The following is a 72,089-nucleotide window of genomic DNA, read 5'->3' as shown; positions in this document are numbered from 1 at the left end:
ACATGGTTTTGTTTTTGTCTGAACTATTTCTTTAACAAGACACTGGAAAGCAGTGGTCACTGAGGTACAGCAACAGATAAACCCCCACACACAGTCTGTCTGTCGGTCTCTCTTTTGATGGTGACACTCTAAGGATCTCTGGCAGGCTCTCTTCTCTTGCACCTCCCCACCTCCAGAGAGGAGCTGTGTTCAGGGTGTTTGTGTGTGAGTGTGCTTTCAGCGGCCATGAATAATGATCAGAGCAGTTGGGCGGGTAAGTACCAAGTCCTCAACCCATAATGCAAAGAGGAATTACCAGAGAAACCTGGCGTACTTCACAGCACACAATTTCCATTATCTTTAAATGGCACCAAGGACATTTAAGAAAAGCTGTTGTTCTCCTTTACTTTGCTTTAGACCACAGGCTGCTGTAAAGTAAATAAATGGAGACCGTCCTTTAAGAATGAATAGATGTTTGGTTTTCACTCAGCTGCAAAAGCCTGTGCTCATGTACTTTTTTTGTGTGAAAACTATTATCTCATATAGTTTGTAAGAATTGATAACGTGAACGAGGAGAAGATTGTGAGTGTATGATGAACGTCTGTCCCCACAAGCTGATGCAGTGCCGTCCAGAAATTTAGGGTCAGTACGATTTTTTTGCGTGAAATAAATGAATGCTTCTATTTCGCAGAAACACATTCAATTAAAATAACTGACAGTTAAGACATTTATAATGTTACAAGATTTACAGATACATTTTGTTCTTTTGAACTTTGTTCATCGAAGAATTCTGAAAAAAAAAAAAAAAGAATCTGTATCACAGCTTCCACAAAAATATTAAGTAGCACAACATTCATAATAAGAAATGTTTCCACCCTTCTGAAACGTCAGGATTTGAAATCGCCCCAGTCCTGACATCCAGATTTTCTTTTACACGCCCCTAAACATGCGTATGCAAATCAAGGAGGCGTGCTCTTAATAACTCGTGTCTGTACTTCAATCACAAGAGTAAGACCATCCCACATTGTTCTGTCCCTGAATGTTGCAAGGAATGAAGAAAGGAACCATTTATATTATACAGTACTTTCAATGACAAACTGCTCATTTCACAACTCATTTCTTAATTATTCCCAACATGCTACTGGTTTTTCAAAATATCTGGTATTGAATTTTTTCATCGTCAACGTGTAATCGTCAATGAGTGGATCTCTAAGCTAGTGTGAGTGAGTGGAAGCGGGGCTAATTTGCATATTCATAGGACCGCGTATACTATATGTGACCCTAGATCCCAAAACCAGTCACATGTCGCAGAGATATACTGTGTGGCTGGCAATAAGCCAACAAGACATTGTATGGGTCAAAATTATCGATTTTTCTTTTATGGCAAAAATCATTAGGATATTAAGTAAAGATCATGTTCCATGAAGATATTTTGTCCTACCGTAAATAACACGTTTATTTTTGTGAGTGCAGCACAATCGTGAACATAAATGCACATCTTTAAAGGCGATTTTCTCAATGTTTAGATTGTTTTGCACCCTCAGATTACAGATTTTCAAATAGTTGTATCTCGGCCAAATATTGTCCCATCCTAATAAACCATACATCAATCAAAAGCTTATTTATTCAGTTTTCAAATGGTGTATAAATCTCAATTTCAAATAATTGACCCATGTGACTGGTTTTGTGGTCCAGGGTCACAAATGATGCAAGGGAATAGTTACATTCAATCTATTTTAAGGCATAACAATTTTTTCAAGGTATGTCATTTTGGTGATCAAAGATGCGTTTTAAGCGATACAATTATTGACTAGGGTGACTTTAACAATAAAAGCAGCACAAAAACAAGAGGCACAGTTGACAACATGAAGTGGAAACAAATGCAGTTCTACTGGGACACAAATGAAACTTTAATGAGACAAATTCTGCCATATTTTCATTAGACGCTGAGAAAGGAAGTCACTGTGTTCCAAAGAGAGGACTTACATTGTCAGTGTGCATATGTGATGACCTGATAAAGGGCTGGAACAATATACAAAGGAGTGTTGTGGGTTGAACAAGTTAAGCTTATTATCGACAAGATTTGTGGCACTGTCAATTGCCACAGAAAATGAATATTATTTTCTTTTTAGATTTTACAGATATACAATTTAAATACAGGCCAGGCAATGAAGCCATAACATACACTATTTTTATAGGCAAACCACTTGGATGAGAACCGCTTGTCTAAAGTTTTATGCTTTATATTTCAACTTCAATGTCATGGTATTTCACATAGTATTAACGTTTGCATGATTCTTTAAGAGCTTTTACGATTCTTTGCATCCACATGCTGGATCCTTCACTGGAAACTGAACTCACTGCCGCTAAATGTTTACTCTTTAAATGCTTGCACCTGGGAACAATGCAAGTCTACTCCATTATGACTGAAAGTTTGCTAAGAAGTATTTCCTACTAAAGCAAAGGGGTAATTTACTCTGGTTAAGCGTGTCCATGGCTGGCTGGTGGGAGTGGCCTTGGACGGCAACATGCCCAGGGCATTATGAGTGTTGCACATTTTTTCACCTTTTTAAAAACAAAAACAGCTAAAGACGCACCTCTTCCGCAAGCACTTAATCATCCCATAAGACATCACACACACACACACACACACACACACACACACACACACACACACACACACACACACACACACACACACACACACACACACACACACACACACACACACACAAACTGACGAGTGTTCTTTTGTAAGTCGCTTTGGATAAAAGCGTCTGCTAAATCCATAAATGTAAATTCATTTATATTGCACAAGGTTATCAGAAAGGGGCTATTTAAAAAAAAGAAAATGAACACAATTCACTGTAATTCATCAGTAACGCCAAATCAAAAGTTCAGTTTAAAGGGATACACTACTTTTTTTTGGAAATAGGCTCATTTTACAACTCCCCCAGAGTTTAACAGTTGAGTTTTACCATTTACAGTTGAGTTTTACCATTTACGCCTGCTGCACCCATGGTACGGCCGCACAGTTCCTTGATTCTTACGCCGGAATGAGAGTAATTCCTAGCCATATAGGCTTGGAAAATCGCAACTTTTCATTTTCCGTCGATCTTAGTACACAGTTTAACTACAGAAGAGTCAAGTTTTAAATAGGACAAATATTGAAACTCGTTGGTCATTTTGAAAGAAATGCTACTGGACTCATCAGAATCAATGATCTATGCTAAGCTATGCTAAAAGTGGTACCGTCAGACCCGGAGTTCGGCTGAATGGATTCGAAAATGGTAAAACTCAACTGTTAAACTCTGGGGGAGTTGTAAAATGAGCCTATTTCCAAAAAAAGTGGAGTATCCCTTTAAGGATTCTCACTTCAATTTGAACTTCATTACAACATAAAATATAAATAGTTTTTACTAAATAATTTAAGTGCATCATGTACAAGAATACTGGACCTTTCAGAACGCTAGGTTTGTTTGTGGAACTGCTGAAAGGCTACTGAGGGATGAGCCAATTATTTTCTGTGGTAATCAATGTTATGCTACAAATGCTGTGTGAATAGCTTCCATTGAACCCTATACAGTCTTTTCAGCATAATTATCCATATCGGGCTAGTTTTAACCAATTATAAAAATAAAAATAAACTGAAGCAGCATAATAAATATTTCATGTTAATATATTTTCGTAAAGTCATGAAAGCAGCTTGTGGTTGATGAATGAATCCGGCACGCTGTGTTATTATGCATTTGGTTAAAAGGGAAATCAAAAACAAATATTTATCTAATGAAGGACAAGCTAGATTCATAATGTTCCATTTCTGTGTCCACTTGTTTTGCTGAACACAAGTCAAAAATAATCACCATTAATGATATGAAAGACCATTTAGTTGGTCTTTTGGGTCAAAGTCTGCTGACAGAATAGAAGAGAAGCCAATTAAGAATTAGAAAACCACATCTCAGTCATTTACATGCATGATTGGTGCTTGCAGTAAGCAGCTCATATGATATTTCAGCTACTTTGCCTTTTCCTAAATGGCCGTTGAACAATGCTGCACTTTATAGAGGCCATGCTTCTCCTGCGGACAACATTGAAAAGAATGATTCAGTCACATTATTTTACTTACAGTCCACTTTAAGCTGATTCTCAACCCACAGCATTGTGAATGGCAGAAAAGTGATTCCATTTAAAAGACTGAAGCACTATATACTCTTTAGTGTGTGTATATAGTGCTTTAGTTTATTTTTTGCAGCGATGCCATAGAAGAACATTTTATGGTTACCCAAAGAGCCTTTCAATTAACCGTTCTTAAAAGAACCATTTATTTCTTAGTGTGAACCTTTTTTCCACTAAGAACCTTTTGTGGAATGAAAAGGTTCCATGAATGTTAAAAGTTTGTCAACAAGAGTTGATTCATATAAGAGAGGCATTCATTTTAGTTCTGAACCGGTGCATTTGGTTCTTTTGACTGTGAGACAGGGAAGAGAGACAGACTGAGAGAGAGAGAGAGAGAGAGAGAGAGAGAGAGAGAGAGGGAGAGAGAGAGGGGGGGAGAGAGAGGGAGAGAGAGGGAGAGAGAGCTCTGACCATGAAATCGATTGCAGTTTTGCTGCGTCATCGGCCCATTATTGAAAATGAAAATAAAGACGTGTGTTCTGGTTTTACTTTCCGCAGCCACAAGTCCATAGTTCCATTAAATTGAGTTATGGATTCAGTGACCCAGCCCTCCCCATTCCCCAGCCTTTCCTCTGCCTGTCCCTCTATTCTCATAAAGGTTTCAATTACATTGTCCTGCCCCAGCAGGGGAAAAGGCAAAGTGCCGTTTCATATGTGCAATACATTATTACACAAATGCACACACACATTCTCACTGTTATATGCCTGATGTATGAATTCATCTGTGTGTAAAATCATTACAGTCTGGCCGATTGCATTAAACATGTCGTTTTTCACGTTTGAAAAATATATATAAAAAAAACATCTTTTGCTGAAAGAAAGAAAAAATACCGGTATTATATTTGTCCTTTCACTAATTGACAGCTCATATTATTAATAGACAGCCTTAACAGTTAAGATTTGTTTCTAATTAAGACTCCTGTTATTTAATTAGGAGGAATAACCATGGATGTGATATACTGTATATATATATATAAATATAGATTCATAAGAAAAAAAATCATATTTTACATGCAGATGATGAGGGGATGCTTTAAAAAAAAAATTTATTTGTCTTAGAAATTCATAATCACTTCTTGAAATTAGTATTCAGTTCTGTTGAAACCCAAACCACTGCTCAGTATCTCATTACTCGCCCTCATCCTCAGATCAAAAAGCAAACAGGTGTTTGCCCATGAGGGCGGTTGTTGGCATTATCATAACAGACCTTGACCCAGGTGCTCTGCCAAATCTGTCAGAGATGCTCTCAGGGCTCCATTAGTGTTTCCCATGTTGTTGTTTTTTCTTTTCTTCTTTTTTTACTCGGTCCAGTGGATTGACATTTGTGATGTGCAATTTCAAAGATGCAGATGGACTTCAAAGCTTTCTGTCAAAAGCAAAGCCCATTTTCTTGTCTCTCTAGCAATTGTCATGTACAAACCCTTGACTGACTTTAACCCTGACTTTAAAGCCAGACCCAGCTACCTTTTATACGGTATGTCCTCTCTCATCTAATAATCAGCTAATGTAGGAAGAGCTATATCTTACTATGAAAATTGTCATTATTTTTTCATCATGTTGTTCCAACTTATTATGCTGTTATTTTTGTATGCAGTCCTGAACATGTTTAGTCAATTACGTTTTTTAATCCTAGTTTTACTGTGTTCAGAAATAATTTGATAGTGGCGTGCACATTTAACCTTTAACCTGAAATTTAGAGTCAACTTCTTTTATTTTTATACAAAGTATCACAGTTAACCATGAACACTATGCATGTTTCTCTTTCCCTTAGTCATTGTCGAAACACTCGCCGTGTCTTTGCCAGGTGTGATTAATAGAACAGGCTGTAGCTTCAAGAGCTTGTGTTTGCTGAGATGAAGGAGGCTATATTTCTTTAAGAGGAATGAGAGTGGGATTCGGTTGGGTTTGTGTTGTTTTGTGTTTCTGCACAGCTACTCTCCTTAGGAGTCTGACGCTCTGAGCTGGCAGGTACGCCATTCTGCCTGAATGTGACGAGACATGGTTGCGTTTCTTTCTTTATCTTTTTTTTGGCTTTCTTCTTTACATGCTGTGATAGTTGTAAATTGAGGTACTTCGACATTTTAGTCAAAAGCATATTTTTATTGCCTGGTTCTTTGCAATGAACGAAAACATGTTGTCCAAAAAGACAAAAGCAAGACTGGTTTTCAGGTGGAGCAATCTGCCGTGCCAATGTTAGCACTGATATTGATAAGATCATTAAACCTCATTTAAATATATCCCCTATATATTCCAATGCTGCAAATGAAGCCATCTGCTCGAGACAAGGACAAGCTGTGGGGGGAAATTGTAGACTTTTCTTTTCCAAGAGGTCTAAACATAGTCACCCCTACATCTGCAATCAGAAAAGCAGCCAATTAAAACAGAAAAATGTATAGAAAATGTCATAATCACACATATGTTTTCAGCTGCTTGTGTGGTTAAATACCCTTTCATGTCACTCAAGGTCTGTAGCTTATCTGATCACCTTCATTGTTAAGGACCCTAGATGTGTTTTAGTTGAGAATTGGGATGGAGTGCTGCACATGTTCATTGGCCTTGAAGTTGAAACAAGAAATTCACTTTTAAAAGCAATGCATTTCTATGTTAAAAAAATTCAAAGAATTTACAAAATACAAGCAGAACGAATTTCTCTGTAAATAATTTGTAAAATCTTTCTTGCGTAAATTGCCACATTCAATTCAACTGGACCATTTACACAAGAATGGATTAATGGACGATTTGCACAGACATTTGTTCTGTTCGTGTTTCATGAGCATGCACCAAGATTTTTACTTTTCCCTAAGATAATGTGTGTGGTGCTCACTTTGAAGAAGGAACCCAATCCATGCGACCACAATATCATGGATACTGAGAACCATAACAAGTGGACCCACCAGGAACACTCTAGCAACCAAGTTAGTCCGACTACTTCTAATTTGTACACATCCCACCAAAAACCCTCACAGATTGAGCTATCATTCAATTCTATAGCTCATGCACCAGAGAAACAAGTGTGCAGCCTAAGTGTGCTTTTTCTGCTAAAGACGCATGGGATGGGATTTAAAAAATACCTCATATTGTGACAACATGCTCAATGAACTGGATCTGTGGGCAATAATAGTCAACAAATTGAATTTGCCTATGAAATTGAGTTTCAAAAACCCACCCTGAGAAATATTCTCTGCGGTGACAACTATCCCCAGTCTCCTATATTTCTTTTTCAGAACTGTGATAGCTTTCTGCACAATTAGCTTCCTTACTGAATTTAGTTCATTGTTTCCCAATGCCAATCCTTCATTTCTTCAGCCTTGAGGGTTGCTGCGCATCTCTATCTCTGTCCCTCCACTCCTTGTCCTTGGTAATCTGAGCAATGTGCAACTCCATACAGCAGCGGCGCTGAAGACAGACAGCACTGTGAATGACAGCACCAGTCAAAACAGCACGAGTGTGTCATTCACACAATGGATCTCTTTCTCAGGACTCAGCTGTAAGTAAAGGAGAGAAAGAAGGAGAGTGAGACGCACAGGAAGTAATATGTCGCCCTAATGGCCCTTTGGTGTAAAGAGTTTGCCGTCAGATCAATATGCATTCACTCCCCCAGAGAGAAACGTGACAGGTTGTTGTAGAAGCATGTGTGTGTGATTCAGATCATATCCCACTGATGGAGTAAATAGATCGTACTGTCTAAGGTAAGGGAGAACAAGCGCAACGCCCATAACAGTAGATTGAATTGAAATTAGTTGGCTCCGTGCGGCTCATTCTGGAGCTGCGCTCGACATTACTGTCAGGACCGAATGGCTCACAGAGCCACAGTAAATTGAAGTTGCAATCTGGTCGGAGCAGCACTGGAAACAAGACCGAAAAGAAGCCGTATGCGAGTCTGACAGGGACGTCAAAAAGGAGGTACGTGAAATTACTGCGGGGATGACTTTAGGGATCAATGAAACCGAATCTGCTCACGGCCTTGTAAGTCACACAACCGTTACACACTAAAACTGCCAATCAAGCGCGCTTGGTACTAGTTGACTTTGTGTGGTCTCGCTGGGAGGTCTGACCCTCGGCTGCTCCTGCAGAAAAAGGGTTGAGGAGGGGCCAAGACTCTGGCGACGTTAGGAAAGTCTGCTTACTGGGGAGTCTAGCGTTCGTCTCCCTCAATAATTCATTCAAAATCATTAAAAAAAACTTTATTGAGCCCTACTGAATTATTAACTGGCTGTCGACTTCTGGCATGTTGCCACAGCCTCTTCACGGCCGTTATGCTTATTAGCACTTGGATAGAACAAAGTGATTGCGGTTTCTGCTACGTACCCTTTCGGTCCAGCCCGACAGCCTTCAGACGCAAACCAAGAGTTCACCTCCGTGCAGAACTGCAAAATTGTGTGCGAGCTAAATGGCAAAACCGTGTTTACAAACAGGATCAAGGGATAATTTCCAGCATCTTTTCATTTCCTCATCTCCCCCTTTTCTTTTTTCTTCTTCCCGCTGATGCATTTTTCATGTCCCCCAGAGCCCTCACGATGGGAGCTGACCCACAATGTAACTCTTCCTGCTGGGATGAAAAGCAGAAAGTGGCTTCTTGTAAGCGTCTCCCTCTGCTGCGGGCGAGTCGGGGCGACGGGACGTGCTCGGAGGAGATGGGATCATGCAGGTAATTAAATAAATAATCAAAAGTCTTTTGACTGCAGCGCTTACCTGGAATGGATCGTCTCTGATGACCAATCTCAAACTGACACTGTTTTTTATTTATTCATATGTGCATTATTACTTATTCAGAGCCTTTCAGCGACGACTCCTGGTGGGCAATGGCGCCTATTAACACAAACAGCGGACTGCGTATAGAGCTTTGGGGCCACTTAAAAAGGCAATCATATGCTGTAAATGCATACTGAAGTCCTCTTACACGACAATGCGAACCATCAATTCAAATTGACTTTAGTGCAAAGACCCCTTTATTGCCACCGTGCTAGCAAAGTCTCCAAGAGCTGACATCATTATTTGGTAATAACCTCAACCATGAGACTAAACATACAGTCCACTTAGAACTGGTTGGTATTACGGCATAAAGGATGCTACTAGTATTCTGTTACCATTGACACTGCAGTGTATCCATTGTGCAATTTATTTCTCCCCAACACCAAACTATTGTCTACTTGCACTCGGGCGTTCAGATTAGATGCCTTAGTTGATTATATTAGGGGTGATTTCGAAATGTTTTTTGTTTGTGGTTTCCAAGCTATGATGCAACTTGGCGCATTACTATAAAGTGAAGGCCAAGTATGGTAACCCATACTCGGAATTGGTTCTCAGCATTTAACCCATCCAAGTTAGTGCACACATATTAGGAGCAGAGTAGTGAATAAACACACTGCAGACAGTGATACATATCCAGATCAGTGGTCAGTCATTATGCTGTGGCGTCCAGGAGACGTTTGGGGGTTAGGTGCCTTGATCAAGAGCACCTCAGACATTTTCTGCCGGTACTGGAATCGAACAAGCAACCTTTGGGTTACCAGTCGGACTTGCTAACCATTAGGCCACGGTTGCCCCGATAAAGATATCTGTATGAGTTTCTTTCTTCTGCTGAACACAAAAGAAGATATTTGGAAGAAAGCTGGTAATCAAACAGTTGACGGCCATTGACATCCATAGGAAAACAAATACTATGGAAGCCAATGAACTACCGGTGTCAACTGGTTACTAACATTCTTTAAAAAGTCTTATTTTGTGTTCAACAGAAGAAACTCATAAAGGTTTGGAACAACAGAGGGTGAGTAAATTGACAAAATTTACATTTTTGGGTGAACTATCCATTTAAGTGATATGTGGTTGCACGGTCAGTCACGTGGGCAAGTTTACATATATCTGCATTTAAAAATTTGCACTAAACTTTTTCATATTTATAACATGTTACTTTTGTTTGTTTTATTGAGTATTGTGTCTTAACATGTTACATAATGTGAAGCTGGTTTTGCATGGATGCCAAAATGTATATACACCCTTACTGCCATTTATCATTTTGGAGTGTTTTTTAAAAGAAGTCACTATGCTCATATTAAAGCTGCGTTTATTTGATCAAAAATAAAGTAAAAACATAACATTGTAAAATATTATTGTGACATTTTAAAATAATTGTTTTCTATTTTTATTTATTTTTTAAATGTAATTTATTCCATATAATATGATATATGATATTTAGACTATTTAAGGGTTGATTTACGGAAATAATAACTGGTTCATGATTTATACAGTTGAAATTCATTATACAGTTATATTTTGTAGATATTTTGCTCATACTGTGTACAGTACATGTGTGCGTCCTTTGTGACTCTTATTTAGAAGAGAAAGCATTCCTCGTGTGGGATATTTCTGTCTCGGGGCGTCACAAGGTGACTTTTTTTTGTATTTTTCTTTTTTTCCAGTACATCAGGCTGTGGCTTAATGTCCTGGGACATCGAGTAACCGCAGGCTAATGAGATGGCAGAACCCCAGACGCTTGACACTGAATTCAATTAGGCTGCGCTCTACCTACCTGTTACAGAGGTAGGAACTGCCGTGAGAAAAGTCCTGTGGGAAAAGCATGTTTGTCCGAGTGAAAAAGAGACAAGAACACATTCACTGTGTTGGAAATATTTTTTTGCAATAATTCTTAGCCAAAGTCTGGTCAGTTTCACTGTGCTGTAAACTGACACAAAGATAGATGAATACCGCAGTCAATTCATCCTTAAATTTCTTACCTGGCAAAAGCATCCACTGCGATGTTGTCCTGTCTATGCCGGAGTTCATGGTAATGGCAGTGACATAACCTCATATGCTATCTTCAGGCCTCTCTTTGTCAGCATGTCACTCATGACAAAGCACTGGACTTCTGGGTAAAGTGGGTTTGTGTAGCATCAGCAGTCTCAGAGATATGGCTGGCATTTGGTACAGTTTGCATCAGCGTCTCTACCGCAACACGGGGAAACACAATGAAAATGGAGACAGATGAATACAGATGGCCGCATCTCAGAGGCTCCCGTAAAACGACTCTGTGGTGAAGGTGCTGCAGCAAACAGCTCAACCTTAGCTTTTCCTCAGCGTCAGCAGGGTTGGGCTAGAGGAGAGATGGCTCATGTGGTTGTTGATGATTTATCTTGTCAAGAATCTCCGGTTCTTTCTCCCCTGCTCGCTTTTACACAAGCACGCATACACGATGTGTTCTTGTCTATTCTGTGTCAATCATGCACACTGGGCTTAGAACAGGTAATACATAAGTACGATGTTTTTGATTGTGCTGTAAAAACATTGGATAATGTCATGTTCTTGACTTTTAATTTAAATTACACAAGTAGGCCATGTTCTTTGATTAACATGTTTTGAAGTAGTCTCGTGGAGGCACATTTTCGGATGAATATCAGGTTATTCTGGCCAAGAAATGCCCACTTAGATTGTAAGAAACTGGCATACAGTAAAGCGACCAATCACAGCTTGTTCATTTTTTACATCCTGCTTAAGGGGGTTTATCCAAAATAGGTTAGATTTGATCAGAATTATAGACCACTAATTGTATAAATCCACTAATGAGACTATTCCTATCACAGACATCACTTAGAAAACAAAATGTGATGTCAGGGCTCAACAGTAATGATTTTTTTCTGATGGCCGTGTAGTTTTCAAACTTTCACTGGTGCCATTTTTTATTTAGATGTATAATTTTATTATAGTACGGTATACATTTTTAAATATATGAATCATACTTTGTATTGTTACATTATTCATATATAGTTTTTTCCCCCCACAAAGACATCTTGTCATTCTTGCGATTTTGTGAAGTTATGTTAGCCAATCATTTATTTATTTACTGTATATGTAGGCTATATATTTTTTACATTTATAATTTTTACATTTAATTGCGTAATTTGTGAATTGTGTTTTACCATTATACATTTTTCACATAATTTATAATAAATATTAATGTTTTCTTTTCTTTCTTTTTTTAAACTTTAATGTGCAAATAAATTACCAAACATACAGTATAAACACATCTTTATTCACCTATGTTTCCGTGAGCAAATAATAACTAGGCTAATTAAGTGCCATTTTTTGTTTTATTGTTATTGTTAGTTTCTTAAGAGTACTGTCTTTTTTCTCCGGGCGATGGTGTGCTTGATTAATTAATTACACAAAAGTTATCTGTGTCTCACAAAGAGAAACACACGGGCTGCAAATACATTACAAATCAAACAAACACGCATATTCTTTATATGAGTGTTGTCTTGATTCCTGATGATATATACCTGATGATTTTGGAGTTAATTACTTAAAATGTACAGTACCATTGTGCAAAACACTGAAAGCACAAGCTTTTGTATCAGGTTATGTCGTAATGCTGCACATGGACTCAATGTGAGATCCACCAATCAGAGAGTTTCCTGAATCTCAATGAAAAGAAATGAAATCTTTAAATACTCCCCTCCCATATTCTCTCTGAAAGGGAAACTCCTACAAATGCATATGCAATAAGGTCAGCCGCAAAAAGCCATGTATTTTCAGCGTTCATTTTTCACTGCGTGTCTTTAGTAAATCCTGACGGTAGTTATTTTAACGCCAAAAGAGGGTTTGCGCTGGCGCAAGCTGTTAGTAAATCTGGACCTAAAACTGTCCCTGATGTACCATTTTTTTACCAAAAATTAATTGCCCTGAGATTTTAAATTTGCCTAAGGAACTATGTTTTGTTTGTCGATTGGGTTTGATTGGTACGGAGCCCCTAAAGGGACATGGCGATGGAAAAAATTTGAGATGGGTGGAAAAATGAATTTCAATGATTTTGTGTTTTCTCGCAAAAGTTTTGCATTCACCAAAGAAATGCTGTGTTTCTCCCTCCGAGAAGTTTTGCGTTCCCCTGAGAAACTTTGCATTTGCTCACAAAACCTTTGCGTACCCTCACAAAACTTTATCGTTCGCCTAAGAAATGGTGGGCGCTTCAAAGTACTCCAACGGTTTCAGAGCGAACGCAAAGTTTCTCGGGGGAACGCAACATATATGAGAACGCAAAAGCATTGACATATAGTTTTTCCTCCCATCTCAGATTTTTTTTCCAATCACCATGTCCCTTTGGGGGCTCCGTATTTATAGTCCTACTTAATGTAACTTTCTACATTCTAATTGCCTGTGATTGTGTATCATCATGCAGTATTGAAATTTTTATGTGTAGACATACAAATTACATTTGATAAATTTCTTGTCAATCATGGAACTGTTAATAATGTGATTGTTAATCGAGAACAACGCTTTGATCGACCAAATGTTGTTGATAACAATCTACTTGTATATATCACCCCGTGCGTTCTATGAATGAGAAAGACATAAGTGACTGAAGTAAATGGCTTTTATTCAGATGCTGTCAGCATGTAAAGTTCATGTCAGATCTAGTCTGTCAGGATTTCGAATATACAAAACAAACTGGCACAGCCTCTCTAGATGCCTGACAGGATTCTGAAGTACAACAGAAGTAGAGAGCAGGAAAAAAAAGAACATGACAACTTTCTGCTCTCAGAAATTAGTTCCACGTGAGTGACGAAAAAGCTTCTGCTCGAGTTTGAGAACAACACGGGCCTGTGAGGATGGAAGTTAGCACGTCACTGAGAATGCATTAAGACCATGCTTCCAATCTAGCTATAATACACCCTTATATGCTGCGATTTCTGGGAACTCCAACATTCATGAACGAAACAACATCTTAGATAAGAGAATGAGTAGAAAAGTGGGCCATTTCTTTCAAAAATAGCTGCGGAGAGAAGAGAGACTTTGCTTTGACTACAGAACACGCTAACTGATGAGCTAACCCACCACTGGGGTTTTCTCTGCTCCCATTGACCCAACAGATGGGACGTCTTCAAGACACACGAAAACCTTCTCCATCAGGCTCCATTAAGGGATTTAGAAAGGTACTTGACAGTTTTTTTTTTCTGTCAAGCTGTCCCATGACAATCCGATGCCACCCTTGACATATGATGTAGCGAGCTGGTATTTTGAAGCCCCGGGGCGCACGCATGGTGTGTGTTACTGTTTTTTACACAACCAGCCACGCGGCTTTCCTCTAGAGAGAAGTTGCCGGTGGGACCATTCGTCTTTCTGGCCACGCTTTCAATTACAGAGCGGTGGCCTCCAAAACAATCCTTCAGCAGCAAGCATGACAGACAGAGCCGGGAGTTTTGAGAGACTTCGGATAAAACCACAAAGGGTAATCGATAAGTCATCAGGGACAGGGAGGAAGAGAAAGCGAAGAGGAGTGGGAGAGAAGAAGTGAGGAAGGCAAGGAGAGGAGACATTTGAGAAAAATTGAAAATTAGGTATAATATATTTTATAAAGACCCTCAATGACATGTTGTTGTTTTTTTTTTCGTGGTATTGTTTGAAGTGGCATGTAAATACCATGGCATTTGTTCATGGTTGCTGTGTTAATTTTAGTGTTGTTTTTTTGACATTATTACCTTAATTACCTAAAGTCAAAGCATCTGACATTTGAATGATCCAGTATATAGTATGGTTGCATGACATATCAGTACCGATAATCATGGTTATTAGCCAATATTGTGTCAGTCAAAATTTGCTATTTAATTGTGCATGCTCATTTCCCCTATCTTTGGTGTCATCTAATGCTCAACTTTTCATTTTTCAAATTATTAATATAAATATAAATACAATTCATATTTATCATATCTCAAAATGAATATCCATGTTTCATAATGTACATTCTACATGCACTACTTTTTATTCATTAAGAAAGTCTGAAAAATAATAGTGTCACACTCACAGCTGCTGAACTGCTTTGATTTATTGAGCATCAAATCAGCATATTAGAATGATTTCTGAAGGATCATGTGACACTGAAGACTGGAGTAATGATGTTGAAAATTCAGCTTTGCCATAACAGGAATAAATTGCATTTGCATTAATTTTAAAACAGTTATTGTACATTGTAATAATATTTCATATTTTACAGTTTTTACTGTATCTTAAATCAAGTAAAGGCAGTCTTGGTGAGCATAAGAATCTTCTTTCAAATACATCTTACAGAATTTTTCAAACTTAGTATATGTTGCGATGCTTAAATTCATTTATAGAATTAAAAACAATTGATTTTACTTCTTTTTTTTTTTTTTTGACAAAATAGTATATAATTTATTTAAAAAATTTGGCCGTAGCATGAAAAGGTTACACTTTATTTCGATAATCCACTTTAGTGATCTTGCACATTCTACTTTAAGTAACTTTGCAGCTACATGTCAACTAACGATTATTACAGTAGATGGTTAAGGTTAGTAGAATAAGTACTTGCAAAGTTACTTATAGTCTGTAGAATATCTGTTGGGGGAGCATCAAAATAAAGTGTATCCTTATAGCAATCATTAAGTAAAGTGGTCTACATATATTCATATATATATATATCTTCTGTGTAAGGTGTAGGACAATAAAATGTTCGTCCAATCATTGCATTCGGTCCAATTGCAATGATACGATATCCTACCTGCCTGTCAACATATGTATTTGCATAGCTCGCGTACATCACACGTCATCAGTTTCATGCTATGCAGAGTTGTAGACGGAGACAGCCACCGAGTACCACAAACAAACTGCAGCTGCCTTTAACAGTTCCTCCTGACCCAAAACAACAAGCTTATGTTGCGTTACCGCCATAACTACTGTAAATTAAGAGACGGCATCTCGTTAAGTTGTTTACGTTCATTAATGTTGTTGATGTTATGTGCTTTGAGACATGAGGTAGTTTAATGCCAGCTCTTATTAAGCTTTGTAGACTCTGCTCTGGCTGTGTGTGTGTGTGTGTGCGTTGCATTCATGTGTTTTGGAGGAGGCGTGGCTTTGGAGACGCTCCGAAGAGAGGGCGGGATTGAACTGTACAAAATTATAGGATCAATCAATAAAGTCATGACAACATCATGATCAATCAATCAAGTCATGACAACGCGTTTTTACATTCCTTTAACTAATCAAAAATAAGTTAAGCAATTTATTCAAGCAAGTCAGTTTCATGAAATTTAAGTTGAAATGACTTAAACATCCAAGTTGATTGTACTTAATTTAAGGCAGCAACATTTTTTACAGTGTGTTTATACCTCCGTATGACTCTACACTGTCCTATTTTGCATTGATGTTGCCAAAAACTGTATATTGGGATGTGTGGAGAGAATGATTGAACCCAACCCCCTCAGAGGAGGTATCAGCTGTCTGCACACCCTCCCTGAGCTCTCCAAGTTGAGAGGAGAAATTGTACGATAACAAAGCCGGCGCATGTTAATGGAGCCTGTTTAAGTGCCCGGCAGCACCGACAGAGCTGTCAGTCACTGGCCTCACGTGTACCACTTATCTGACCCCGCAGCAATGCACGAAGGGATATGACGGGCGGCCCGTCAGCCATGGGCATTACAAGATTAGCAGAAATGCGTCAGACAAATTTATCATCTTCTCCTGCCACCCTCATCCTGTTTTTTTCCTTTGCTTTCAGTCGTTTCTCAAGTTTTTTTCTCTCGCTCTCATCAACACATTCTTTATGAGGTGTGAACTTTTGACTCCTGAGCTATAAAACTTCCGTTATTTTCCTTGCGTTCAAATTTGCACACTGTTTACTACTTAAATTCAAATTCATTCCGAGTTAGAATTTAAAACGCACTGTCTGTTCAGTTTAGACTGGTGCACAACCCTGGTCCAAACTGAGTGCTAGTGTGTGTTCCATTATAAAACACCACTCAATATTCCTTGGACCTGCTGCATGAAAACAGAGCTTTCATCGGCAAGTGTATAATTCATATTTAATGAATGCCTCCATGTCATTATCAGTTCTAGTGCTGATTAAAAGTCAAAACCTTCCAGTTCAATGTCATTTCTTCTCCTTCCTGATTACCTCTCCCTTCTAGAGTGGGGCAGGTATGACATCACTTTGTAGGCCAAAACGCGGAAACGAGTTAGCATTTTAGCACTTCCGGTTTCATTGTCCCGAAATCAATGGGAGTTTTTAACCGGATTTTGGTTAAATGGCTGAAATAAGCTCTGTGGTGAACACAAGTCATAAAATACATCGATATTACCCCACTTGGGATTTTTTTTTAAGCTGTAAACTGTCTTGGAAAAAGGCGGTTGCTAATAAGTCGCTAAATGGGACCACAGAGATGGGACATTAAACGCCATCACACCAAACTGGTAAGCTCGGTCTGCTTTTAAAGCTTCGTTATGATTATAATTGTACTCTTATAAACTATAAACTATTCTAACTCAAACTTTTTGGGAAAATATTTTTCGATAAAAACGGAGTTGTCTGAAGCTTAGTGGTGGTGATGTTAAAGTCGTGCGACCGTGGTGTAGTTTGTTTATAGCCTACCTATAGGCTTTAGTTTTTAGCTTCTGAATTTAGGCTTAAAAAATCATAAAAGTTGTGTTCTTCTGTGGAGATTATCTTGATGAAAAAAACATGTGAGTATCATGAACTTTTGTTGATCACAGTGCTTTTTTTTCTTTTTTTTCTTCTTCAATAATCCAAAAGCCTATAGAAAAAATCCTATTGGGTTTTTGTCGAGGGAACCAGTGTGATGCTAATTGCCGATTGGCCTACAAAGTGACGTCAAACCTGCACAACTACTATTCTATTTTATTCTCTACTCTCTTGCAGTACCTTTATTGCTCTCTCTCTCTCTTCATACACTCATTGTGTGTCCTCTACCTCCCTCTCTTTCCTACTTTTTCAATCTATCAGCAAGCGTTGGTGTGAGGTGTGAACTTTTGACTTCTAAGCTATAAAAGAAGACTTTCTCGATCATACTTCACTAGAAATTCATCTCGAAGAGTTGCTTCAAATCTAGGCTGAGTTGTCACCACTCAAGTCTTGGCTGACGCATATTTCTGTCACAATTGCGAGCAAAACCAGGCTTTCGATGCATTTATTTGTCTGACTTCGGCCTCTCCTTTTCATTATATTTTTAACGTGAGGCTGCCTTGAGTTCTTTGCTAGGTAATGTCTGCCTTGGGTCTAGCCTTAAGTCAAAGAGCTAAGCGCTAAGGAGAACGACAACTCCTTTCCTATAAGCAATGTGTATTTCTGGAATCTTCATTTCACAGTGATCGGTGGATGGCAGCATCCACAGGCCAGAACAACCTTCACAGAAACACAAAAGCTACTCTAGGCTCGCTTTATTGACTATAACTTTTTTCAAAATAGTTTTAAAATGCTGTCCGCCTTCCTGAATTCACCTGAAGCATTTTTCTTTAATGGAGCCTCACTTAAAAGCTGTTGTTGTCAGGGCTACATATATTACCTCAGTAATAACTAAAGGCAGACATGGCCCATTTCCTGCTTTTCATCATCCTACAGCCGCGTTTAACCTTGACGCACAATCTTTAGTCTGGCCCCGTGAAGCGAGTCCAACTTCAAAAGAGGGTGAGATTAAGCGAGCGTTAACTGTGATTCAGACCCGAGTGTCCCTTTGGTTCTGACCAGGTGTCAAAATGCAACTGATGAAATGAAAATCCTTGAATGTTAATATGGCATGAAACAACTAAATAAATAAAGTAATCGGAATTGAACATGAATCATTTCAGAGTATCTTAAGAAATTAAAAATGTCAAGGCTTATGCTTAAGTGCTCGAAATTATCCAGTATAATGGATGAGTTGGAACTATAGTTCCATAGATATAGTTATCTATAGATAATGAACGAAACACACATCCTATATGGTGAACTTCAATCTGGATGCACGTCATGAAGCTGGATGAAAGAATGTAAACATCCATCCGTCCATCTGTCCATCCAGGGTTTTTCCTGGGTCAAAAATGGTCTTCATTGGTGGCGGACGAACACGGTCATCCACACTTTGAAAACTGAAAACCCAATACTGACAATAAATCCAAACTAAATGCAAAGAAACATTTTGTAATGTTAACTTTACCTTCATGAAAGGAAAAAAAAATAATCACTATCAGGACAGATCATAAAACGAAGTGCTTCGAACTATTTTATACATAAAAATCTCTACATTTATAGACATTACATAAAAAAATAACAGGTCTATTTTTTGTCATTTCCACGCCAAGGCTAAATGCACTGGTCAGCACTATCAGATTTTGTTCCGTCCACTGCTATGATGATCACTGTCAATCGGATTAAATGGCACATTTAATTACGGTTGTCAATTCAGAAACGTTGCAATGTGTAGTTAGCATGAATATATATATATATATATATATATATATTACAGAAAACTAGCTGATCGCAAAAAGATCGCTGCCATTATAATCACTGAAGCTGTCAATTATAATGCGAGGTACACGAAGCTGTACTCTTGCAAAAACTCTTGTTTATACTTTGTTGGTTATAATGAAAAACCCTACATCTATCAAACTGTCTATCTGCCTAACTATTTAACTTTCTGCCTGTCTAACTATCTGTATATCCGTCTATCTGTATGCCCATCCATCCACCCACCCATCCATCCATCCATCCATCCATCCATCCATCCATCCATCCATCCATCCATCCATCCATCCATCCATCCATCCATCCATCCATCCATCCATCCATCCATCCATCCATCCATCCATCCATCCATCCATCCATCCATCCATCCATCCATCCATCCATCCATCCATCCATCCATCCATCCATCCATCCATCCATCCATCCCAGTTTATTTATCTTGCGTTCAAATTTGCACATTGTTTATTATTTAAATTCAAATTCAGTTCATTTAAAATGCACTGTCTATTCAGTTCAGACTGGTGCACAACCCTGGTCCAAACTGAGTGCTGTATGTTCAATTATAAAACACCACTCAATATTCCTTGGACCTGCTGCATGAAAACAGTGCTTTCATCAGCAAGTGTATAATTCAGTAATATTTAATGAATGCCTCCATGTCATTATCAGTTCTAGTGCTGATTAAAAGTCAAAACCTTCCAGTTCAATGTCATTTCTTCTCCTTCTTGATTACCTCTCCCTTATTCTCTACTCTCTTGCAGTACCTTTATCGCTCTCCCTCACTTCACACACTCACTTTTGTGCCCTCTACCTCCCTCTCTTTCCTACTCTTTCAATCTATCAGCATGTGTTCCCAGCACTTCCTGGCACCTCGGCTCTGCAGTAATATAACTGTAGCTAAACAATAGCTTACAGTAAAACCCTGGAATGAGATCAATGGTTTGTTTTATTATCGGAGGAAACAGACATGCCTGGATCCATGTCTTTCCTTATAATGATAACAGTAACTTGATTGTACATGGTCTGATCCAATTAATTTATGTTTAAATCCTTGTAACAGCATTTTCAAATGTCTGCAAGTAAATATTATCTTCAGTACAGAAAGGTCAGCAGTTATATCTCTGCCTGCATAGACAGCTGCCTTCTAAAGGGGTGTTTACACTGACAGTGATTAAATCGCTGGAGATGGCCAAGTGTCCGTGCTGTTGGTTTATAGAAGGTGTTTACTGTATATGTATCCAACTGTATCAGGCAACAGATTACTTTTTTCACACTTACTGGTAATTGGCGCATCATGTCGTAGCTCATTTGCGTTGTTTAGCTCTGCTCACCTTAGATGCATCACCAGAAATCAACAATTTTTACTTAAAATTAACACATTTAGACTGATTTGCCACTACAGATAATAGTCGTAGTATGTAAATGTGAGCACTTGGCAATTATGATATGTTTCACTGGCTTTTTAGTGTCTCATGCCATGAGCACTGTGCTTTTAAGATGACGTAAAATGAAAATAGTTGTGACATGCAGCTCAGCCGATGAATCGAGTGGGGATGTACACATTTACATATAGACAAGAGGACTATTCATGTTAGCAATGAGGTATGGGAGGTGCTGCACCAATGAACACGCCTTTTGTTGATTCAAATAAAGTCAGTTTTATATTTGTATTATTATTATTATTTTTTAGAATGCATATTGTTTCAAAGCGATTTGCCATAAATACTGCCTTTTTTACTCAAGCCAAAGATGAAAGATGCCAAGTTTATAGATTCCAACAGAGTTTGGAATTAACATGTTGCTGAGCTAAAGATGCATTAGAATTCTCTCAAATATTGTCAATCTTTTATTAGACTGTTTATTGTAATTTGTATAATTTGATTGAAATATTTTTACATTCAAAAATATTTACATTTGTTTTGAATATATTTTTAAAGTCCATTTCACTTGATTTGTCTGAACTTAAATAAAAAAATAAAAAAATTGCAGTACATTAAGTATACGCACTTAGAAAAAAAGTTTGGGGTTCCATATAGAACTCTTGGATTCTTTAAAGAACCTTTTGGTTTTATATTAAGGAGAAATGTCTTTAATGATTGCATAATACTTTTTAATGTTTAACAGGTTATATATTTATTCATGAAATTAAATCAAAATATAAAATGAATTAAAACACAAATGAATGAATTAAAGGATAATTCCGGTATTTAACACCTTGAGTCTATATTGTAGTTTGTTTTGGATGAACAAGAGTGGTGGACAACATTTTTTTGACAATGGTTCCTCTCTCGAGTTTTTGACTATAAAAGAATTGGCCATGGACCCATTTAACATTGGAGTCAATGGGCATGTCCGAAAATGTCATTAAAACAACCTTTAACATTATTTTTCAAAACTGTGCAACTCACCGAGTGATTAGTGATGTTAGTTGATGTTCCAGAACCAAAAAGTGTTGCGAAATACAGTTTCTGTCGTGTTTTATTCGTCATTTTGTAAAATCCCATTGTTGAAAAAATAGTTCCACTATAGCAAAATAAACGGATTGGAATCATATATTGCGACGATATATTGTTTATAATCATCAACGAACACCACTAACCACACGGTGAGTTTAACAGTTTTGAAAACTAATGTTAAAGGCTGTTTTAATGACATTTTCGGACATGCCCATTGACTCCAATGTTAAATGGGTCCATGGCCAATTCTTTTATAGTCAAAAACTCGAGAGAGGAACCATTGTCAAAAAAATTTTGTCCACCACTCTTGTTCATCCAAAACAAACTACAATATAGACTCAAGGTGTTAAATACCGGAATTATCCTTTAACTGTAAATCCATAAAATATCCTCATGATGAACCCCTAACAGATTCTCCATATAAAGTGCCTGACAGAACCCATACAGTAGAACCTTTTCTTCTAAAAGTGTACATATAATTTGGACAATTGTTTGGCCCTATTTCAAAGACAACACAGATATACAATTTACATGTTGAGCATGTATGTGCTTAAAAAGCTGTTTAAATAGGTTTTGAATCAGAGCTTATGCTCACATGCTCAGTTGAGTCATGTTATATATGGCCAAAACAAATAGTATAAAAAATGTTTTTATGTGCATCTTTTTACAGTACCCTGCATGCTTCACGTAATAGCATTCCACAATAATTCTGCAGTATGATGAAGATTTCAAAAAGTAGCTTGCAAAAGCACAATGATTTAAGCCCTGAATCAAACGGAACGACCTCCTCTGCTATATCTCGGCAAATTGAGCCATCAATCTGCAGATTTAACAATGATAGGGCAAAGAGGAAGCAAATGAACACTCCCATTGCCCTCTTAAATTAATTAATAAAACAAAGGAGAGATGGGTCCCACACAGCACTTAAATTATGCAGAGGTGTCGTGCCGCTTTGATTAATGGACCTGCAAGGATGCAATGTCAGAGAGAGGGAATCACTACGGTGACACTCCATGTTCAAACATAAGATTTTAAGGTCGGTGGGATGGCACTAGGGTCATGTGGGTGAGAAGTACAGTATTCATAGCATAGGTGTAAAATGTATTCTGATGGAGGATGAGGAGGAGGAGGAGGAGGAGGAGGAGGAGGAGGAGGAGTAAGTCACATGGGTAAGATGTCATTATATCTTTACAGATATAGATCATATAGATAAATATATAGATTATATATTGGTAACTGTAAGGTTCTGAGACAAAAGTCCAGATGCATGAAGGAATTAATTATATTATATGAAATATAATTTGCATTCATTTGATTCTCTAAACTAAAATGTGTGTATGTTTTGTTACATAAAGCAAAAAACTATTCTAAAACAATAAAACCACACATGTACCACAGCATACATTCAACTACAATGAGGGACCGACTGGTGGAAATGTGTTTTTCATTAATGTCATGTCAGAGCAGTGGGTAAGTTACTCTATAATTAATTAAATGAAAGTAATTCATTACTAGCTACTAATTTAATCTTCAACAATTAGATTACTGTACTAATTAAACTATCTAAAAAGTTACTAATTACTTTCTAAATCCCATATCAACCTCGACCAGTTGAACAATTCAAGGATAGATATGAAACTGGCCTTTTATTTTGTTCAAATAAATAATTTAACATTAGACGTTAAATGTTGGTGTTAAATCCACTATTGTTTTATATAGAATTGTTCTATTGTCTGTACATAACTACTTCAGAAGTAACTGTAATTAAATTACAGAAAAATTAAGAGTAATCCATTACTTTAGTATTAAAATTACAGTATTACTTACCTGTAGTAGTGCAATACACCCAACACTGGTTCGGGGCAAGTTGTCACATTTTAATTGCATTTTATGTCCATTTTTATATTAATTAATTAATTCATTTCAATTGATAAATTTATTTAAATATCCATACTCTGTCCGGCCCGCCTCTTGAACTCGATTTCAACCGATGTGGACCCTCCCTCTGAATTGTTTCCCCCCACTTTTATACATTATATTTAATGTGCTATTACATAGCAGGCTTCAAACCATTGTGACAACTTACCCCATATAGTGCGTCAACATGCCCCAGTCTTGAACAGTCATTTTATTTTATGTTTTCTTGGGCAGTAAACGGGACTTAAATAGTGGAGTTCAGTAATGTTTTTTTTTTTTTTTTAAGTTAAGTTAGTTCATATGCTCAGTTAGTTTGTCACAACCAGTCCTTGGCTCCGGTACTTCTGCTTTTTTGTCATAGCAATAGGCTACTACATTTAATGAGCGTTTGTTGAGTTTTAGCTGGAAGAAAGCAACACATTTGTTTTATGCTACCAACGTGTTTACAGTAATTACAATATATTGGCAAAGGATTGTAACCTGGTGCTTAATACTGCTCATTGTTTCCCCCCTACTACTTCTCTCTCCTCCTTTTGGTTTTCTCTGTGCAGTGCTGGCGGACTGACTCACTCAAGGGATGTTTTTTTAAATAAGGGTATAGAGGGAACAACATGTGTGTGTGCGTGTGTAGGAACCTGCCAGAGCTGTCTTGCCTAAAGCCAGCCTGCCTGTAGATCACTCTGGCTGCAGGCTGAATATCTCCCATCACAGTGGCAACCCAAACACCACAGCCTTACACTCACCTCAACCCTTCCTCCTCCTCCCCTCCACCTTTCTCACAATCTCCCTCTCTCTCGCTTATCTGTCTTGTCAGGTCAGTTTCTTCATCGGCTTTCTCTCAGCCTCAATAGCTCAGTCTTGCCAACAAAACAGTTCCTAGAACCGGAGTGTGTCCCTCAGTGTAAAGAAATACTGCCACTGAAATCCACCACACCACTAGACTTCACATCACATAACACTAACCTGTCCTCACAGCACACAATACAACAGTCCCATTTTAAACAGGGTGTGTCCAAACCTGCTGCCCGAATCGAATGTTAGTGCAGTCTGCTGAAATGTCTTTTTAATAAGTCTTCAAATGTTAATGGCGGGAAACATTGAGCTTTGGAGGCATTTTCTTGGTTAGAGAGAGTGCTGTTTAAATGCTTTTTGAGTGTTGAGCCCAAGCTGTCAATGTGATTCATTTAATGTCTCACAACACCAAGAGGGACAAATTAAAACAGCTTGTTAAGATCACGTGGCCTTAAAATGGGAATTTCATCTTAATTCAGATAGGCTACTAAATATATTAAAGGGGTGTTATAATGCCCTTTTCACAAGATGTAAAATAAATCTCTGATGTCCCCAGAGTGTGTGTATGTGAAATTTTAGCTCAAAATACTCCACCGATATGTTTATATAGCATGTTAAAGTTGTCACTTTTTGAGGGTGAGCAAAAACGCACCGTTTTGTGTCTGTTCCTTAAAATGCAAATGAGCTGCTGCTCCCGACACAGAGGGCGGAGTTTGAAGAGCTCGTGTGTGTTAGCAGCTCACGCAGATACACTAAAATGACAGAAACTGTTCTGTCTTTAATGTTAAAACGGAGTCAGACAAAGATGGAGAGACTCAAGAAGAAGTTACAACACGTAGAATGCAACAGGACGTCTCTAAATGGTTAGTTGAATTTATGTTTAGTTGAATTAATGAAGTCTCAAAAGCCGCTCTGACTAACCGGCCAGTAGGGCAGCTGTCTTGTGCTTCAGACAGACCCAGTGCTGTACATGTTGTGGGCAGTGCTTGTCTTAGAGAGAATGAGGATTTTCAGATCTGTGAATAGCCTACTTCAAGGAGCCGAGAGCTCTCTGAAGCTCTCGTGTACCTCATCTTCTGAAGACAGGCAAAACCGTGGAGACGCTACAGCTACAGGCGCGAGTTTGAAGCACAGGTGTCCCTCCAGGTGTTGTATTTTTATCCTTTATGTGTTTTTATGATGTGTTCTTCTTTGCTTGTTCCTTCTTGACATCTTTAAAGCTCCTTCCCTATATTGTCTTCTCATGGAGGGAATAAGTCTCAGAAAGAAACAAGAGAACTAAGGCTGTGTGTCATTTACAGTGTAGCCTAGTTGTGGTTAAAAGTTGCGTACTAGTAAATCTTTGTTGAGCTGCACTATTAAAATGACTCGCATATGCACTAAATATTTACAGAAGCCTTCGATCGATTGGAAAGAACTCGCAGGCTGATTGGATCACATCAATGAGCTTATGTTTTGAGTGACAGACTTTAATCCTTTAAATATATTGATTGATGTGTACATTAACAGAATTTTTAATGGTTGCAATGAAACTATTAAACGGTGCAATTTCTATATGCATTGCCATCTGTCACTGTGGCATTTACAAAAAAAGTAAATAAATACCATTCAAGGGTTTGGGGTTAGTAAGATTAAAAAATAAATAAATGAATACTGTTATTCAGCAAGGACACAGTAAAGATCTTTATAATGCTGTTCTTTGAACTTTCTATTCATACAATCCTGAATAAATATATATGTATTACAGTTGTCACACAAATATTAAGCAGCACAACTGTTTTCGAATGTGAAATATAAATATATATGCAGTAGTCAACATTTGAAGTGGATCAAAAAAGTTCTGCAAAGTCGTCCTAAAGAACGGGTATAGTTAAAAATTCATGTAACTTTGATGAAAGGTTTTGATATATATAATATATATATATATATTTTTTTTACTTGTTTTTTTTTTAAATGGAAGCGTTCTTTGTTACTGCTGTCATTTAAATGTGCACAGTACGGACAGCTTCCAAACTACAAGCTAACAAATAGCGCAACCAAACAAAGTACAGAGTTTTGTTCCTTGCTAACTAAGGTTAACTTTTTGTCCAATTTAAGAAAGACCTCACGGATGGCTGCTGCAACCCTGCCCTGATGAAATGGATTCTGGAAAGACAGACCGAATCATTTCTCCTCATCTTTTGGTGATGGGAGGTCTTACTTTTGCATTAGTGCCTCTCCAAACAAGCTCTTCACGTATCACCTACAGTTAATGGTCGGCCATGTTCATTAAGGAAAAAGCATTGCCATAGACACCACAACAGCCTTTCATCCGCCTCCCACTCACTGTCTCCATGGCAAAAATGGCCACCATTAGTAGCGCGCGTCTTCGAGTAAGATCATCAGTGCTTTTAATGACTGCAAGGCCACAAACTCCTCACACACTCTCAAACACACACACACACCAGAGTCCTCTGGCATCATCAGACCTCGCAAAAGTGAAATGGTCAATTAGGATTCCGGCCAGCTAGCTCCCTTACAGCCCGGCACATGGTCATCACTGGTCATTAAGACGCCCGTGTCACCAAAAGCCACCAATTAGGCTCCGTTCCAGCAGACCCTGAGATCAGCTTTCAAATGCTAATGTCTGTTTCAAAGAGATTTCGTATTTATTTCGCAGTTCTTTAAATAGTTGCACGGTATTAGATGGAATGTACGTAAATGAGTCACGCGCTCGCTCGTGCGGCGAGGAAGGGGATCATGGGTACGATGATGGCGAGTCTATTAACAGTTGTGTTTAAGTAGCTTTGACCCGAACCACGGCTCGGAAAATAAATAGATCTCAAATTAGCAAAGGAGACGGGGATGAAATGCGGTGACATTTTAGCCAAATGAATCTCCTTCATCATTATCACAGGGGCTTAATTAGCAATCCCGGCGGAGGGACGAGAGGAATGGAGGATTGCTCATTCCACCTCCATGGCAGCTGAAACCGCGATCCCGGAGGTCGGATCATCTGAAGACTTCGCCTAATCTCTCAGATTAATTCATGGAGGCATTTGAGCCCTTGAGAAAATGAGAAGGCAGATATGCGTAACTGCTTCCTGGCCTTGCTGTTTTCCTGTTTTCCGCTGTTGTTTCCCACCCCCGGTAAGCACTCTTGAGCAATGCAGGTCTGGCTGACACCAAGAGGAACCCGCTCTGGCCTCTGAGTCTCACCGCATCTATGCCATGACTACTAATGCCTTCATAACCGAGGAACATCTGCCAAGTAACATAGAGAAACCTGTGAGAAATGATCTTTCATTCACCACCTACACCTTTTTATAATTAATTCAGTGATTGCTCAAAGACTACATGTGAAGTACATGTGTATATACAGATCATCTATATTTAGGGGTGAGCATTATCTGTGAGAAATTAACTGTGTGGTCATTAACTTTGTGAAAATGTACTTTTCTGGCGTAATTGTTTTGCATACAATCATAACACTTTCAAATGAGATTCAGTTTAGTCAAGGATAATGTTAATATCTGCACACGGTAATATTCTTTGATAGAAGTCTCTTATGGTCACTAAGGCTGCATTAATTGATCAAAGATATTGATTCTGAAATAATAAATATTAAATAACTGTTCAAAATGTAATTCATTCCTGTGATGGCAAAGCTGAATTTTCTGCACATGATCCTTCAGAAATCATTCTAATATTCAGATTTTTTGCTCAAGAAACTATTATTGTCTCTATTATAAACTCTATTATTATCAATGTTAAACAAAACGTGTGCTGGTTAATATTTTTGTGGAAACAATGATAAATGGAAAGCATTTTTTGTGTGTGTAAAATTATAAATGTCTGCAATGTCAATTTTGTTTAATTTTAATGCATCCTTGCTGAATAAATTTCTTTCTTTCTTTCTTTCTTTCTTTCTTTCTTTCTTTCTTTCTTTCTTTCTTTCTTTCTTTCTTTCTTTTTTTTCTTTCAATACTATTTTTTTAACCACATTGTATGCTAATACATGAAGTTATATAAGTTACCATAGTGTAAATGTAAATGAAAAATAAATAATTATTAGCAATAATATATTTCATATTTGAATGCATACTTTTTTTAATAAAATAAATACATTTGTACTGTACTGTATACGTACTGGTAAACGTTCATTATGAACAATTTAAACCTTATTTTTAAGTTTTACCAAGCACTTAATGTAGCCTACACAATTTTATATATTCATATCATTTGTACAGTATATGGTAACAATGGAATGTAATAAACAAATTGGCTTCCAAGGCAATAAACAAACGGGCTTCCGAGGCCATAATGTCACGTTTAATGATCTAAAACAAATCCAAGTGAGCAGACACAACCAAGCAAATATGTTGTCTGCAGTGCTTATTTCTTTGAGTTATATGTTGAATAAAATGGAAACAATTGATATATAAATTAACTCACTCCTTTCAACTGCTCCTTCAGATGCCATTTTTATTCTTTCAATCAAACGCCGAATCACACACAAGAATGTGGAATATAACAAGCAGTGAAAGATACACCTGTGCTGTGTGCTCCCCTCAAAAATCAACCAGATGAAGGTATGTTAGATGACAGGATGTGACATGAACATTGCATTCAGACCTGCTTTGTTGCAATCTCCAAATACTGTCTCGAAGACAGCCTTTTTACATGAAATGATATTGGATTGTTTAATGGATAGTGCCACTTTATGTTATTCATTCATTGAGAGCTCAACCACTATCTGAACACTTCACTGAAAGCATTTAAAATTAAGTTTGAAAACGTGTTTCAAAGTGCAAGTTTTTGTTGTCTCCATGTAAACTGCAAAAATAAACAGGTCAGTCTATAGGCGCAAAGTTTTTCTTTACAAAGTTACATCGCCAGCTACTGGCCTGGCAGCATAATACAGCTTTTTTTAGTCGTTTTTGCAGATCTGTGGGAATGGAATGTTCACTGTAAAAAAATATTTGTTATCACAACTTATTATCTTTTGTCAAATCAACTTCGATAACTAATGTGGTGAAGATACTGTAACATACTATTTTGAGTTTCTGTTTATTAAAGCATTCTTCTTAATTGTATAAACTAAAAATTTGAATTACAACAAACTAAATTTTTTTTTACAGTGTTTGCATGCAAAACTTCAAAACTGCAAAGGAAAAAGTTTTCAGTTTTTAGTGAATCTTTGTCATGTAAACATACCTCCAAAATATGGTCATGTTTCATTTTTGGGTGATTGTCCCTTTAAAGCAAAGCACAAATTGTCTAGGCTGGTTCATAGTGCAATTGTAGGAAAGACATAAAGACCACTGAATGATCGAAAGTTAAACAAAAATCATTGGTTATTAGAGGATTTTTCTCATCCCTTACATTCTCAATTTCAGTTGTTACCATAAGGTGACGTGTGGGCGAGTAAAAATGTCTACCAGATGTCATTTGTGCCAACTGCCACTAGAATTTTAAATGTTGAGACATGAATATGAGTAGGTGTGGATGTGTATGCATATTTTGTATCTACACATTGGAATTTCATATTGTTTTAAAATATGTATATTGTTATTTTGTGTTGGTGTCCTTGTGTGTAATGTATAGTGAAGCCAAAGACACATTTCCACTTGTGGACAAAAAAGGAACTAAAAAGGTTCAAAATCCTGTATGGTGAAAATAAATGACAGAGATGTATTGTGTATATTAGGCCTATACTGAGTTATTCCACGGTTCAGTAACATTGCAAACACATATAATCACACATTTTAGCATTGATACCTGGCATCTCTGCTGGTTCACTTTTAAAAACCTGTGAGCGACAACTCTTGCTTTCTGAAGTACGGCCAAGATGAGACCAGAGTAAATTCAAGTTTGATAGGATAACAGGGTCGTTAATGTGAGATAATAAAACCATAACCTGCAGCTAACGACGGCAGTGACTTTGATGAGGTCATTCTTGCTAATTTGGGTCAATGTGTGTGATGTGCATATCTGCTCGAACAGTTTAATTGTGCAGAACAGAAGAAAAAAAGATCAATAATTTACTCTGAAATTATAAATAATTAAGCAAAAGTTAAGCAGTGTCCAAAGAAGGTTAAACTTCACTTCAACTTTAGCCAAAAAGGGCCCTATTTTAACGATCTGAAACGCAAGTATCAAACGCGAAACACAAGTAACTTTGTGGGCGGATCTTGTGGGCGCTGTTGCTATTATACCGGCGGGATAAATGACTTTTGCACCCGACGCAAATCTAAAATGGGTTGGTCTGAATTAGCTTCATTACTCATAGGTGTGGTTTGGGCGTAACGTGAAATAAACCAATCAGAGCGTCCTCTCACATTCCCTTTAAAAGCAGGCGCGCTTGTTCCATGGCGGATTGCTATTATAATGGCGGATTTGCCAGGCGCATGATGGTAAAGGTGATTTCTCAGTCTTCAGAATTTTGTTTCCTGGTTCTTGACGGACAACCCACTTAGTCAGATGTCCTTCTATACCTGTCTTGCCACTTGTTTTCATTGTCATTTGCACTATTGTTGTTGTGTTTTTCAGTTTTAAAAAGCAGGGCAAATTCTGTTGCATCGAACGAAGCGATTCTGATTCAAATTTCTACAACGAGACGCTAATGGCATTGTGGATCTCTCGTCTAAGAGACGGTCTCAGCGTGCAGGTAAACAGACAAACACACTCCCACACGCACCATTTATGCAAACAGAAATATCCACCTGCTCACGCACTGACATTAATTTCATCATATACACAATGTGCCAATCAAGGACCCATTGTTTCCATTCACTGATGCGAGCTGCGAGCAAACAAGCATTGTTTTAGTCTATCATCTCTAAACAGATGATTGTGCTCCTATCCGTCTCACGGTGTTGTGTGGCTGCAGGTGTTAGGTGTCAACTAACACACGAGAGGAAGCGAGCACATTAGCATCGTTATTTTGAGACTCATCCTCCACGTGTCAATCAACACTCCAATTACAAACTGCTCCCAATACCTCTCATCTGTCAGACATATCTGATTGGCTTATTTGCTCGGGTGCCGGTTGTTCAAAAGCTCAAAGAGCAAACCCTGACTGAATGTCATGTCTAAATTTACGCCTCCCTCAGCCTGCGCACTACAGTACGTGTCACAGATTTATTTTCTGAGTGCACCCTGTCAAGCTTGGCGTCTTAATTAAAAAGTTTCAAATATTTGAACTTCATTAAAAGACAGCGGGTACGTAATTATTAGTTTGTGGGTATTTAGAAGGGTTTTTTTATGATTTAGCTCCTTGCACAACTGTTTGGTTTAGCTTCATTAAAGCTGTGATTATTGTATTCCCAGAGATGATGACACATGATGCTTTTGAAATCATTCTAATATGCTGATTTAGTGTTCAAGAAACATGTTATTATCAATGATGAAAACAACTGTGATGCTTATTTATATTTAAAAAAAAAATTAGGTTTCTTTGATGAATAGAAAGTTAACTGCTTCTTTTGACAATTTTAATCCATCATTGCTGGATAAAAGTATTATTAGATTAGTATTATAGATTATTTTTTACTGCCCCATGACTTTTAAAGGGTAGTGTACACTGTAAAAAAAGATTAGTTGACTCAACTTAACTAAGTCAAGAGTTAATTTGAGTCATGTCAAGTTTATTACACTTCAAAACATGAATTGATGCATAAACTTGACACTATAAGTTGACTCAAAATAACTCAGTCAAAGCAACAAGATGACTTGACTTAGTTAAGTTGAGTCAACTAATCTTTTTTTACAGTGTATATGCTTTTATTTTCGTTCTGTGTAACGCATAGAATTTATGAACATTATGCGTATACCCAGATTATAGTAACGATGTCTGTGAAACTTCAAAAAGGACCAAATGCAATATAAAATCACCATAAAATGCAGAATTAAATACATTTTATTGTGTTTTAATTTAATTGTGGCTCTTTTATGGTCACTATCTTGTTTTGAAAAGAGTTGTGGGAAAATTCTACAAAATATTCCATGGGAAAATGAACATTATGGCTTTGGAACAACATGAGGGTAAACGATGAATAATTTTTCTTGCAGCCTATTCCTTGAATACGTCTCTTTAGATGTGCTGTACAGATCGATCATGCTTGTGAACATGGAAACAGTTGTTTACGGCTATTTTTGTTTAGAGATATGACAGACGATCCTTACACCATCTCTTTCAGAATAGAGATATTACCCACATTGAATTTGTGTCAGCCACAAGTGGCTTATTAACTGCGCATATCCATCAGTAGAGTCAATACAGCTGTGAATGTTTAATTACATTTCAGCCAGAGAGAAATGTGATCTATAATTTCACACTAGCACAAATTAAGCCGTTCATCCACGGCCGACGCGCCACGGTATGCTCCGTGTTGGGATTTCTTGCATTGCAAAATCCATTTCACTTTAAAAACCTCATTTGAGCTACAGCTATGATTATGTTGAATGGCTTCCTCTCCTCTGTTTCTCCCCCAGTCAGTCTGTTCATAGAGTTTAATGTTCAACTCCCGGTTTAGCTTGGTTTGCTCTGAGAGCGATGTCTCTGTTAGCCGAGCTGCCGCGTTTGTCGACCTTGGCCTTCGGAGAGAAATTGCAAATGCCAAGGAAATACTTCCTCATTAGTTTTACCCTTAGCCTACAGCCTTCACGGCGGGAGACATGATATAATCAGAGTCTTTGCGAGGCTCGGCTTGTCTAGCCTTTCTCTACACAGTCAAAGTCCGCCATCAAAAGCAATTCCCCTTATTTATGGGGTTTTCGCAAAGAGTCGAGCTCGGGAAAGGGGAGAGAATCCCTATTAAATTGACTGACATGGGGGAAACCCATGTAAAACACTCTTTATAGCTCTAAAGCCACACGCAAATGGAGGCCCTTGCCGTGTGAGAGGCCATAAACATTGAATAATGAAATCAAAACAAGCTTTTTTATTATTAGGCTGTTATTCTATGTGCACGACTCTAACTCATTACACTTGTGGCGTGAGATGGCGTTTTACTATCCATCTTTATGCATCAAACTCTGGAATCAATGCCGTGGTTTGCCGTTTGTCCTGCCGGCACAGGCACAATGCGCAGCTCGTCCATCCTGATATCAAATATTGTTGATGTTATTGTTGGTTACAGGCATCACTACTCAGCTCCGTGTCATGCAAGCATTTTTCACAAGCATTTCTGATGCAAATGCGCATTATGTGTTTAACGGCCCCTGCAGGACGAGACAACAGTCTGAATGGGAAAATGCTGCATGATGCAGTATTGTATTTTAAGGCTCTTCTTTGTGTTCATCTGAACGTTATCATGTGCACTCTCAGCAGTCCTTGTTTTCATTTTCCATGTAAAGAATCCATCGATACAATTTTATTTTAAAATCACATCGCTATATGTACTGTTATTTCCTCTGCTTACACCAAGGACGCTTTCCTGCATTGATTCTGAGTGAGAGGGGTAAGAATATCCCCCCCCCCCTCCCTTTCCTGGCCCATTAAATTCCCTTAATATGTCTGCATGATATCGATTTCATATGAACCCCCACTTTGATGTTCGCAATTTCAGAGTCATATTTCAGTCCGGCACACACCGACCGACCTCTCTTTGTCGATTGGTTTGTCTTGACTGTACTTGAAGATAGGCTAAGATTCAATAAAGGCAGACATATTAACTGCAGGCAGTTTCAGAATCATGTCCTGTTTGATGCAATTAAGTGTAATTTTCAAGCAATTTTAGTATGTTTCTAGGACTGCACATTTAACATTAATTTAGTGTGATTAATTTACACAACAAATTAGCATTAGTTATGCTCTTTGACCTGCGATGATTTTAATAACAGCGTGTTTAATTAACTATTATTAATTGATGAATCCAATTAATCAACATTTGATTTAAAATATATAAATGCGTATGCATTTATGTATACACATATGTACACTCTAAAAAATGATGGGTTGTTTTAACCTAATTTTGGGTCAAATATGGACAAACCCAGCCATTGGGTTAAATTTTTTAATTGCATTTTTGATCCAACGTTTGAGTTTATCCATATTTGACCCAAAATTGGGTTAAAACAACCCAGCATTTTTTAGAGTGATATCTGTATACAAATACAAGCATAAAAGCCATGCTCTATTTTCCAGGATGTTCTTTCATGTTGCTTGCGCAGTAGAACATTCCAACTTTTGCATTAGCGTTATGTACCGCCATAGATCCGTGGGAGGTCTCCGCTGAGCTGCACGGGAGATATATATATTTTCTCTGCTATCTCAGAAGCCCCATTCCCACAGAGCATAAAGTAAAACTCAGTGACAGGCTGTGCGATTAAAAAAACATCTGCACGCTGTCATTCAGTCCTATATTAAAGTTTTATAGAAAGTAAAACTAAAGTGTCAAAGTACGGATTCTGAACACTGCCAAAGTTTTTGTATGGAAAAACTCAAGAGTGATATAATAAAACCGGAAACTCTGGAGCTACCATGGGAATTTCATGAGAAATGGTTGACGTGCAACATGACATTCTTTAGTAATTCTTTAGATTAGATTCACGGAATGTGAGGTTGTTTGACTGTTACACAATTTGTATATGTGCAGATGTTTTATATTTTGTGGAAATGCTTTATTGCACTTGTGTTATGTTGTAGCTCTGTATTTGCTGAACCTTTATGACCATAAACATTTTATTTGTGCATAGACATGAACCTTGTAAAATGAACCATTCTGGTCTATTTTAAGCTCTTTATGAGCCTTATGTCTTCTCTCCTGTTTTCAAAACAGTTTTTAGTTTTACAATTCTGTTTTGTTGCGCAGAAACCTTATAATTTACCAAACACAAACTTTTATATAGTTCAACACCTTTTTCTTTCACAGATCCTATCGATGGTCAGACAGTATTAACCTGATTAATGGTGTTATCATTGGACGTGGTGTGTCTGTGGTTAATAAGTGCAGATGGTTTTTCATGTTTTTGGAGAAAATGGTTGTAGTCTTGTAAGGTTTGTAATGTCAGTCAATGGATAGAAATAATACATTAATTAAAATAAAGCTAGCTAATGTTTATATATTTGTGTGTGTGTGAACTTTATGCTGCACACTTTAAAAAATAGTTTTATTGTTTGTTTTTTAATTCATACAGAAATTACATTCAGGAAGAGTTTCATTGAGAATCATTGCAAAATCTTAAAAGCTAAGCAAATTAAAACCACTTATTCCCATTATCAATAATGCATCTTACACATTTGATCTGTTTGAAGACTAAAAGAGTTCTGCATAACAAAGCTCTATTTTTAAGTAAGTATCATCGTTTGTTGAGTAGTCTGATTCACTGGTGTACATTTACAGTCTTATTTTTGCCTCACCGTAAGGAATTATATTTTTGTAGTGATACAGTATTGTTTACTGAAACAATCTTAGTCCACTGAATGCATGCATTGCACAGGAGGAAAAATGCAATGATGCAAACCTCAAGGTCAGTTATACTGCTTAACAGCGATGGTCAGATGAGCATATGACCACTCCAGGGTTTGTGGCATCTGGAAGAGTTTTTGCCTGAGCTGGCCGACTAGGAGGTATGACCCCTAGGAAATGAATTTTAAAAGTCGTCCATTCTCCCAGAGTCATTTGCAGGACTTGCCTGAGGTCTTTGGTGTCACTGAAGAGGATCGTTCTGCCATCTATGAAATTTTCCCTTACTGTTTCAAGGTATTTCTCTGGGAAGCTTAGTTTTGACAGCTAAAAAAGAAACAAATACACATATAAAGACCATATCATTTGGAAAACGTTCAAATATATCCAGCATACATGCATATGGGGTCAGTAAAATTTTATTTTAAAGAAATTCCTTTCATTCAGCAAGGACGCATTAAATGACCAAGTTTTGACTAAGCTTTGTATGTTACAAAATATTTCTATTCATATTTATATTTTATCACGGTTTGTGCAAAAATTTTAAGGAGCACAACTGTCTTTCAAAATGAATAATAATAAGAAATATTGTTTGAGCACCAAATCAGCATATTAGAATGATTTCTGCAGGATCATGTGACACTGACGACTGGAGTAATGATGCTGACAATCCTGCTTTTCCATCACAGGAATACAATACAAATATATTATGATAGAAAACAGTTATTTTAAATTGTAATAATTATTCACAATATTAGTTTTGACTGTATTTTTATTTTTTAATATAATAAATGTTGTCTTGGTGAGTAGAAGAGATATTTAAAAATAAAATCACCAACCCCAAATTTTTGTATATACTGTAGTCACCTTGGAACTAGAAGGTTCTATCTGACATTTTTGTCAAAATTGAGTTATTCACATCTTATTCTATTCTGTGACAACTTATTTACATTATGTGATGTTTTTTAAGTTGTGTAAGGTTCTATATCTACAAAGTCGAATGGAATGCAAAAACTTTGAAGCTCAATATCTCAAAACCGCTCAGAATACAGATAGGTACAATTTTACAATTTACAATTCCTACAACCTTACAATTCCAAGGTGGTGATATATATATGAGTGCTATGTTGAAACTATACAAACCTCTTGACAAATATCATCAGTTTTCATGTTCATCACAGTTTGTGATGAGAGGGACAGGAAAGCATTTCTCCCTGCTTTCTTCAGTCTGCGGCTCCCACGAACCCTGGCCAGATCCTTCTTGATAGAGTAATTTAAGTTCACTGTGCAAAGCTGAAACATTTCCAACTCCCCTACAGTGAACCGGAAGTCTTTCCTGAGGAAAACCTCAAACAGCTCAGGATCTCCATCTCTTTCTAGAAAGTTCTCCACCTCATATCCAATGATGCAGAGTTCCAGACTATTGTAATTGAACACTTCCCATAGTGTCTTGGTATTATCAGCAGCACAGAATGATCCGTCTATCTCGTTACTCTGTTGGTCATCTTCAACGCATTGAATAATCCAACTTAATCTGCAAGGCCAGCGGTCCACCAAAACCACCCAAGCTGCTATCTTCTCTGGAGGTGGAGGCTCCAATTTTTGGGTCTCCATAATCATAATGGTTACTCGAATTGAGTTAATCACTCGTCTCATTGACATGGTGTCTCCAGATATATATGATTGAAGTTTGCTTGTATGTCTTGAGAAGATGCAAGAAAATGCAGACTCGATTAACCTATTCACTTCATTTAGATTAAGTTCTGTGGCAGCAAAGGTTTGAAAGTTTCCCGTGTTTGCAATCAGAGGCGTAACTTGTTCTTCTTCAGTCTCACTGTACTTAACAGAATACTCATCTTCAACAGAGAACGATGTCACAGGACCTCCTAAAGTAGATGCATCGGTCCCCTCAAAAGGAATGTCTTCAGAGATCTCAGACTGACCACGGACAATGTTTTCAAAGAGGCTGGACTTTGATGCATCAGATAGTGGAGGTACGGTGAAGGGCAGTGTGATTATACGATCTAGAAAGTCATATGCAGAGTCTCTTTTGTTTAGACAATCTTCTGCCTGTTGGACCTGCCTAACCAGGACTTCTGGATCAACAGCAAGCACAGAAATGAAGGGACTCTCTTCGTCAGATAGGAGAATGTTGATGGCATCCAAAACACCGACAATTTTCTTCGGTGTGCAACGGTCCAAGTTGGTGATCTCCAACACCACCCTGATCCTCCTCTTTTCGAAGATCTCCATGAAGTAAATAAAGCAGCAGAGCAGTCTCATCTCCTTACGAACTTCATGCATTAGTCCCAGCTGCTGACTTACCTTCTTGTTGTCCAGCCCTTGTCTAATTTTAAGGTCTTGGTTGAAGATGAGGTTCTTCAACAACAATATTATGAATCGTAGAGCTCCAACTGCAGGAACACCAAGTATAGCGATGGCAAAACCTTCCAGCACACCATACCCACTTGACGACTCAACTTTTTCTCCTTCTTTGTTGTCCTTCATATCTGAAAATCCATATATAATGAGAGGAACTAGAATAAGGAGTGAAAAAATTAATCCCATCAGTATTAGTGCCCAAATGGGGATGCAGCCCAACTTTTTGGATCTCCAGTTCTTTGGAATATCCTCAATTTTCTTCTTTCCTGCATCTTTCTCTTCGTCGTGTTGGGTGATCCGGAAAAGGCCCAGCTGGAGCTTACCAAAGCTGTTTTGAAGAGCCTTGCACAACTGCATTACCAGTCCAGCCCAGAGCAGGTCACTGCCTGCAAAATGCCACGCGCTGAACCTCACGAACAGATAACGAATGTTCTTCATGTTCTGGTTCTGCTCCGTCCACACGGGCCGATAGAAGAGGAGCCGCAAGATCAGAGAAAGCAGATCAGAAACAGACGGTGTAATTGAGCGAGGCTTTGGTTCCTTAGTGTACTTCTCTTCTCTTCTTTTTGCCTCTTGATTCATATGCACTGCAAATGGGAGATAAAGAGGCAAACACGTCAAAATCTCCAAGACATCTGGGAGGATTTGTAGGGTCAGTCATTTTACGTTGTTTGAAAAAAGTGTGCACACTTACCCTCGATGTTCTTGAGCACCATGTTGATCCTGTTGTGACATTCTGAATACAGACCCACCGTCACAGGAGAAGAAACCTTTGTGAGGGTTTTTGATAATGCATAAGCATACACATTATCAGAGGGAATATCCATCACTAGAAATGAAACAAAGTTAAAAACACTGTAATTTTTAACTGTAAATGTGAGGTTTCATAACACACATAATGTGTTATCTTGACTAAAACACAATGATTTATGCCTTTACTACACTACAAGGAATAATTTACTCATAACCTATTTTTTGGCCAGTATTTGATTTCAGGGTGAAGTCTTCCAATTCATCAATTTGTTGTCAATCATGAACAGCACAATGTTGACACACATGGGTGAAGCAGGTTGCATAAATGTAGATAAGACCAATAAATACATACAGTGCGATAAATGTGCAGAAGACCATTTTTCATGGTTTTATTTGAAAGGGACGTTCAAAGTCCCTGTTTCATTCAAACAGAGAAAGAATAATGGATTAAATGTGAATAATAGGTGGAGGACTCTCAGATAGTGCAATAAAGCTGAATGTGAAGTATCATTATTTTGTATCACTAGCATATTGCTGTAACTATTGATTTTTCTATCTTTATTCAACGGCTGCAATTTTTGGTTGTCTAGTTTCTTGAGTTCTTGAACTCAAGAATTCTCAAGTATACTTGAGTATGGAGTTTGCAATTCCTTTTGTATTATTTATTACGTACCCTTTTCGATTGCCATCTGTCCTGTACTTTTTCGTCTTAAAAAAAAAAAAATATTGTTTCGTTCACCAGTGTTCCTGGAAATGAAACCAAAGTACAGAGCAATTACATTACAAAACATTCCAAATGCATACATGCCGATATGCATGAATACTAATTTCTTGCTCTCTTTTGCTGAATTTCTGAAACAAATACTATGAAGGAATGCATTTCTTTAATTTAATTCAGCTAGGCAATGTCTTCCCTGAAAGGAAAAGCATACCAGATAATATGGCAAAAGCGTACCAATCAACATGCTGACAGCAACATATTAAATTGGAATGTATATATCTCTTTAACAGTTTGTGTTGCACTTTTGAAATGAAGCCTCCATGCAAAGCTATTTGAATCTCTTACTATGAAAAATATGATAATGAGGAACAGAATGTCTCACCTTCACCCAGCAGAATTAACAAGCAATCCTCCAGGCACTGTTTACAGCAAAATTGCTAGTAGACTAATGTCATTCTCCATTTTCAGAGATATCTTATGTAGACAGAGGAAGAAGGCTTTTGTATTACCAGATGCAGTAGAGTAGAGAGAAAGTGGAAGAGCCTGTTTGCTGGTGTGTAAACATTAACTGAAAAGGAATAAACTTTGGGCCAGTTGTAACTTGTAGTTGAACTTTGGACCAAACCTTAAACCTGACTCTGTATGTAATTGATAGCTCCAATATAAGTTATAACTGATAATGATGTATTTATTGCTACATTTATTAGTGATACAGTCATGCAAGTTTACTTATCAAACATCCAAAAATAAAATGGATCACTATTGTGCAAAGCAGCAGAAACACTATTTATTTTCTGTTGAACTTTGATGTGCAAGTAATGTGTAAAATTGACATCCGCATTTATAATTGTACTGCTTTTAATTCTATAATTTTATATTGAATATTATTCTTATGTAGCAGGACTCAACAGTAAGGAGGACCTGCAGGTCAGAGGCCAGTGTGAGAGTTTGGGGCCAATTGACCGTTCGCAAAGGCCCGCCCCCTTTAGTTACTGTTGCTATGTCTGACAAGCTACGCCGCTCTCACACCACATACGGAAAGGCTTCAGTACACTCTGCTTTTCAAGTTCAAATCCTCCCATGTTAATCTACTAACTCTCCTGACTGCTTTGTCGGACAAAATGGCGGATGGCGAAGTATGATTGGTCAGATCACCTGTCAATCAAGCTCCCTGCTAAGGGTCAGTCTTTTTTCCACAGTTTGTTGCATACGATTGATCATGTACATTTGTACATGTACTATAGATTTGTGTAACTTGCGAACATCAGGTTGTGACATTTAGTTTGAATTCTGCTTGTTGGCTAACATAGATGAGGTTTTGTCGAAACTGCAGGAATAACTTATTAAAATATTTGTGTGATAGCATCAGTAAGAGTGGGTTGAAAATTACAAGCTACTTGTACTATGGTTACTATGTTTTTTCTAGTATGCTGTCCTTTTCCATTTTTTTTAATGAATTTATGGCTGTCTTTAAATTTTCTGTAATTGTAACCACTGAATACAATTCATAAAAATGATTAATGTTGGGACATTTGAAAGGTTTGACAGGGTAAGTAGAAATCTGATTACTGCAAAAAATCATAACATTGAGGCTTAGGTTCTTCTTTGTTCTGAGGCAACTTACAACTTGTGCCCTGTCCCAAATGGCGCACTTCATGTACACTTGCAGACTTTGGGCCCTATTTCGTGTCCGAATCACTTTTGCTAGTCTAATTTTATAAATAATAAACAAACAATAAACAATAAACGACGGGATAAATGCTTGGCACGCCCGATGCATAGTCTAAAAGGATTGTCCCTATTATCTTAATGAGTAATGGGTGTGTTTTGGGCGTAACATGCAAAAAAAATATCAGAGTGTAATTTCCCATTCCTTTTTAAAGCCAGTTGCACTTACGCCATGGCGGATTCGCTATTAACAATTTGCAAGCGGAAAGACCGAACACGTCTCCTGAGAGCAAACGGATCTGCTCGTGCGTGAGGTTAAAGTGTGAATGTACACAATATTGATCTTTTACATTGTAATCCTTTTATTTTTCATAATTGGCTAGTTTGTGTGCTTGCATTCCTGTGTAATAAGCAGAGTGTATGCGTTGTGGCCCTGCCTAGGAGCACATAACTAACGCGCTCTTTAAATAACAAAAAAAAAATTGCGCCATTGACTTTAGACCAGGTTTTTGTTGGTCAATGGCGCAGTCTATTTCAGTTGCCTCAAAATAGCAATGCGGCAATAATCCGTTTTCAGACCAGCACACCTCGTTTTCAGACCAGCAGCCCATGGGCGCACAAATGGGCGCAAATGCATTTGCTATTTAAACAACGTGGTGCAGGACGTGAAAATGATAACTGCGTCCGGCTGAAACTAGCAAAAAACACTTGCGTGAACGAAATTGGCACTGCATTGCGCCGGGTGTATGATAGGGCCCTTGGACTGCCATCAGAGTGTGTTCGTTCAGTCTACAAGACCATTGGGCGTCCCATTTGTCATTTTAGGTTACATATGCATTTATGGCCGATATGTGCCCTCAATGCACACTTTTGCCAAGCACGCAAACCCGCGAGCTCTGCTGCAGACTTCTACCCGACAGTCAAAGCGGCATTACCTCACGAAAGTGTGGACTTTAAGGGTTCCATTTGGGACAGGGCCCAAGTGGTCTGATTTGTATGGAGCCCCTAAAGAGATATGGTGGTGGAAAAAATATGAGATGGGAGGAAAAAAAACATATTTAAAAACTTTTGCATTTGCTCGCGAAACTATTGCATCCCCCCATGAAACTTTCTCGGGGGAACGCAAACATTTTGAGAGCAAACGTTAAGTTTCTTCGGGGAACACAACATTTTGCAAGGGAATGCAAATATCTCCCTATATCTCATATTTTATCCCTCCGTAGATTTGACCATGTGGCTCCATAGATTTGACCCAGCTACAGTAAACCTGAATATGCATTACTTAAAAACATGATGGAGCCATTTGTGAGGTGCACTTAGCCCTGATAATGCATGCCAGTATAGAGTCTGAGCCACAAGTGCCACAGATTTCAGCAAGATTACCACATGCTATCTGTGAGCTCTCCCAAACAAAGAGATTAAGAATTTGAGTTTAGGAATTGTATTACCATTATAGTTTGATGTATGTTAATCACTGCATGATTTCAACAATTTCCGTTTTATTCTGTTATAAATCTATAATCGCATTTGCTTCTGTGTATTGTATTTCCTGCAGCGTGATGCAATAGAGCAGCGTTAGAATATAACAACAGAATATGCTGTGTTTCTATGAAGGAACATTTTTATGTATTTTTCCTTGAAGGCACATCTGTCATAGTTGTCGAGGATACAAACAGAAGAGGGGGAAAAAAGCTCAGCACAAACTAAACATGCTATTACAACTCTAAAGCACTATATAAAGAAAGAAAAAAGATGCAAGGACTGACAGCTCTGTGGCATTTTAAAAATAAATAACAATAGTATTTACATGACAGGTAATACATTCACAATTCACAATACCACCTCCCCGGTTGGGATATTTCTAAAAACAAAATCATGTAGAAATGTTGAGGTATTACCATTTTGAAAGCCCTAGTTGCTTTTTATTGGAAGGCCGTGTTTAAAAATGCCTCAAGCTAATTCACTGCAGCTCTATTCAACATGAACTTTATATTGAAAATGCTTGAATGACTGGTACTTTGTCAGGAGCTAATAACAGTTGGCTGTGCTTTCATGACTCTTTCAAAGTCACTTTTTCATTGGAGGTGCTGGATTTCCCTTTGTAGAGAGTGTGGGATTCTGTACATCTCTGTAAATAGATTTCCCAAATTAGATTCCCTAGGCTAAATTAAGTGTGCTAATTGGAAGTACAGCACCTCCCAAATGTTTCCCTTAGGATTAATTACAATTGCAGAGACAATCTATCCTGCCCGTTTTCTGCTGCGTAAGATACGGAGGATGTTCCCTGAATGGGTCATTGTATTTCCTCGTATGCATTACAGGAGCCGCGGTTTTCTGTGAATGCAAACCATAGACTTCTGTTTGGAGATGTTCATTGCTCTTAGAAATAAAAACGTATAAATAAAGAATCACATGAATGAATGACTGAAAAAAAAGAGGCTCGAGTCTAGAGTCAGGAGCACATTATTATTCATCAAAGAAAGTCATACCACACCCTTGTGAAAAAAAAGTGCACTTTAGTGTACTTTTATAAAGTGTACTTATTACACAAATAATATACTTTAAAAGTATACACTTAAGTGTGAATTAAATGCAATCTTTTGGGCGCACTTAATACACATTAAGTATAATTAATTTCAAATTTATTACATATTAAGTTCAAATAAAATGCAATAAGTTGCCATTAAGAGTGATTTTTTGGAACAACTTAATTGGTACTTTAATACAACTTTATGTCTACTTTCATAATTGCTTCTAGTGTATTTAAAATATAGTTAAAGTGCATTACACAATATAATGACACGCAATTAATGTGATTTAAAATATACTTTAATGTCAGATAAAAATACACTTAAGTGTGAATTAAATGCAATGTTTTGGACGCACTGAATGCACATTAAGTGTACTTAATTTCACATGTATCATATATTAAGTTGAAATAAAATGCAATAAGTTGCCATTAAGAGTGATTTTTTGGAACAACTTAATTGGTACTTTAATACAACTTTATGTCTACTTTCATAATTGCTTCTAGTGTATTTAAAATATAGTTAAAGTGCATTACACAATATAATGACACGCAATTAATGTGATTTAAAATATACTTTAATGACAGATAAAAATACACTTAAGTGTGAATTAAATGCAATGTTTTGGACGCACTGAATGCACATTAAGTGTACTTAATTTCACATGTATCATATATTAAGTTCAAATAAAATGCAATAAGTTGCCATTAAGAGTGATTTTTTGGAACAACTTAATTGGTACTTTAATACAACTTTATGTCTACTTTCATAATTGCTTCTAGTGTATTTAAAATATAGTTAAAGTGCATTACACAATATAATGACACGCAATTAATGTGATTTAAAATATACTTTAATGTCAGATAAAAATACACTTAAGTGTGAATTAAATGCAATGTTTTGGGCGCACTGAATGCACATTAAGTGTGATTAATTTCAAATGTATTATATATTAAGTTCAAATAAAATGCAATAAGTTGCCATTAAGAGTGATTTTTTGGAACAACTTAATTGGTACTTTAATACAACTTTATGTCTACTTTCATAATTGCTTCTAGTGTATTTAAAATATAGTTAAAGTGCATTACACAATATAATGACACACAATTAATGTGATTTAAAATATACTTTAATGTCAGATAAAATTACACTTAAGTGTGAATTAAATGCAATGTTTTGGACGCACTGAATGCACATTAAGTGTACTCAATTTCACATGTATCATATATTAAGTTGAAATAAAATACAATAAGTTGCCATTAAGAGTGATTTTTTGGAACAACTTAATTGGTACTTTAATACAACTTTATGTCTACTTTCATAATTGCTTCTAGTGTATTTAAAATATAGTTAAAGTGCACTGCTCAATCTACTGACAAGCAATTCATGTGAACTAAAATATACTTTAATGCAAATTAACAGTACGCTTAATTCTTAATTAAATCTAATGTTTCAAACACATACATATTTGCTAAATAAATTCAAATATATCAATTTAAATTTACAATAAATGCAATAAGTTGAACTTACAAGTGATTTTAAGGCATCTTTCTACAGTAAGTACTTTAACTACTTCTATTGTATGTGAAATATGGTTATGTACTTCTAAAAATACTGAAAAACAAATCTAGTTAGTTAAATATGTATTCATTTCAGTTTAATGCATTGCAAACAAACAAAAAACACAATCCTTACACTGACAATAAAACAGTTTGGTATTCAAAAAATTATGAATCTAATTTTTTGTTTTGCAAAAGTACATTTAATTAATGAATAATGAATCAAGTTGTATATGTCCAAAAAAATAAATAAATTAGAAAACCAAAAAATGATGAGGAAAATCTTAGTTTAATATTGTAAAATTAGAATCAAACAAGTATCAATATTGCATAATTAAATCCCTTTGAAAAAAATACTTTTTAAATTTAAATTTTTCACATTTTAACAGACAACAAATAAAGAACTGCATGAACTTATAGCATGAACTGCATAATAACCCCTTTGGTAGGTCACTTCAGTCATCTAATTCTTATCGCCTTTGAAGACACCACTTTCCTGAATTTTTTTTGAATAACTCTCATTGTTGCACTTCTGTCGAAGTACAGCTCTGACTTGAGAAGGAGTGGTCCCTTCAAAACGAGCAATCACAGCATCTGTGAACACAAAAATAACAACATTTTATTGAATATGATAATCACTGTTATCCGATTTAGATGCAATTGGTTTATCTAGGACATACATTTATAAAGTAAGGAGACATGAAAACAATATACTGTATGCAACATAATGTTTTTTTTTTCTAAATTATAACGCAGAAATTGTCCAAATAAACCTGTAATGTTCAAATCGTTCTGTAGTACAACAGCAATAGATGGGTTACCATCCACACAAATTGTATGTAGATTGTTGATATAACATTATAAGATGATGCATGAAAAGACCAAGACACAAAATAAAATCTATAAATCATCAGTAAAAGCCGCGTTTCCATTACAGATTTGCGCAAATGTTTTGCGCTATTATCTAAATATCGATACAAAACTATTGCGAAATGACGGCGTTTCCATCAACCGGTGTTATGCAACTAAAACGTCCTTTTTTCTCTCGCGATAAAGTCATTCCAAAAATCACGGCAGCGGACGTTGGTTTATATAATCTCACAGCCACCGCATTAGACATTATTATTATTAATGGAAGGAGACATAGCCTACGTGTTATCCAAGCATTAATGGCAGAGAAAGACCCTTATACTCCGAACGAAATATAAGGAGTTTCTGGGTGTTTCACTCTCATTTCTGCTCTGAGGTTTTGATTGTGGTATTTCTTTGAAGTTTAGAATCCAGTATTCCTATAGGCTAATCATTGTTTATTTTATGAATTTAATAACTCTGTCTCCTATTCCAAACGATCCATGTAGGCTACTTTTGTGTCCATTCGTTTTTTCCTTTTTAAACCCGTAATTGAAAAACGAAAAATGAACGGTTGTCTTTTTAAAACGCAAAGTTGAACACCACAATTTTAATTTGAACTCGCTACACCAACTGCTGCGCTAAAAAGTAAATATCGACGAATTTTCAAATGTTTGTTTAATGACTTTATTCCCCTTTATTAAACATGTAAAATATTCACAAATTAATATGGAAAACTTGTTGATTTTACTGGTTTTCTAAGGCCAAATTAGAACCTGGAATTGACATTTTCCCGCAGTGCTGAATAAGAAGAGCCATTTATATTATTAAACTATTGTTTTCTAACTCGGCTAAAAACATCTCCATCTCCGCTGTTAAGCAGATCTGCGCTTTTAGAGAGAAATGCACCTTTCATACGGATTACTTAATCAGAACAAAATGTATTAGCTTTCGATTAGAATTTGTTAATTTTAAAGTGGACATTTCAAGCTTTAGCTACATATAGGCTATATTTTGTTTCAGTTTTCACGCTCCAGTTCACGGAGATCATGAAAACGCGCCTGATTGTTTTATTTTATTTTACAAAAGCACAACGTTTTCTTGTTATTGTAAGTTTACACAAATAAAAGTATTTACAAATAATGTATTATTATTTTCTGTATGACCAGAAATTATAGAGTAGGCTATATTAAGTTGTTCTGTTAATAGGAAAATGCAAGTGTTCACGCCCGCGCCTCCGTGCCATGTAGTGCGCGCTCCACACTCCACACATAGGCTACCCTTAGATATGCGTCAAAATATTGTGTTTATTTGTGATAATCTCAGCCCTGTATTATTATTGTCTAACCCGTATTATGAATGACATTTGACGAATTGCTTTGTTCCTTTTTTGGATAAAAGCGTTTTCTAAATATGTAGCCTAGTAAATGTTATAATAATGATGATAATTATTATTATTTGCGTACACGGACCCCAAACACACCGCGTCTTCTAAGTCAGGTGACTGTAAATGCGCAAAAACTGTTTCCATTGCAGTTTTGCGAAATATTCCTTTTTCGAATTGCCTGAAAAACCTGATATTGTTATGTAGAGAGCCATTTCTACCAGTCTGTCTTGGTGTAGCGTAATATATCTTGTTTGAATCAGCAATATTGATTGTTTCCCACCATTGACAGATTGTCATTTATGAGACACTGTTTTAACGCCAAAGACTCTGATCTTTATTTTGATATAGTGTTTGTGCAGATAATCATAGAAAAAATATTGTGGGGGCCATGGAAGTTGGGTAAAAATCGTCAAATTAAGGTGGATGTTTTAACTTTTAATAAAAATGCTGGCGGTGAAGGAGTTAACATGCTGCTTTAAATTAAATAATTTAATTAAATAATTTAAATTAAATAATTTAATTTAAATGCTACCATCACACGAAGCACAATTTTTACAGGTACCATTTATTCAGTGTAGCTGTTATCTGTTGAAATCAAAGAAACAACAAACATACCAATGAGCGCATTCACTTTGATGGAGTCCAGTGCTGTTTTGGTGGTTTTTTTGCCTGTTAGGCTTGATGTCGCCAGAGCCTCGTGTCCAAACATGACAACAGCCAGCTCCTGTGTAAATACCGACATTTTGGTCTTGGACAATCTGTCGAATGCCCTTTTTGGAATTGAGATTCCTTCACCCAGGGACATCTATTTAGATAACAGTAAAAAATAAAACAATTGTGTCAGAAGTGTGTGTGCGGGCATCAATGACATTAACAGTGGCTATATTATATATACACTCGCTAAAACAGAAAAATGCCTTTTCAGGATACTGCAATAAATTAAGGATACTTTGCTAAAAATATATCAAGTACATTTACATATCTCTTTTTGGTAAAACATTTAAACAATGTTTGGCTTTTTCAACGACTTCGAAACAATTAATAAACATGCAACTGTGGAACATTAAGGGATAGTTCACCCAAAAATTAAAGTTCTGTCATGATTTCCTTATTCTCATGTTGTTCCAAACCACTCATATCTTCCTTTGTGTTTGGCAGAATAAAGAAATGTATGGTTTGTAACAACTGAAGGCTGAGGAAATCATGACCAAACATCCATTTTGGGGTGAACTATCCCTTTAAGACACTACCAGTTATAACTTAAAGGGATAGTTCATCCAAAAATTAAAATTATTCCATGATTTATTCACCCTGAACCCATCCTAGGTGTATATGACATTCTTCTTTCAGATGAATACAATCTGAGTTATATGAGTTAATCTGAGTGCAAGTCGACTTGTGTATGGCCGTCTAGTTATTTTAGTCGATACAGTTTTAAATATGTATCTTTTTCTTACACAAACGCACCACTTCACTTCAGAAGGCCTTAATTAACCCCCTGGAGCCTGTGGTGCACTTTTTATCATGGATAGATGCACTTTGAAAGACATCCAAAAAAATATACCAATTGATTCTCACTATAAACCTTGGAAGAGCCAGGACATTTTTTAGTATAACTCTGATTGTATTCGTCTGAAAGAAGAAATGCATATACACCTAGGATGGCTTAAGGGTGAGTAAATCATGGGCTAATTTTCATTTTTGGGTGAACTATCCCTTTAAGACGGACCTTTGTACTAACTCTGATAAACACCTACATACAATTTTTTTTTCTTTTTTATGCTGAGTTTATATTTCTTGTTTACAACATTGTCTATAATGTTTTTAATTTTAGTAGTTTGCTTACATTTAAGCATAACGTATGTGTTAATGTTTAATATGTTAACATGAGAAACATATCTGTGCATGTATCCATACCATTTCTGCTGGTGGTGATACAACTTCTGTATGTTGCACTTCACTTGAAGCTGGAGCCACCATCATGGACGCCACTATATCTTTTAGTGTTTTTACTACCTTTGGCAACTCTAGTGATACAAATATGGTGAACATTATATTGGTTTTAAACTCATGCGTTTCGTCAACTATAAAACAAACTACACTTCATCATAAATACCTTTCAATGCACTGAGAATTTCATCGTCAAGCTTTGGTGTCTTATTTGGGCACTGTGATGAGCTATCATCCTCACTTTCTGTTTCAAGCTGTAAGAGAAAAAAACTTCAGCATTGTGTTTAATATAAAATACTTATTTTTATATTATTTATTGCAACACTTACATTTCTTAGTGGTTCATGCATGCAGGGAGAGGATTCTGCATCAATGGCTGTTGCGTCAGAGTCTGAGTCGGAGTCATAAAGTGGTGGGGCCGTGTTAGGATCAGGTACTTTTTGTTTTCTCAGGTCCTCCTTCAGGGCATCAACCATGTGTGTGGCTGCCTGTTTTGTCAGGGTCTTAGCACAGGACAGTGTCAAGGTCAAGATTTCAAGACAATCTATCACTACAAAGTAAGAAATTTGTGACTATATCAATATAAGAATACTGTCCTTCACCCAGAAATGCAAAAGCTGTCATACTTCTGTGTCCCTTTTCCAAGTTTTAAGTTAAAGCACTATCTACAGCCATTGTATGGAAACGTTTAATCTCTATCATTGTGACATAATCCTGTGATATAAGTCTCTTACATTCGGCTGGTTAAATTAAGTTTAAAAATAATAATAATAATAATAATTATAATTACAGCTCTTGTTAAGTCTCTCTTGTGTGGTTGCTTTGGTATAGGGGTTGAATCCGTCAGTTCAAGTGCCTGTAAAAAAGAATAATAATAATAACATTAAACAAAAACAAAATGTTCCGGTGCTGGTCATAAAATTAGAATATCATCAACAAGTTAATTTATTTCAAGAATTCCACTTAACAGGTGTAACTAATATATCATATAGACTCATTACATGCAAAGTGAGATATTTCAAGCGTTTATTTGTTATAATTTTAATGATTATGGCTTGCAGCTTATGAAACCCACAAAATCAAAATCCCAGAAAATTAGAATATTACATGAAATCACAAAGTAATACCATGGTCATTGAACCAGGTTTTAGTTATTTTGGCAGTGTGGGCAGGTGCAAATCCTGCTGGAAAATGAAGGAAGCATGAAGTGCTCTACAAAAGTGTCCTGGTAGACGGCTCCGTTGACTCTGGATTTAATAAAGCACAGTGGACCTAAGTCCTCTTTTCTGATGAGAGCAAATTTTGCATCTCATTTGCAACTCCAGCCGATTACATGGCTCCCCAAACCAACACTGACTGTGGAAACTTCACACTGGACTTCAAGCATCTTGGATTCTGTGCCTCCCTATTCTTCCTCCAGACTCTGGGACCTTGGTTTACAAATGAGATGCAAACTTTGCTCTCATCAGAAAAGAGGACTTTGGTCCACTGTGCTTTATTAAATCCAGAGTCAACGGAGCTGACACTGAGTTGCAGTAAACCTTTATTTTTACATGATGCATGTTAAAATAAAGTAAAGTACTTTATAGTAATAAGGTAAATTAGGGTATTTATTTAAGGATTTAGTGTCACAATCATGTCAGTAAAGCTGCTCAACTCATCTGTCATTAACTACTGGAGGTGTCACAACAAACGGGACATGTTCTGCGACTCAGTGTCAGTCAGGTGTCATGTCAGTGTGTCGCGACAATGACAGTGGCACATGCCAATGAATTCCGGATGTGTCACTAAGCATAGCAACATGTGCCATTGGCTTCTGTGCGTCAGATGCCACGTAACTTAATGTATCTAATTAAACTGTTTTCCTACATCTGACTCGTTCAGTAGGGTGAACCTATAAGGTTGTTGCTTGTAGTAATAGTTTCTGAAGACCAATTAAGAAAATGTAGATTTGAAAATCTTTACAATTCGGCAATGCCAGATTGCGTTGGAATAATGTTTTTATTTCAAATTAACTTTATGCAAAAATTTACATAGTTACCTTGGCCGATTTCTTCGGATTAGCTCGTAATCCAGCGGCTTCCATGCGGGATGTTTTTAAGAGAACCTTTACAATTAGAAGAAGTTAACAAGTAAGTTAAACAGTGTATTTGAATCACACAGTTGGAACACAGTATCTGATTACTGAATTACTAGGGCACTTAACATTTATTTAATAACTTATTTTATGACATTTAACATCTGTCTATGTTTCTTGTAAGTAGGGATAAAACAAAGTCTGTCTGCAGAATTAAAAATTGTATACTGATTTTTTTTATTAATTCCTAAATAAATCACTTTGTTCTGCACTATTACAAATATTAGGGGGGTTTTTTTTCAATACAAAATTTTACTACTATGACATCAAAAAACATAAAGGAATTTATTTTAAGCATCAGTCAAATTCATTTTCTATTCTACTCCTTTATGGAAATTGTAACTGTTACACATTTTAAAAACAGAAACACAATATAAAGTTCAGCAATCAGAAAAACGTTTTAAATTTAACTGAAACGTTAACGTTACTTTAGTAGAATATGTTTTTGGCCAAGTTTTGATGTCTTTTCACATGAAATCATTCAATCACAGTTAAATCATTAACGTTACATGGAGAGAAGGGGGGTGCATATAAAAAAAATATATCATATTAAAGCATTTGACAAACCTTTCCTTTCCTCTGAGTTTTCATCTCCAGTCAATCCTTTGAAAAGGTCACAAAATAAATGTCACAAGTTGCTGATCAAGTCGAAGTAACGTTACTTTTTCAGTAAAATAAAGTGCAAATTACAACTTAACAGAAATCGAAGAACGTCGACGTCTTTTTCTTTTACATTTATCGTTTTATTAAAACGTATGTGAATATTTTAGTAATATTTACCTTAATGCCGGATTCAAATGCACAAAAAATTCCGTCGACTCGTTAGTAAAAGTTTGCCGTTATGATGACTCTCAACTTGACCAATTACGTGACATTCGCGAATGCACCTTCACGTCATTGGCTGGTTTGTATTCAACATTTGACCGGGAAATTTGGGCTAATTAAAGGAGAATGTACAAATCGTTAAGTTAGAAGTCCATTATGAATCGTACAAAAAGGAAGTACAAAACATATATAAACAACGATGACCCTGAACCAAGGGTAACCAAGTATAGGAAAAAAAAGGTAAGTTATTATTATTATTATTGATGTTGTTGATGAAGTTCTTATTGTTTTAGTTATATTATTTTTACCTTTATAAGGCTAAATGCTTTTACTTAATATTTAAATAGGTAGGCTATAGTGTAACTCTGACATATATCTCATTTAATATGCAGGTTTCAAATAGAAGGACCTATAAACATTTCTTAGAAAAAGAGAACATATGTCCAGACCTTTTCTGCACACAGTCAAGGGTAAGAATCTGTCTTTTTATATGCCCACTTTTACTATTATTGTTGTTTCATAAACATTTTTATGCAATTGGTACAATGCAAAAGTTAGTTTAATTTATATTACAATGCAATAATTAAAAAGCAATAAACACAAATAAGTTTTATATTTAACTTAATAAGTAATCAATGATGTTATAATGTAATAATGTAATTTAATTTTTGTCTGAGGTCATACATCAGTCACTTCACAATGAGGCTACCCTTACCTCATGTAGAAAGCCAGTGCTACAGGTGAGTATGCTTCCAATTTTAAAAAAAAATCCCTGATGCAGTTCAACAGAATTATTTTAAATATCCTCAGATGTCTTAAATTTTTGATATGTAATACATGTAAGATTTTGGAATTAGCTCTTGCATTTATTGTCTTGAAAAGACAAAATTGATCCATATCTTTAGTTTAACTTTGTGAAGTTAGATGTGTTAATGTCAGAAGCAATTTACTATAATCTTTTGGCTGGATTTTGACCCTCAGTCCAGAAGACCATAGGAGAGAGACACAAGCATATATTATCAGACTGGACACCATTATTGACATTTGATATACTTTTCCATATATACGATCATACAGACAACCTTACTTGATGCACGCTATGAGGAGAATTTCTCCCAGACTGATCCTATGCAGGAGCAACCCGAGCAGTTGGAAAGCAACACATCACAGGTAATGTTACACACATGTGATGGACCTTATCAGTTTACAGTGACATGCATGTTCAAAGATGTGAAATATCAACAAAAATCACATTGTATAAACTTTCTCAAAGTTATACATTTCTAATTTGATATACTTTTGCATATGATCATACAGACAACCTTACTTGATGCACACTATGAGGAGATTTTCTCCCAGACTGATCCTATGCAGGAGCAACCTGAGCAGTTGGAAAGCAACACATCACAGGTAATGTTACACACATGTGATGGACCTTATCAGTTTACAGTGACATGCATGTTCAAAGATGTGAAATATCAACAAAAATCACATTGTATAAACTTTCTCAAAGTTATACATTTCTAATTTGATATACTTTTGTATATGATCATACAGACAACCTTACTTGATGCACACTATGAGGAGAATTTCTCCCAGACTGATCCTATGCAGGAGCAACCCGAGCAGTTGGAAAGCAACACATCACAGGTAATGTTACACACATGTGATGGACCTTATCAGTTTACAGTGACATGCATGTTCAAAGATGTGAAATATCAACAAAAATCACATTGTATAAACTTTCTCAAAGTTATACATTTCTAATTTGATATACTTTTGCATATGATCATACAGACAACCTTACTTGATGCACACTATGAGGAGAATTTCTCCCAGACTGATCCTATGCAGGAGCAACCCGAGCAGTTGGAAAGCAACACATCACAGGTAATGTTACACACATGTGATGGACCTTATCAGTTTACAGTGACACAAATACACATCAATGCATGTTCAAAGTTATGAATTACTATTCATAATATTATGAATAGTAACAGCAGCACATTGCAGATTGTGACATGATTGTCATTTGTGGGTGCGTATTTGTGTCACTACACATTTGAGGGACAAATGTCTTTACATATATAGAGAATTATGAATATAAACAATATTGTGAGCGCTTATTACTGGTCCTAACCATTTAAAAAGGCTTCTAAATCAATCAAAACATGATTTTAAAGGGATAGTTCACTTTCAAATTAAAATTCTGTCATCATTTACTCACCCTCAAGTTGTTTCAAACCTGTATTCATTTATTTCTTCTGCTGAACACAAAGAAAGATATTTTGAAAAATGTCAGTAACCAAACAGTAGTCTGTACCCATTGACTTCCGTAGTAGGAAAAAAAAATACTATGGAAGTCAATGGGTACAGACTACTGTTTGGTTACTGACATTTTTCAAAATATCTTTCTTTGTGTTCAGCAGAAGAAATAAATGAATACAGGTTTGAAACAACTTGAGGGTGAGTAAATGATGACAGAATTTTAATTTGAAAGTGAACTATCCCTTTAATCATGTAGTTTGCCTTCATATGTTTTCTTGAAACTGTATATTCTGTAAATGTTTTTGAGACTTGTATTCAGTGGCAACTCCTGAGTAATTGTTTAAGTTTAAAGTGCTTTTGTAATGTTCCTTTAATGTATTGAAATACCAAAACAGTCATACGGTTTACTAAAAATCAGCAGTGACCACCAGACTGCCATTAATGTAATTAAAAGCTGCTGTGGTCTTGTAGATTATGCATAGTATTTCCTAGGTGTTTTTATTTTAATGCAAAAATCTAACAGACATTTGTTTTATTTGTTATTTATTATACAGACAACCTTAACTGAGCTTCACTATGATGAGACCCTGTCTGATTCCACCCAGAGAATACCAGATAGAGTTGTAGAGTTTCAAAGCAGCAAATCACAGGTAAATGCATTGATTATGGAGCCACTGTCAAAAAACAACAACAACAAAAAAACACTCTAAATCAGATTCTGGTCTTATTGACTGTTTTAAGGTATTGTTTGATCAAATCCAGAATTGCTGTAACTATAAATCAGATCAACAAACCATTCTGCCCCATGTTCAATACCATTCAGCATGTTCAAAAATCAAAATAAGCATTAAAAACTATAAGCAAGAAAAAACAATTACACACACACACATACATATATATATATATATATACACACATAGTGATATTTCTTTCATGAGATAATTTAACTAAAAATAATTGACTTATGTAATGCATGCTATTAATATAAAGATGGAAAAATAACTACCTACAAATCTGTGCATGTCCTTTTTAGGAGCCGTATAACGGTGATGAGTTGCTGTATCCTGGATCATCTCTTACCAAAGGCCAGAGTTTGCTGCTGTTAATGTCATATGTGTTACGACATAATCTAACAGGAGTTGCCTTAGAACATCTTTTAAAAATTTTTAATGAACATTTTCCAGGATTGGTACCAGAAACCGTATACCTGTTTAACAAATCATATGGTGAGTTTGGTCATTATGAACCTCATTTTTACTGTGTGTCATGTTGTAACTACTTAGGAACAAGAGAGAAAAGCCTGATGCATTGTGCTGTCTGTAAGGCAGCATTTGATGCAGATGCTAATCTGAAAAATGGCTCTTTTTTTCTAGTATTGAGCTTGTCATCACAGCTCAAAGACATTCTTGAAAATCCAAGTTTAACTTTGTCAAGGCACACTACAGCTGAGAAAGATGTAATAAATGACATACAGTGTGGAGCTGAATATAGAAAATTGAGAGAAAATGGACAATTAGGTGATTGTGACATAAGCTTACTGTGGAATTGTGATGGAATTCCCATTTTCAGAAGCTCAAATTACCAGGTGTGGCCTATTCAATGTCAGGTCATAGAGCTACAGCCAGCGGACAGAAAAAACAACATCTGTTTGCCATGTATTTGGTTTGGTGAAAAGAAACCTATCATGTCTGTTCTGCTAACCCCTTTTGTGAATGAGCTGTGTTCTCTTGAGAGGGAAGGGTTAATTTGGAAAGACACACAAAATGTAGAGCATATTTCCAAGGTGTATGCACTAATATGTAGCTCTGACTCAGTTGCCCGTCCACTCCTAAGAAACACAAAACAATTCAATGGACAATATGGGTGTGATTTCTGCTATCACATAGGTGGAGGTCCTTATCCATATAGAAGACCAGAGCCTCTTCTCCGATCTGAAACAGAACATTATGACCATGCTATGGCAGCTACCATACAACTGCCAGTCAAGGGTGTAAAAGGCCCAACGGAATTGATGAGATTAGAAAAGTTTCAGATAATTAATGGTTTTGTACCAGAATATCAGCACAGTGTTTGTCTTGGTGTCACTCGACAACTGGCAACTCTGTGGATGGACTCCAACAATCACAACAAAGAGTGGTACATAGGCACGAAAGCAGACATAATTGACAAAGAACTGCTGGCTATAAAACCTCCAGTAGAGATAACAAGAACACCCAGGTCAATACAAGACAGGAAATACTGGAAAGCATCAGAATGGCGGTCATTTCTTCTTTTCTATTCTTTGCCTATTCTAAATGGTGTTCTAAAGAAGAAGTATTGGAACCACCTGTTTCTTTTAGTTTTTGCTTTGCATATACTTCTTCAACAGCAGGTGAAACTCTGTGAAGTCAGTGTAGCAGAAATAGCACTGAAGAAGTTTGTGATTCAGTTTGAGGTGCTGTATGGTATTAAGAATGTGTCATTCAATGTACACCTGTTGACACACCTTGCAGACAGTGTTAAGAACTGGGGTCCTTTGTGGGCAACATCAACGTTTTCATTTGAATCTTTCAATGGTACTTTATTAAAGTACTTCAATGGGACCACTCATGTCCCTGTTCAAATAGTGAAAACATTCCTTAGGTGGAAGAGTCTGCGTAAAAGGGTGGAAAAATGTTTAGTCAACACAGACGATAAACTAAAAGACCTCTTCTCCCAACTTCAAAATAGTAATTCCATGAGTTGTAAAGCAAAAAATCTGACTGGAAATGTCACTGTGTTTGGTCCTCATTCTAACACTGCAAGTCCATCACACGTCTTTGCCATAGAAGAAATGAATGGTGGTACAGTGTCTAACTGTTCATCCTACACTCGTTTCCTAATCGGTGAGGCACTGTATCATGCAGAAGCTAACACCAGATTAAAGAAAAGAAATAACTCTATTGCAGAATTAAAAGATGGGAGATTGTGTAAAGTCTTGAGCTTAGTTTCTTACGAAACTGTCACCAGTGCTTCAGACAGTGATGGTGGAAAAAAATGCTGTGTAGTCGTGCAGAATCTTGTAAAGTCAAGAAGACCATTGTGTAGGGACATTCAATTGAATATCTCATCCAAGTTTGTGTATGAGGTGTCTGAAAACAGTTATGTGTATGCTGTGAACACTGACTCATTTAAAAGAAAATGTGTAATGGTAAAATTACAGGACTGCACATTTGTCATACCTCTCCCAAATAATGTAGAAAGGGACTGAAGGGTTTGTAGAGTATAGCTGAATTGGGTGAGAATACCATATAAACTAGATTTAAATTACACCATCAGAAACATGCTTTTCGTGAGAATGAAAACTTGACAAGCTAAATTATTTATTTGACTGAATAGAAATGTTATAACAATCCTTTGTAAAATTGTGCTGTATTTACTCAATGTAACTAATAAATGAATAAGTGTGTATTATAACACATGTAAGCACTGAGATCATTAAAAAATATTACATATCAACCAGCTATGCCGTGTGCTTTATGATTTAGAAATGATTTTGTTTACAGATATACAATACATTGTGTTAGACTCTGTGAGTTCACAAAACTTAAAATTTTTCTAAAAAAGTCTAATTTAAATTAAATGTATTGTAACTAATTTAAATGTCAATTAATTTACTTTAGATTTGTTTAACTTGCTTGCAATTAATGCAATTAAATGTGTTTGTTAAGAACTCCTAATAAATTACATTGTATTGTCAAATATTATGTGACACTTTTAATTGAGTTCATGCATGCAGGAGCTGGTGATAAAAATGTCAACAATAAGTTGTACTGGAGTATACTGTATAACAAATGTATTGCACTTTAGAGGAAAAATACATTTCAAATGCATTAATGCACACAGTATATTGTAGACTAAACATATTTGAAATACAGTAACAAAATAATTATGGACAACATACTTGAGTTGAAATTAAAATAAATTATTTTCCATGTTTTCCATTAAAATTATTATTTTATTTATTATATTAGTCAATACATAAACATAATTGTACTTTGTTTTAAAACACTATACAATCATAATTATTTAAAATGTATGTTTAAATAAAACTTAAGTAAACATTTTTTAAAGTGCATTTTAGTGTGTTTAGAAATATTGTCATGAATGTGTATTTTCTTTAAGTAACATTTAATTAGACAGTATTAAAAAGTACATTTGTAAAAACTTCACTTAAGTGTTTTTAGAAATATTATGATGAAAGTGTACTTTCTTTAAGTAAAACTTAATTAGACATTATTCAAAAGTGCACTTTTAAAAAGTGTATTTAAGTGTGTTATTAAATATTGTGATGAAAGTGTACTTACTTTAAGTTAAACTTAATTATATATTATTACAAGTGCATTTTTAAAAAGTGTACTTAAGTGTGTTAAGAAATATTGTGATGAAAGTGTACTTACTCTAAGTTAAACTTAATTATATATTATTACAAGTGCATTTTTAAAAAGTGTACTTAAGTGTGTTTATAAATATTGTGATGAAAGTGTACTTACTTTAAGGTAAACTTAATTAGATATTATTACAAGTGCATTTGTAAAAAGTGTACTTAAGTGTGTTAAGAAATATTGTGATGAAAGTGTACTTACTCTAAGTTAAACTTAATTAGATATTATTACAAGTGCATTTTTAAAAAGTGTACTTAAGTGTGTTTATAAATATTGTGATGAAAGTGTACTTACTTTAAGTTAAACTTAATTAGATATTATTACAAAGTGCATTTGTAAAAAGTGCACTTAAGTGTGTTAATAAATATTGTTATGAAAGTGTACTTACTTTAAGTTAAGCTTAATTAGACATTATTACAAAATGCATTTTTAAAAGTGCATTTAAGTGTGTTAATAAATATTGTGATGAAAGTGTACTTTCCTTAAGTTAAGCTTAATGAGACATTATTACAAAATGCATTTTTAAAAGTGTATTTAAGTGTGTTTATAAATATTGTGATGAAAGTGTACTTTCCTTAAGTTAAACTTAATTAGATATTATTACAAAGTGCATTTGTAAAAAGTGCATTTAAGTGTGTTAATAATTATTGTCATTAAAGTGTATTCCCTTTAAGTACACTTAAGTGGTCTTTAATGTTAATTATATTATATTATCTGCAAGTGCACTTTTCAAAAAGTATACTTTTATTATTTTAAGCACACAAAAAGTACGCTTTCAATACAATTAAGCACACTTCTTTTTCACAAGGGCAGGGGGGGCTGTTCATATTGGACTTTTGTTTAAAAAAAAAAAAAAAGTCTTTACACGCTTTAGGTTTTAATCATAGGTTTACCACAATCTAGATCACTCTGAAATAAGCCCATCCATCATCTAAGACAATCAGATTGCTGTTTCCATCATAGCTTTCCTCAGTAATTGCCACAATATTACAAAATTAAGGCTTTACGACTCTTTTTTCTGCCTCGTTCTGCCTCGTGACTCTCAATTATAGCCTGAAATGAGACGTTATAACTTAAATAATGTTTTTATTCTTTTCTTGAATGATTCTTCTCCTGGTTTCCACACTTTTAGGGTGTTACATTTTCAACATTGCAGATGTTGCACGTCAAAGTGGGATAAATGGGAATGCATTCAAAAGAGAAGGCTGTCTGGATGTACTGTAATATTGGTGCACCTGGTGTGATGTATGGACCCTGGATTCCACTTCCAGATTCATTACTGAGGGTATCATCTGAATATGCTGTAGAAACAGTACTTTTTATAGACAATAGCACTGCAACGCAAGGTCATATTTCTTTAAAATTATACCTCATTAGCATTGCATATCCAATATAAAACTTTTTTTTTATCTACTAATGTGACAGTGTCTGCTTGCAAATGCCAACTGTCATGAACTTCACTTCTTTAGTATTCCAGAGGCAACTTGCACAGATACTTTTTTTAGCTGTATTGCTGCATTTTAGGTGTGTCCCGTTCATATTTTGGTTATTGTTTAAAAGCTGTGCACCAGTGTCTGTAGGGCTAGTTTTTGCGGTGTGTTCCACACGTCAGCTCTAGTCGGACTAACTTCTGTGTCTGATTCAGCATGTTGAATCGGCATTGGTCGTCGGTGAGAGAGATGGCTCTGATTGGCTAGTCAGTTTAGCAAATGAATCAGTCCAGGAGGAATACAAACGAAAGTGATGAAAGCGAGCAAAGAAGCCAAGAAGTGTATGTGCCGTACAGAAGGCTATTCTCATTTTACGTCATCTTACATGAGCATTCTAGCACGTAAATATTTTAATGACAACATATGAGCCGCCTGAAATGAAGAAATTGATCAGCGTGATTGATATTCAAAATGGTATGCAGGTGCTGCTTTGCTAACGGTTTGTATATCTGCTGTTCTAGTTTGGGTTTCTCTTTTTGAATGTTGAATTTACTATAGGCCTACCTGCTGATATGGACAGTTATTTCTTTAGTCGTAGGCACAGAAAGAACATGCTATTGGCAGTTGCTTGTAGTCCTGTTGTACGGTGGCCGAGAGAGCTCAACACACTGCAACTGAAGAAAACACATGGAGATAGAAAAAAACACCAGAAAATTAAGAAAATATCTTCATCAGTTCGACACCACGTGTGCTGCACAACACAACTAAACACGCTACAACAATTTTTGGTTCCCAGAACGTTAGTTTTTGGTTCCCAGAACCATTTTTAAGGTTTGTTTTAGCCAGGAACGTTTTCTTTACAGAAATAGAATGTTAGTTTTTGGTTTGTAGAATCGGTCTTTGTCAGGTGACGTCACACTCGCGATACACGAAGTGCATTATGGGCGTAACCGCCATTTGTAAGGTATCGATGCTGGGGTATTCTGATGTTGGAGAATTGTGTTTTTCATTCTTTTTTCAAACTAAAACATCCTTAACATGACATTATCATCATCATCAATACAGCAAACCTATCTTTGCTATTACTACTGTGTCCTTCGGTGGGAATGTAAATAAATCCTGTACACAGCCGTTTATGAAATGTCCGTGGGCTTTAAGAGATTTATAGTTTTTAAATTGTTCACTGGTATATTCGCTTATACCATAAACAAGATAGTTGACAATGTCCAAGTATGAGGATGAGGAAAACAATTCGCGATCAGCACTCCAACTCACTGCAGTTAGCTCATATATGGATCTATGTTCTGAATGGATGACAATTTCTCCAAATAACGGTACCTGTCATATTTATCGAGTTTATTGCGGAACGACCTTTTCTCAGTTTTCTTGTGCTTCTCCAGTTTTGCGAGTTATTTACTTGTTTTCTCTACTATTGTAATCTCTTCAATGCTCACAGTCAGTAGCGATACCTCAAAAATGGCGGCGCGGTGACGTCACACACAACAAACCCACGTGTCTGACAAAGACCGATCAAACGTTCCCCTAACATTATTGTAATGTTGCTCTAACGTTACTGTAATGTTCCCAGAACTTTCCAGATTCAATAGCCTAGGTCTTGTGTAGGCTACTGCGTGTATGCACTCTTCGAAAACGACACTTTTAATCTCTTGACCAACTTAAAAGACTTAAATAACATTTGTATATTCTAAATTGTACTGAATGTCAGCTTGCTTATTTTGTTCAAGCATTTATTCAGTCCACTTCACATGTAATGCAAACAAGAAACTATGCTTATAACCACAGGTCGAGAGCTGTCATTCCAACCACACAACTTTGCGAAGCTGTTCGTGAATGTTCTTTAGAACGATGATTTTGGGAAACACCGACTCATTAACTTATGCTGATAACGATGGAACGTGCGACCATTTGGCTATTTGCTTTCGGAAACGCGGAAGATGGATGTGTAGACACCTAATCAGTAGGCAGAAACTATATTCTGTTTTTATTTATTGTTTAATTAATACGATCAATAACCCGAACACTTCCACCATAATATAGAACAAATAAGATTCAATTTGTCCATTAATATTTAAGGTTTACTTATTTCAGGCCTACCCAAATTGTAGCCTATGACTTCAACACAATATTTTTTTTAAATCATATAAAAATGTTCACAGATATATGTTTAACCATATAAAAATAAATGTTTATATATATATATATATATATATATATATATATATATATATATATATATAAACATTTATTTTACTTAAAGTAGGATCTTTTATTTCTTACCTCTTAATTGTACAGTTTAGCTGGACATGCTTATTTTTTGGAGAAAAAAAAATATAGATTACCAATTACGTTCTCTTTAATAAGTTGTCAAATCTATCCGAAATTATATTTACTCTCAAATCTATATTAATTATAAGTAATTATTAAAACAAAAAAAGAAGAGAGAGATAGGCTATATATAAACGACTAGTCAGTTAGCCAGTAAAGGGGAATGACCGTTAATTTTTGAATTACGCAAGTGCGCGGTTTTCTGTGGAAGCGCGTGGCGTGCAGGTGAGAGGCGGCTTTATCTGCGTGCACATGATCCGCCAATAACAGTAAGTAACGACAAAGATATAGGCTAAAAATCACCCAGACAACAACTATAATGAGAATGGCAAAGATAAACAGTATGGAATCACTTTCACCATGCAAAAAAAAAAAAAAAAAAAATCATTTACAGTATGAACGCTTGTGTTTCTGTTTTATGTAGCCTAGCTATTGGGAGGCGCAGACTGAATCCGTGGCCTTGTTTTTGCATTTTCTACACTAATTTTGGAGAGAAGTTTTTGGAATTTTGGTAAAATGTGTTAAAATGATCTGAGAGTGCATTCTTATCACTTGCTGAAAGGATTACAAAATTAGCCGAAGGCACAATCTTTAATGCCATCTATGAGAGAACTCTTGACATTAAAAAGGATTTCATACCTTTCTAAATGCCTCAGCTCCAACCAAAAGCCTTAATGTCACACTGGCTTCTGTTATGAAGAGTGTAGTGCTTTGAAATCTGAACTTTCTCTTGGACAATACATTCTTTACACAATACTGCCCTCATCTGTATGTACTGTGAAATCAGATTAAGGCTCATTTATATTTGAATTGAAGTTAACACACTTTTTGGGAACATGTAAAGCCGTCCAAAACACATACAATATCTCAAATGTATTATAGGAAGAGTCTGAGTTTCCCAAGACAATAAATAAAGAAAAATGTATAAAGAAATATAGTCACAAGTGGATAAGAATTATAATCCAGCAGTGTTGGGTAAATTACTCAATACAAGTAATGTATCTCTATTACTAATTAAATCTTCAACAGTGTGATAGATTACAGATTACTCTCTGTAAAAGGGAGCCTGCTAACCATGACCAGTAAACAATACAAGGATAGACATTAATCTGCTCATCTAATTCCTTTAAATAAATAACATAAAATTTAATAAATTATTTTTGAACTGACCAAAGTATTCAAATGGAGAAGGTTAGGAAAAAAAAAAACATACATTTCTTCTTTAGACGTTAAGTTTTGGTGTTAAATCTTACTATTGTTTTTATACAGAATTTGTCTATAGTCAATATTTAATGCAATTACATCAGAAGTAGGCTAACTGTATTAAATTACAGAAAATGAAGAGTAATCCAACTTTACTTTTTCAAGGGAAAAGTAATTAAATTACAGTAATTAATTACTTAGTAATGCATTAAACCCACACTGCCCAGTAGCGCCATAAGAATACTGACCATGTAATAGGCTAATCAATCCTGGTTCTGTGTTTTTGAAGGGGAAGAATGTGGTTAAGCAAATGTCCCCATCGTGTACGCAGTGTGAATAAATGCTATAGCTTAACATCTGCTGAATTCACTGAAAACCCTGTGTAAAATTTGATTTGCATAATTAAAAGCTCAAACTGTCAATCAGTGAGCAATTTATAATCATGCTCGTGACACGATGATGAGATTTTCGCTTAGGCTGACTAATTTTGAATATTAATTCAATGAGCAGCACTGAGTTCATGTTGACAACTAACGTTCGGCCCATGCGGTCTCAAGCATCTTGTGAGCAGTGGGAACTGAATGTGTTGATGGAAATGCGCTCCCTTGAGCCTGAACGTGCAAGTGATGTCCATTATGATGCCGGTCGGCTTCCTGACAGCGGCTTGGTATGTGACTGATAGCATTTGCATGAAACAAGTCTTAATTAAAAATTCTGAATGTTAAATGAACATCCGGATGGGGGACACACATGCTGAAGTGGGATAAACTGGTTAGATATACTGTTAATTATTATTATTTAATTCCTGTGCTTTTATTCGGCAAGGATGCATTATTTTGATCAAAAGACAGTAAAGAAATGTGCAATGTAAAAAATATTTATATTTCAAATTAATGCTGGTTAAGTTTTTATTCATAAAGGAATCCTGGTGTCACAGTTTTCCGCAAAAAAACAATATTTTAAGCAGCACAGCTGTATCTTGAGCAGCAAATCAGCATATTGAAATGATTTCTGAAGGATCATGTGACACTGAAGACTGAGTAATGATGCTTAAAATTCAGCTTTATCATAAATGATACATTTTAAAAAGTAAGACAGTAATTTACCAACTTATCTGTGACTCTACAGATATTTAGTGGCAATGATTGCTTTTTATGATGAAACTCAATTTTATTATTTAAAATATTGTGCATTTTATTGGGTTTTCAGCTGTATTTAAATCTGATGAATTAAAAGCGAATTGCTTTTAAATGTAATGCAATGTCTTGACCCAACAAATACAGTTTTGTATGGATGAGGCATTCTGTTGTTTACCACCCACTGCCAGGCACGCGTATGAGCGCTCGAGGGCACGCGGCTTTTGGAACCGGTGCTGCTGGACCTGGTCAGCTGTGAGGCAGGATATGAATTTTAAAAGTTGTCCAAGAGTCATTTGAAAGACTGTTACATTCGCCTTCAATGTTTTGTCACATGAAACTGTCAAACCTAGTAATTTTTCATATTCATCACAGAAGGCATTTCTTTCAGCTCTTTTTTCTATCTGCGGCTTCCCTGGATTCTGGTCAACTCATTTTTTTTTATCGAGTAGTCAAAATGAACGTTTTTGCAGGATGCAAGGAAATGATGTGACTCTCTGCATGAGCAAGTTCTCAACACTTTCCCTTTGCATAACCTGTATAATTACAGGTAAACTAAACTAAGTCCAATCCTTGATTCTGATTGGCCAATAGCTGTGTTTTATTCACGATAAAACACGGCTATGACCGCTTCACCCAACTGTTCTATGTATCACTACACAACACCCCTAGCAACCACTCATAGCAACACAATTTTTGATCTCATGGTCATGGATATTGTTCATTGAAGCTATTAGTATTGTGAGAGATCGAGTAAACGAGTGCACCTGCATTTACAGTAGATAGCCTATAGCATTTTCCTTCAGCATCTTGCCCTTTTAACAGTTAAGGGGTTTCCCTTCTATGGGGTTTTCCCGTGCCTGTAGTCATCTGTCAGTTGCGTCTTCCTTCTCCGTGATCACAAGTTTGAGTCATTTCAATGTAAAAGTCTTCTCTACTGACCGACTCATTCATAGAGACAGTCTTTGCCGCCATCTATTGGCGAAATAATGTATGTAACTCTGCTGCTGTTTACAGTCAGGGACTATTTTTTTCCAGCGGAAGGAAGGCTTTTAGTGATTTTACTTCATGAAAGTTGCATAGATGCATATTTGTCGGCTTTAATAGTTGTATTGTGTGGTAACCGTTTTATAAAAGCAATTTAATACTCGACGAAAGTGCTATATCATGAATAAGTCACGGCTGAAGGGATTGCAGGCACTCCGCTTCCGTGACTTATTCACGATAGGCCTACATACAGCACAGCCTCTCGTACCTTATTGCTTACATATTTTATCTGTTGGATCATGACCAAAAGGCATCAGGTCAGTCTCACATAGTAATTTGAGCACTTTTTATTACATTATGGGTGTGGTGGTGAATTCTTTTTTTTTTTTTATCATTCAGTTTACTCGAATGTCATCACTATCTAACCCAGGAGTGTGCTGCACAATTTGAAAACCACTAAACAAGTCGATGTTGGTGATCTCTCTGATCTCCCCTTGCTCCAAGATCTCCATGAAGTGAATGAATGAGCACATGTGCGCAGTCTCCTTCTGAAACGTTCCAGCTGCTGACTCACTTGACCACGAGATTCTTCACCAATAGGCTACAAATCCTGAAGACATGAAGGGCAAACCACCCATAATGGCTTAATATATATGGTGAGCTGAATAAGAATGAGTAACAATTGAATTTAAAAAAAAAATGTTTTACTGTATATATATATAAAAAAACACATATTAAATGTGTTGTGCTTAACCAGTAACCTCTAAAAAGCGAAACAACAGCTTACAACATTAGGATGCACGTCCCTGCTAAAATTGGCTCTACATAGTGTAATAATCCCATGTTTGCTGGAGGCTGTTCTGGCTATTTAATACACAAGGAGTCATATATATGCCATTGACATTTGGTAAAATAGTTTACAACCTGGTATAAAATGCGATTAAATTAATTAACTTATTCACTGCTGAGTTATTCAGTATGTGGGCTGAAAGGCTGTAGAAACTGTGTCCTTCTGCGGCTCTTTAGATATGAGTCACAAGGCTTTTTTATGTATAGCCTATATATAATCAGGTGAATGGTAAACTGTATGGCAAACAAGCCAAACCTTGACCCATACAAGCAGACTTTACCCATAGACAGATTTACCAGACTCATTCATGTGAGAATGAGTCTGAATGAGAATTCATTTCTCAGAGACAGAAGAACATACTGCTCCTAGTGGTTAACATCGGATATGCATGTTTATATTTCGTATTTCGCATTTTAGTTTTTCTCTAAAGAGGACTATAATATGATTATATATCATTCAAAAAGTTTGTGATCGGTGAGATGGTTTTTGAAAGAAGTAGAATCACCAAGGCTGCATTTGTCTGAATAAAATAAATAGTAAAAACAGTAATATTTTGAAATATTATTGTATATTAATATAATACTATATTTTTTTTAAATATATATATATTTAAAGATGTTATTTATTCTCGTGATGCAAAGCTGTATTTTCAGCATCATTACTCCAGTATTCAGTGTCACATGATTCTTAAAAAATCATCATAATATGCTGATTTACTGCTCAAGAAGCATTTCTTCTTATTATTGTTGTTGAAAACATGGTTATGTTTTCTTTCTTGAATCTTTGATTAATATAAATTTCACAGAAATCAGTTTAATTGTCTTTTTTTTCACTTTTTAACAATGAAATGCAACTTTGCAGAATAAAACTATATTAGGGGAACGCGGGGCACAACCTAACGCGGGGCTAAATGTAACACGGACCTTTTACGTACTTACTCAGGGTCACGCGGGTTGTGTTTACGCTCTTTTTCTCTCGCTGCCAGAAGACGGCCTCCCGTGGATTTGTGAAAAGTTTTGGTAATATTTTGTGAAGATACGGGACAAAGAGTGTTTTGACACCATCTAAGTATTTTTTTTCATCATACGTATTTTCCTGTTTCTGAGTTGTGTGTGTACGTCACCAAATCTAACTTTATATTGCCTTAATCACTGTCTTGTTGGCTAAAACATGGCACCATTTTGAAACATGTCAGCAACTCCTAGCAACTGTTAGCTAGGTTTAAAATATTTTTTACACAGTGGGGTTAGTTGTAGCACAGTGTTACAACTAAGCCGCCAAGTGTTCACAATATTGTAGGCTATGGGATTTGTTTACTATATTGATCACTTGTTTATTTATTAAAAATATTGCCTGTTTTCATGTAATAAACACGTTAAAATGTGATTTTAAGCTTGTTTTTATTATTAGGGGCCAAGCACTGCACCTATTGTATCTGTTCCCGTTCTTCTTCTTCTTCTTTTTCTTTTTTTTCTTCCGACTGGGCGTCTATGGCAGCCTATAGAACCGTTTGCGGGAAACTTATACAAATTGGCACAGTGATAGAGGACAGCCTGAATTATCACCATAGCAAATTTGGAGTCTCCAACTCATTCCCTCTAGCGCCACCAGCTGTCCAAAGTTTCACTCATGTTTATGCTAATAACTTTTGAACCACAAGGGCTAGAAACAAAATTCTTTTTTCCTCTGATTCCCGAGCTCATGACGATTCGACTGCAACATATGACGTCATTTTCCGTCATAATAGTTTTCCCGCCATTTTGAATTTTCCGATAAACCTACTTTTTCGAACTCCTCCTAGGCCGTTGCTCCGAATTTCACGAAAAATGAACCAGATCATCTCCAGACCTTGACGACCAAAAGTTATGGAATTCAAGTTGATTCGAATTACCGTTATCGAATACCGCGCAAATAAATTTTACGTAGCGCTTGCGAAAACAGACGTAAGGCCGTATCTCCACAACGCTCTATCGGATTCAGACCAAATTTGGTACATGTCATCACAAGCATAACCTGAGGCTACATGCTGCGTTTCGGCGCAGCGCCACCTACTGGTCCGGAGATATTAAGAATTTATGTTTTTGCTTATAACTTCTGAACGGTTTGTCCAAAAATCACAAAAGTGGTCTCGTTAGATTCAGGGCGTCGTGCTGAGTAGACTGATATCCAATTTTCCCATATCGGCCATTTTGGCTGTCGGCCATTTTGAATTATGTGCTAAAATGCTGTATTTTATGAACGCATGAACGTATCGTTACGAAACTCTGTATGGGTCATCAGTACAACGCCCTAAAGGTACTCAAAAATTTATGAGACAGCGCCACCTTTTGGTCAAAAGTTATAATGAAATTTCCAAAAATGCTAATAACTTTTGAATAAATTTGCCTATAGTAATGACACTGATCTCAATAGATTCCTTGGGTTATGCTGAAAACATAGATACCAATTTTGCCATAGTCAGCCAAACTTCCTGTCCGCCATCTTTATTTTCTTTTAAAACCTACTTTTTCGAACTCCTCCTAGACCGAACGTCCGATTTTCACCAAAATCGGATCGTGTCATCTCCAGACCGTGCCGAGAAAAAGTTATGGATTTCGTGTCGATAGACAAAACCGTTTTCGTAAACCGCAGTGGCAAAGTTGAGGCATGATGCCAAAATGACTATTCAGGCTTTATATCTGCAATGCCTTGACATATTGACACCAAACTTTGTATGTGTCATTGTCACTTCACTCTGACCACATCATATCAGTTTCGTAACTGCGCCACCTATTGGTCTAAAGTGATAATCATATTTTTAGTTAATGTATCAACCATTTTGCCAAAATTCATCTTTAAATGTCTTCAATTTCTCCTTGCTGCAGTTGGTCTCACACTCCCAGCCACTTTGGCATGTCTTGTCGTCTTGCTTGCGCTTGGCCCCGGTGATTGCTGCTTGCAGCTATATTTATTACTGTTACTATTAATAATAATAATAATTTTGCATGCAAAACTGTTCAGCCCTTTCCTATATCTCTATCCGTGATATTGATCCATAATAGAAGGATGATTGGATGAGGGATGGAATTATGGATATCTATCTATACAGATGTACAAACAATATCAAACTATACAGATAAAATAGTACTGAATTATGTGTGTTACACACAAGTGTTACAACTAACCCCTCTGTCTGTTACAACTAACCCCGCATATGGGGTAAGTTGTAACATTTGCACTTCTGTCACTTTCAGTGCAACTGTACGAAAATGGAAGGTCCTAGAAAAAAACGTTAAGTGTTCATTTGTAGCAGAGATGTGTATGTTTCTTGTGTAAAAAAAAAGATTAATCTAACCTAATTATTTTTTAAATAATTGAGCCAAAACCAAAATGCGTTAGGTTGTGCCCCGCTCTCCCCTATTATTTTTTTCTTAAAAATCTTATTGACTCCAAACTTTGAAACTGCAATGCATATACATGTATTGTATTATATTATTAAAGCACAGGGCCAGTTGCACTGCCCAAAGGACGACCCTGATGTTGTTGGCATGAAATGCAGCCAGCTCTCATAGTTTTATCAGCAAGAACTGTCAACTTCAATGGCACAGTTAGTGTATTTGTGCAAAATACAAATGTAATAGTGTATAGTGCTTTTAATTTTAGGACCTAGATCCCTGATTGAATAGAACTACATTATATCTCCCCAGCCCTATTGAATGGATTCATTAACCAACATGTGTCACTCATAGACACAAACATTCATTAATAGTAGCAGGGACGTCACAATATGAATGAAAAGGCTCACTGTTTCAGGGAAAAATGGAACCGAAAAAAAGGCGATCTAAAAGCCAAATCAAGCTCGAGCGTTTGGAGGTCAAGTTGAGAGAGAGGTAGAACAAAAGAAAACTGAATATGAATGCAGTGGATCTCAGAGACGGAAGCGTAAATTAAGGGTTCGGTCATGTACAGTATGCATACTCTATGATCTCTGTCTTGTACTGTATATCACTGGCAAAGTAGTTATTTTAAAAGGTCTGCACATTTCAACAGATCTGAGGGAAAGTGCAGCATTTATTTCGATCCTTTAGAAGTCTGTTCTAAGAGATTGAAAGACTTGGAGGAGTTAGCGGATCATGTTAATGACTGCAGGGAAACGTAAACATTCATGTTAGGTTTGCCACAGGGTTAAAGTTTAATTCATTCTGCTATTATATTTATAATATGCCTTCAGCACTGTCATTAGTTCGTTTCTTTGAGGGTTTTATTGCTTTAATTAATGATGATTTGAGAATGGAGAGGGAGATGAATCAATAGATACATTTTCCAGCCTTAGTGCTGTGCATATAGAATATTTGCATAATGCCCTTAAAGGTGCAGTGTTTTTTATTATTATTAAAAAGTTTGAAATAATCTCCTATCCCAGCTTAATATGCAAAGACAACGATTCATTTCCATGAAATGTAAACCTTTGGCCCTTTAAAAATTCAAATAAACTATGTTTGTTTGAGTATCCCTACCAGTTTAGTAGAGCAACATTAGCCAGTGGTACAAGTTTAGGGGCAGGGACTGTTTTTTGTTATGGATTTTTTTTTTCTGTTTTGTTTTTTGTGGCCAATGCAGATTTTGACCATTCATTTTTGCACAGAAATTACAAACAAACAGGTCAGCTAAAAGTATGTTTTATCATATTTGATACAGAGGTGATAAAAAAATCATAGATTTCACAGCAAAAGAAAGCTTGAATTACATAAAAAATGCGTAAAAAGAACTATAAATC

General features: G+C 36.3%; 2 protein-coding genes across 5 annotated transcripts; both read right to left on the bottom strand.

The window, feature by feature from the left end:
- Nucleotides 1–35,638: 35,638 nt before the first annotated feature.
- On the bottom strand, nt 35,639–63,875 carry nkpd1 (NTPase, KAP family P-loop domain containing 1). Of its 4 annotated transcripts, none has more exons than XM_079598245.1 (5): nt 63,797–63,875; nt 61,376–61,485; nt 39,028–39,162; nt 37,095–38,920; nt 35,639–36,278 (listed from the first exon to the last, which is right to left on the bottom strand). In XM_079598245.1, the coding sequence occupies exons 3-5, from the start codon at nt 39,158–39,160 to the stop codon at nt 36,030–36,032; spliced, it is 2,208 nt and encodes a 735-aa protein (XP_079454371.1). In that variant the 5' UTR covers nt 39,161–39,162; nt 61,376–61,485; nt 63,797–63,875; the 3' UTR covers nt 35,639–36,029. The 4 variants fall into 4 exon arrangements, with proteins under 4 accessions (XP_079454371.1, XP_079454370.1, XP_079454368.1 ...); XM_079598244.1 differs by lacking the exon at nt 63,797–63,875 and adding an exon at nt 63,110–63,287; XM_079598242.1 differs by lacking the exons at nt 61,376–61,485; nt 63,797–63,875 and adding exons at nt 39,760–39,833; nt 40,190–40,348.
- On the bottom strand, nt 45,113–52,772 carry LOC306990804 (uncharacterized protein). The gene is made up of 8 exons (XM_079598072.1): nt 52,453–52,772; nt 51,790–51,855; nt 50,539–50,604; nt 50,078–50,251; nt 49,915–50,002; nt 49,716–49,825; nt 48,414–48,603; nt 45,113–46,156 (listed from the first exon to the last, which is right to left on the bottom strand). Exons 1-8 carry the CDS (start codon nt 52,474–52,476, stop codon nt 46,026–46,028), a joined length of 849 nt encoding a protein of 282 aa, XP_079454198.1. The 5' UTR covers nt 52,477–52,772; the 3' UTR covers nt 45,113–46,025.
- Nucleotides 63,876–72,089: the final 8,214 nt, after the last annotated feature.

Source organism: Phoxinus phoxinus (genome assembly GCF_949152265.1).
Source record: "Phoxinus phoxinus genome assembly, chromosome: 22".
Lineage (NCBI taxonomy): Eukaryota > Metazoa > Chordata > Actinopteri > Cypriniformes > Leuciscidae > Phoxinus > Phoxinus phoxinus.
The sequence above is the reverse complement of the archived record's forward strand: the minus strand, read 5'-3'. Positions and strand labels throughout refer to the sequence as shown.

Excerpts from the sequence above, each read along its gene's own strand:
- nkpd1 (XM_079598242.1), bottom strand. Across the intron at positions 38,921-39,027 it reads GGTGCTCAAGAACATCGAGG|TGCATATGAATCAAGAGGCA; the intron begins GTAAGTGTGCAC and ends TCCCATTTGCAG. Across the intron at positions 36,279-37,094 it reads CTGATGATATTTGTCAAGAG|CTGTCAAAACTAAGCTTCCC; the intron begins GTTTGTATAGTT and ends TTTCTTTTTTAG.
- LOC306990804 (XM_079598072.1), bottom strand. The coding sequence starts at position 52,476 with ATGAAAACTCAGAGGAAAGGAAAG. Across the intron at positions 50,252-50,538 it reads AGAGAGACTTAACAAGAGCT|ACCCTGACAAAACAGGCAGC; the intron begins GTAATTATAATT and ends TCCTGTGCTAAG. Across the intron at positions 50,003-50,077 it reads TGCATGAACCACTAAGAAAT|CTTGAAACAGAAAGTGAGGA; the intron begins GTAAGTGTTGCA and ends TTTCTCTTACAG.